At 46.7% G+C, this 71,791-nt stretch overlaps 2 long non-coding RNA genes and 2 pseudogenes across 4 annotated transcripts; 2 read left to right on the top strand and 2 right to left on the bottom strand.

The window, feature by feature from the left end:
* Positions 1-20,750: 20,750 nt before the first annotated feature.
* On the top strand, positions 20,751-22,024 carry LOC310922074 (putative P2Y purinoceptor 10; annotated as a pseudogene). Its single transcript has 2 exons — positions 20,751-21,862; positions 21,964-22,024. The product of its transcript is annotated as a putative P2Y purinoceptor 10 (transcript).
* Positions 22,025-35,881: 13,857 nt separating this feature from the next.
* On the top strand, positions 35,882-36,840 carry LOC310922075 (putative G-protein coupled receptor 174; annotated as a pseudogene). Its single transcript has one exon. The product of its transcript is annotated as a putative G-protein coupled receptor 174 (transcript).
* Positions 36,841-37,124: 284 nt separating this feature from the next.
* Positions 37,125-41,074, bottom strand: LOC310922025. The gene is made up of 4 exons (XR_014592274.1): positions 39,685-41,074; positions 37,471-37,511; positions 37,329-37,370; positions 37,125-37,234 (listed from the first exon to the last, which is right to left on the bottom strand). It is a non-coding gene; the product is annotated as an uncharacterized lncRNA (long non-coding RNA).
* A 124-nt stretch (positions 41,075-41,198) lies between these two features.
* LOC310922023 lies at positions 41,199-43,103 on the bottom strand. Its single transcript, XR_014592273.1, has 3 exons — positions 42,983-43,103; positions 41,983-42,062; positions 41,199-41,905 (listed from the first exon to the last, which is right to left on the bottom strand). It is a non-coding gene; the product is annotated as an uncharacterized lncRNA (long non-coding RNA).
* Between the last annotated feature and the right edge of the window lie 28,688 nt (positions 43,104-71,791).

A 71,791-nucleotide genomic window follows, 5' to 3' on the forward strand; every position in this document is an offset into this window, starting at 1 on the left:
AAAACGCCAGCTTCGGAGGTTCCCCCCAGGATGAAGAAGATGACTTTTACTCCCAGATACAGGTGGGAACCTGGCGCCAGTTGGTGAGTGATCTGTCCGTTCAATTTGAAAATGACTCTATTTACATGATTGCGACAGGAAAACGTGCTCCAATAAATGGACCTTTTGATATTTTGATTATTGGGGACCCCTTTTACAAACCGGATGAACTGGCTGTGATCCCTGAAGTTCAGACACTGGAGCCAGGGGAAGAAATTTTTATTTCAGTTATGTGCTTAGACTACCTGTATTTCCTACCAGAGAATGTCCCTATTGCCCAAGCGTTTCTTTTACCAAAGCCTCTACCTGAAACTGTTCCCCAAAACCCTACAGTACTATGGGTCCAAATCATGGGATCCACAAAGCCCGTTTATAAGTGCACTCTGTTTTCCAAAGGAGAGAAAGTTAAAAGACTGGGTATGATGGACACAGGGGCAGATGTAACTCTGGTGGCAAAATCTGAATGGCCCTCCGACTGGGAATTGGAGCCAGTCTCTGGTTTTATCTCTGGCATAGGGGGTGTAGCAACCTCCTGGCAGGCAAAACAGAATGTGGTCATTAGCGGGCCGGAGGGCAAAGTGGCTACTGTCAGGCCATTTGTTGTCAGGGCACCCATTACCTTATGGGGGCGTGATGTCTTATCCCAATGGGGGGCAACACTAACTATTAATTCCAGGGATTTTTAATAGGGGCCGCTGAAGAGAGCGCGTTTGAAACCCCTCAGTTAACCTGGAAACAAGATCACCCAGTGTGGGTTGATCAGTGGCCCCTATCCACTGAAAAATTAGGCGTGCTTGAAGCCCTGGTGGAAGAGCAGTTATCCAAGGGACATATTATTCCATCAAACAGTCCCTGGAATACCCCCATTTTCGTTATTAAGAAACCTGGAAAAAATAAATGGAGGTTGTTACAAGACCTCAGAAAGGTTAATGAGGTAATGAAAGACTTTGGACCCCTACAACCGGGGATGCCCTCACCTATTATGCTGCCTCGAAATTGGCCTCTAGCCATAATAGACATCAAAGATTGTTTCTTTGGGATACCTCTCCATCAGGCAGACGCACCAAAATTTGCCTTTTCTGTGCCGTCTCCCAATCGACAAACCCCGCTTAAAAGATACCATTGGTTAGTACTACCCCAAGGAATGAAAAAACTTGCCAACAATATGCCAATGGTATGTGGCAAAAATATTGTCTCCAATCAGAGTTGCCTTTCCTGATGCCATTTTATTACATTATATGGATGATGTATTGATTTGTGCCAAAGACCAGTCAGACTTAGACCAAGTTCTCCAAGCCACCATCCAGGCCATTACAGACTCCGGGTTCGAGATTCAGCCGGAAAAAGTACAGCTTACTTCCCCATGGAACTACCTTGGACTTCGTGTGCATGAAAAGACCATTCAACCACAGCAGGTAGTCATCAATTCCAACCCAAAGACTTTGAATGAAGTGCAGCAGCTCTGCGGCTCAATCAACTGGATAAGACCACTCCTGGGCATTTCATCAGAAGACTTGGCTCCATTATTCAATTTGTTAAAAGGAGACAGTTCCCTCACTTCACCTAGGACCCTGACAGCGGAAGCCCGAGCTGCGATAGTCACGGTACAAGAGGCACTAAGTAACCGTCAAGCGTATAGGTATGACCCATCTTTACCATTTCTTTACGCCATTTTGGGTACTACACCTCACTTTTATGGACTCATTTTTCAGTGGGATGGTAAGCTCAGAGACCCTTTGCTGATCCTGGAGTGGATCTTCCTACATGCCCAACCAAACAAGACAATTACTACTCCCCAAGAAGCAACTGCTGCTATAATTCGTAAAGGTAGGTCACGCCTCTGCTCTCTTGCAGGGTGTGATTTTTCATGCATATATGTCCCATTGGCCACAGTTGAAGAGCTAGAATTTCTGCTCCAACATAATGACAACCTCCAGTTCTCCCTCGATAGCTATCCAGGTAAAATTTCTATCCACTATCCTGGCCATAAATTATTCAAAACTAATTTTAATCTGATTCCCAAATTTATCCAAAGCAAAACTCCTTTGGAAGCTGTGACAGTTTTCACGGATGGCTCGGGACCCTCTCACAAGTCAGTAATGACTTGGAGAGATCCTAGGACGCAGAAGTGGGAGTCTGACGTCCGAGTGGTGGAGGGATCCCCACAAATTGCAGAATTAGCCGCCGTAGTCAGAGCTTTCGAAAAATTCAAAGACCAGCCTTTCAATTTGGTTACGGATTCGGCGTATATGGCTGGAGTTGCTATGACGGCAGAGCATTCCTTCTTAAAAGAGGTGTCTAATAAAAATCTGTATTCCCTGCTTTCTAAATTGGTCTACTTTATCTCCCACAGGAAGCAGCCATTCCACATCATGCATGTGAGATCACACACAGACCTTCCAGGCGCCATTGTCGAAGGGAACAGGAGAGCAGACGCTTTAGCAATGATGGCACAAACTACCAATGTGCCAGATATCTTCCAACAGGCTAAATTGTCACACCAATTTTACCATCAAAATGTCCATGCCCTGACCCAAATGTTCTGCCTAACAAGAGAACAAGCTAAAGCTATAGTTGGGTCATGTCCACAATGTCAGGCCTACCAAGTCCCCTTCCTAGATAAAGGGGTTAACCCCAGGGGGCTAAACAGCAATGAATTATGGCAGACCGATGTAACACACTTCCCCTCTTTCGGACGGCAAAAATACATTCATGTATCAGTTGATACGTTCTCGGGAGCCGTCTTTGCTTCCGCACATGCTGGGGAAAACGCCACCTTTGTAAAAAGACATTTTTACTTAGCCTTTGCCATGCTGGGAGTCCCCAAGAAAATTAAAACCGACAATGGGCCTGCTTATGTGTCAAAATAATTAAATTCATTTTTTCAAGAATGGGGAATTCAACATGATACAGGTATACCACATTCGCCCACAGGACAATCGATTGTTGAAAGAACCCATTCAACGATCAAGAGGGTCCTTAATCAACAGCAGGGAGGTACAGAGGTGTTATCTCCCATTGAGAGACTCTGTAAGGCCTTATATGTTATTAATTTCCTAAATTGTTCTGCTTCAGAGCCTAACCCCCCCGTAATCAGGCACTTTTCAAATTCGGCCAGAGCTAAGCTCACAGAAAAGCCGCCTGTGTTGATCAAAGATCCAGAATCACATCAAATATCGGGTCCCCATCAGTTGATTACCTGGGGAAGAGGGTATGCTTGTGTGTCAACCCCATCAGGTCCAAGGTGGCTTCCAGCCAAGAACATCAAGCCCTATCTAGGGCCTACTGATAAAGACAATGCTAACCTGAATGTTATTGAGCCGCCCGCAGGGACACTGGAGCTTCAGCGGACAGCAGCGTGGAAAAGGAGGAAAAGAAGACCCAAAGCACAAAAGACGGCACACCACCCGGTCACGAGGTCACAAACAACGGAGTGAGCAGTGCCGACAGGGATGCCACACCATGACAGAAAGGACTGTATTTTAATCTTCCAAGAAAAAGACTAAGCCTCACTGTAGGCTCAAGAGACTGTTACCCCAGAAATGCTTTCCCCAGAGTATCCTGCTCCCACTACTTTTAACCCTTACCCCCTGGATGTCCTTTCCCCTGTACCCCAACCTAAAGGTTGTACTGTTGTCAGTATCACCTTTGAAAGATAAATGCTAACCCCAATCTTTTTATTTGTAGAACTACCCCAAGGCAGAAATGGATTGCCGAGCACTTATCATCTGGATGCTCTACCTAGCGTGGATGCTCCTCTGGGTCACGCCCAGCCAGACCTGGATAGTGAAGCAACCAAAAGAAAACGTCTGAGTAACCCTTGCTAAAGCCCTGAAGCAACAAAGCATGTGCCTGTCCATGGGCGATGCCCACAATCCACTATCCTCATGTCTAGTGGGTGTCCCATTGCAAAGTCATGAGTACTCATTCACAGGGAAACTGCCCAACCCCGTTGACATTTGGGACGAGTGGACAGGGATTTTACCACATGCAATAGAGGAACCCCAAGAATTGGACCTTTTGGGGTCCTCCAAAGCGGCCTATTGCGTAAATTTCTTCTATAGAAGAGATAAGAAAGATTTAGCCTTAAGGGTACAACAAAAATCAGTGTACAGATTTGATGTCTCCCCAAACAATAAAATTTATCAAGGAGAAAATTGGTGCAATTACACCTCACCCACACTATCCATGTCCACTCGCCAACCCCGAATTCTACCAAAGGGAGTGTTCCTAATTTGTGGGGACAGGGTATGGGCAGGAATCCCTGCGCATCTTCAAGGAGGTCCTTGCACTCTAGGAAAGTTAACCATTTTGACCCCAAACACCACAATGGTTCAAGATTGGCGCAACAAAAAGAACAATCAGACCCTAAAACGCAGACAATTGGAAAACCTGAAAGATGACTGTGATAGTCAAATTACAGATTGGTCGAGACAAAAACAAGTACTAATGTCCATATTTTTGCCATGGGTAGCCGCAGCGAAAGCGCTAGGCGAGCTTTCCCACCTAGAGTGCTGGCTGGGAAAACAAGCTAAATTAACCTCTACCATCCTCCAAGACCTCCTTGAAGATGAGGAGACCACCAGAAGGGCTACACTTCAGAACAGAGCAGCGATAGACTTCTTGCTCCTTGCCCATGGGCATGGCTGCGACGAATTTGAGGGGCTTTGTTGCTTCAACTTGTCCAGCCGCGGAGAGAGCATCCACGCAAAGATTAAGGCGATCCAAGGAGCTGTCCAGGACTTGAAAAGGGAAAACCAGCAAGAGGACTGGTCGGACAATCCCTTCAAGAACTGGGGACTCCAGGGATGGGCAGCAACAATAGCCAATGGACTGTTGTGGATTTTTATTATTATACTAATTGTTTTGGTTGCTTTTGGTTGCATACTTAAATGCCCGGAAAAATTCTCCAACAAAGTCTTCCTAATAAATAAAGAAGGGGGAGTTGTGGAGGCCCCTGCCTCTGAAGAGGTCATTGAAAGGGTCATGAACCCTGCACTCCCTTGGAGAGCAGATAGTGCATGAGCACCCCCCAGCCATGGATTGGCTACCCGTTCTGTTCCCTGGTTGGTCAGTTCTGTATCCTTCCCCTGATTGGTCAAGTTTCGATACCCTAATTTGTTTATTAATGTTCTCCCTGATTGGTCCATTTCCTCAGTTTGTAACCCCATTGGTTGTTGGTAAAACCACACCCCCTTTGGTAGGTGCATAAAACCCTGACAGCCGAGCCCTTCGGGGTCTTTGGCCCGTCGGCAGAGATGAAGTAAAGAAGCCTCCCGAAGACCATCCCTGGCTCCTGTGTTTCCTTCTGCGCCCCTTGGGATCACCCCCTCAGGAAGAGCAGCCTCCAACAGCTAGAGCTTTGTCCGGACTGATAGTCTTGGACTTCATAAAAGAGCTGAAATCCACTGAGGTGCCCTGCGCCACCTGGACTGAGGCTGCCTTGCTCAAGGCAACTCGCTAGGGAAGGTCGCTGCCCTCAGAAGAGCTAGCCGGAGGCAGAGGCGGGTGGCGATAGCTGCTGAGTCAAACTTCCAGCCGGATCGGTTTTCCCCCTTTTTCTTTTGCCATTGAAAAACAATGGCAAGTGGGCAGGCTTCAGCGTTGGAGAGGAAAAGAGACAACGGAAGATGTTCTACATGGCGATCACTCCAACCATGTTGCCATTTTTCTGATACCCGCACTAGAGCATCTTGCTGTGCGGGGGTACAAATTCAAGGGCTGTTAGCATCACTGCCACGAAGCCATGGCAAAAATGGTTGTAAATCATCATTGGTGATTCCTACAATGGTACGAACCCATTGCAGGTCTCCAAAAAGTTTCTGAGCACCATGCAAGGTGGAAATGTTGTCATGAAAAGCAATTTTTTGAGGATGAATTTGCGCATCTGTGATTAGCCAGCCTAAATATTTCCAAGGAGCTGATCACTGTATTTTTTCTGGGGCAACTGTCAGCCCATGATATTTCAATTGTGAGATCAGCCAGTTTAAGTCTGCTTCTGCAAATGGTCACTTGGTGGCAATAAGAATATCATCTATGTAGTGATAAACTATTGCATTGGAGAAGTGTTGGCAAATTTGCTGTAAAGCCCAGTCAATGAACAGTTGGCACATGGTCGGCGAGTTTCTCATGCCTTGGGGAAGCACGGTCCATTCATATCTCTTTGTTGGGGCTACTTTGTTGATAGATGGCACGGTAAAAGCAAAACGTTGAGTGTCATGTGGATGGAGTGGAATAGTAAAGAAACAGTCTTTAAAATCTATGACAACAATGTTCCACCCCTGTGGTATCATAGTTGGTGCTGGCAAGCCAGGTTGCAGAGCACCCATTGCTTGCATTTGTGCATTAACTTTTTGCAAGTTATGCAACAGTCTCCATTTACCTGATTTCTTTGGTATAACAAAAATCGGAGTGTTCCATGGATTTACAGAAGGTTGAATGTGTCCAGCATCGAGTTGTTCTTGAACTAGTTGTTCTGCAATTTGCAGCTTTTTTTCTGTCATTGGCCACTGCTCGACTCAAACAGGGGTCTCTGTTAACCAAGTGATTTTTAGAATGGGCGGCTGGTCTGCAGTGGCCGTTGAGGAAAATGCTGGTCGGTAGTTAGAACCATGCTAAGTTGAGACAACACATCTGGGCCTAGCAATCCATGAAGCTTTATGGGTAGTGTCATGACGTGTGGTCAAACCACAATAACTTGATTGTCTTCAAAAGTAATTCTGATGGGATTTGTACTTATTGAAGGAATTCTCAGTCCGCCTACTCCTATAATATGGTTGCTCGGAGCCTGCAAAGGCCAATTAGATGGCCAGAATATTTGATTTATAATAGAAACATCCGAGCCTGTGTCAAGCAATAGTTATTGTTGAATGCACTGAGAGCCATGTTGTAATTGTACTATTCTGACTGGGCGGTTGTTTAAGTCCAAAGTGAAGAAAACATTGTGACCAGTTGATCCAAAGCCTTTGTCTTGTCTTTGCAGTTCAGTTGGTTCTCGTGGATGTTGAAGATGTGCTAAAAGATTTTCAAATGCTACAATTTGAGCAATTTTGCTACCTGCTGGGATTGTCACAGGTGATTGCAGGGCATAAGCCATTATCTGTACTTGTCCAGTGAAATCTGCATCGACTCCTGGAAGCAAGATTTGAGCTTTCCAATCCAATGAAAACCCATTGGAAGTTGGTGGGATGTTTGTTTTCTCTAGGGAGGGAGGACTCCTGGGATCTGGTGTCTTGAGGTGGTATCTCAGCTAAACTGCAAATTGTTTGTGGGATGTGTCTGCAGGAAATGTCCCTAAAAAAATGGGATTTTGCCAGTTAAGATTTGGATTGCATCCCAGTAAAATTGTGAAACTGGTTCAAGGGGAGTAGAACTGGAAGTTGTGCTTTCCCTCTCAGAGTACAGCTGGAATACGCAGGAAAAATCAATTTAGACTGACTAAAAGGCAGCAAATATTCCTTTTCCCAACTCCTGAATCTGGGAATACACAGTTAGAAACATCCATTTAGAGTAAATTCCTTACAGCAAATGATACCCCCTGTTCAGAAATACTATCTAAGGAATTGGTAGTTCGATGCAATCCACATTATGGATAGAAAATGAAATTAAAAAGCAAAACATTAAAGCAAAACATTGGAGAAATAGGATGTAGCTTAACTGTTGCTCAATCCCAGAATCTAAAGGATTCTTTCTGTAAGACTGAGATGCTGCAAACACAGCTTAGATATGATTGTGCTGCATTTCCTCCCCAGGTGTCAGAGAAAACTGAGAAGTGAAAGACAGATTTGAAAGAGAAAATAGAAACAAGGAGTGAACCTAAATACAGAGCTACTGGAGAAACCATCAAAACAAGAAGCAAAATCCAACAGGGCCAATGAATTTTGGCTGCCAAGGAAATCTTGACTCCTCTATCCAAAGGAACTCTTGTAAGAGTAAAGGCTAACTCATCCTTTCCAACACTCAGCTGGATTTACATCCTTGTAGGATGTGATCAAAGGACAGCCCTCTCCAAGATGGGAAGAAGACTCCAGGCGCTGCTGGCTTCTGCTCTTCTCCTCCCACCAGCTTCAGGAGACAAATCCACCTTGTGGGATGGCACAGCTCCTTCCAAGCTCTCCTTTGCTGTTGCTGAGAACTTGCTGAACTGAAGGTCTTTAGTTGTAGCTCTGGAGGGCAAAAAGTTGGAGTTTGTGACTGATGGGGTTCAGCTTCAGCAGAATCCAGGCGCATCCAGGCACTTGGAGCAGGACTAAGAGCTGACAAAAGATCTTTATAAGCCAAAAACCCCCAAACAGATGATGCTGAGCTAATGTTTCTCAGGAAGAGCTAAAATCAAGCTGTTCCATCAACACCTGCACACATCACTGCACCTCTGCTGTTGGGCAGGGAAATCAAACCAGCTCCAGGACTTTGTCCTGCTCGTTTAGAATCCTGGGGAGCAGTGATAGAGGAAAACCATCTTGTGGCTTTTCATTATTCCAATCAGCCAGTGAAATCTGGGCTGTAACTGTTGTGATTTGTACATGCTGCCAGTGTTTCTAATCTCACTGAAATGATAAGATGTCTCATGAGTCTGTTTTCTCCCAGGAATAATTTTCCTTGCAGTCCTTCCCCAGCCAGGAGCACCCAGAGCAGGCCTGAGACACAACTGTTGCAGTTGATTTCTTACTGTCAGTTGTTAATGGTGTAGAATTATTTTTTTTTTCTCTGACCAGATTTATATTTTAGGCCCAGGCCTAAGCCTGTGTTCATGTTTGTAACACACCCCACGTTACCCCTTCACTTAGAGGGGTAACACGTTGCGACGTGGGCGTGGACCATCACAGAGGACAGCAGGCAGCAGCAGGGTCAAACATGGAAGGCTCTATTTCCCTGACTCCAATTAACTTATATACACTTTTTACAGAAGGCCAGGATTGGCCCAAGGAGGTTACAACCTCATGATTCCATTGGTCACTTTGACCATCAGTCAAATTCTCTCTCAGAGAACAACTATGCAATACACATAGATAAATTCTAAAAATACATATTGCTTACATGAAGCAGTGTGAGAATCAGGCTGCAAAGATTCAAACACTTGAAAGCAAGAAAATCAGGGGCAACACCCCACACATGTCCTATATGGCACCTGACTGCTTCCAAATCCAGGTAGGACAAGGATTTGAGCAACCTAGTCTAGGTGGACATCTGGAAGGTGTCCCTGCCCATGACAGGGGGTTGGAATGAGATGAGATTTAAGGTCTCCTCCAGCCCAAAGAGTCTTGTGATTCCATGAATAACCTGACAAGAATGAGCCCAATCTGGCCTTGGACACCTCCAGGGATGGGGCAGCCACATCTTCCCTGGGCAGCCTGTGCCAGGGCCCCCCCACCCTCACAGGGAAGGACTGCTTCCCAATATCTCATCTAAAAGTCTCCTACATTTTAAATGCAATCAAGTTCTCTCTTTGCTGGAGTCTTTGGTGCTGTTCCCAGACGAAGTGAAAGGGGAAGCAGAGCCTCATAAAGAAAATGTGATGAAGAACATGACTGGGGTCGATCATATTTGTTGGGAGGAGGTTTTCTGGCCTCAGGAATTCCCCATGAACTTCATTGGGTTTGTCTACCAGTTCTCATGAAAAATCTCACCCTTCTCTTTTCAGCCTTCATGTGGAGGCTGCACCAGTGTCACAGATGATATTTGGGACATTGACTTTTGGATCATGGAATCCCAGGATGGTTTGGGATGTGTCCAAGTTCACACCACAACTCTTAGACTTGTCCTGCCTCTACAGAGGGATGAGTCATCTGTTGGTGAGAGGTGACAGAACTCCAGGAGATAGTTCCAGGCTGAATTGATTCCCTGAGGCTGATGTTCCAACACTTCCAGCTCTTTTTGCTGGAAGCTCTAAATTAACAAATTATAACCTTTACATTTAGCTGTATCTCACCAGATTGTGCTGGTGATTCTCCCCTGGGAAAACTAGAGCACTGGCTTTAGCATAAAGATCCAGAAGGAACACAAACAATGCACTCAATTCTCTGTGCATGTAAGGAAAACTAATTTCATGTGCCAGCTTGTGGACGCTGCTCCATGTTAACTCACCACTACAAAGACCCCCTTGGGAACAGAACTTTTGCAAAGAAATTAAACTGGGCAAAGAAATTAAAACCACCACAGGCAAAACTAAGAGTTCTAAGAGTTCATTTTCCTCCCCAGGTCCCTCTCCCTCAAAATTTTCATTTATCCCCTCCAAAAAGGAAACTGGAATCTGTCTGTCAAGGGATTCTGAGCTGTGAGGGATGAAGGAGAAGTTTCAGCAAAGAAAACCAATGATTATTTTTAGCATCAGCTGCATGGAAAATACTTCTCAGAGGTTCTGGTTGGTTAGAGGGGAAGACACATTTTCTACTTTTTAGTTCCTGCTAAAAATCAGAATTTGGGAAGTAAATGACTCTGAAAAATGGTTCTGACAAATGGACAGGCAAATCCTTGCAGCCAGAGTTGGCAAACTCTGGATCTCTCATTGGAAAAGCTCCTCAAATTCCGCCTCAAGGGATTCAAGGTGCTCAGCTGCTCTGAATAAAATCCAGGGTGAGCTTGCAAGGGTTTGGGCACCAGCATTCCAAGATCTCCTTTCTCTTTCTGCTGTCAGGGAGGAATATTTTTGTTCCTGTAGGAACCCTTGGTGCAAATGTTTTCAGCTCATTACTTATCCCCAAAGCCAAGCGCCCACGGAAGGGAACGGTTGTCGTGGGATGCAGGGATGGGCTGAGACAAAGCTACTGGGCAGCCCTGTTAGGAAAAACTGCTGCTTTGAATTAAAAATAGATTTCTTTGGAACAGAATCAGCCTCTCTCTTGGACAGGAGGAATATGTGTGTCTGTACTGGGGGCAGAGGAAATCGTTAACGATGTGAGTTAACAACATGGTGCAATTGTAGATCTGTAACAGCAGAGAGGGACTAATGAGAAATGATATTTCAGTGGCCAGAAAATGCAGGCAATTATAAGTTATTTCTCACAGAACACCCTGTTCTGACTTTTTCCATGTGCCTCCTGCTCCTTTTTGTTGCAAGAGAAAAAATTATCAGCTTGAGGACCAAAACCAGAAATAAAAGGGAAGAATTTTGAAATGTATGTCATTCTCTGTTCCTCTTTCTGTTATCTGACATATTAGAGTAAAAAACACCATTATGTAATTTAACCTCCATATATACTTTTCACTCTCCTTTAAATAATCCTTTAAATTCTCCATAGGAGGAATCACTGAATCAGGATACAATTATTTATTTTCTCCTTGTCAGAGTACAACTTTTGACCAAACTTAGATAAATTTCTTGGTGTGATCTTTTGTTGAATGTCTGCTTTTCCACATTCCAAAGGCTTGACTTGACAGCAAAAAAAAAAAAAAAAAATTGACATGAAAGCTAAATCTTTATGTTATTTATTGGTTGCTCCATCCAATATTATGGTTATTTATTGGATGCCTCATCCTTGGAAGTGTCCAAGGCCAGGTTAAATGGGGCTTGGAGCAACTTGGGATAGTGGAAGGTGTCCCTGCCCATGGAAGGGGGTGGAGCTGAATGGACTTTGAGGTCACTTCCCATCTAAATATCCTGGGATTCTGTGATTTTAGAAAAAATTTAATAATTATGTGATGCTGTAGTATACCACAACGACACAAAGACTCTGACTTCAGAAGGCTGAAAACGACTCATTTATTCTTGGGAAGTGTTTCCCCTTTTATACTATTTTATACAGACCAATTCAATTGGTGACAAGAAGACAAACCTCTTCAATCACATTGGTCAGCGACCTCAGGATTGTCAGTACATATATGGCAAAGGGGTCCTGAAGGCCCGATCAGATCTGTTAGCTCTTACTCTTGTGGTTTTAAATATGCTGAAAAGAGGTATACTGCCTGGGAAAAAGACTTGTTTGTGGTTAGCTTAACTCTCATAGAAGTGGAGAAAATTGCACAACAACAACCAATTGTCTTGAGAGGCCCCTTTAAAGTTAAGTCAGTCACTACTGGGACCCCCCACTTGATGGGGTGGCCCAGAGGGCCTCAGTAAGAGAGTGGTCTGCTCAGATTGAACATTATTGTAACATCTTCTCAATAACTGAAGGAGCTGTGAAAAATCTAGCACTACAAGAAGCAGAAAACTTGGATAGCATCCAAGACAAACCTGCCTTAGTCATTACCCCTCCCTTTTCCCCCGAACAGCCAGCAAATCCTTGGTTTACTGATCCTTCTGCCTTTTGCCTGACAGCTTCAAGCATAATTCCCTCACTACGGGGACCAATTGATTCCAACAATCCAGCACATTGCCCTGGACAACCTGTTTTGGTGGACCTCCCTACTGTAGGGGAAGTACCACTAGTGCTGAAAACCCCTCTGAATAAATATACATGGGCAGCCTTTGATGCTCTAGGGAAAGAGCATCGAATAAATACAGGCTGGATAATTTTCCTTATTCTAACCTTCTGCCTCCTCGTGGCAGATTCTGTTGTGCTTACTTTCCACAGGAGAACTTCGAGAGACATGGAGGCCATATAAACCATGATAAATATTTTTAAACAGGAATTTTAAATAGTATTGATTCAGAAATATTAATGAACAAATTGGTTGTTACAATTAGAGATTTGACCAAATTACAACAATTATTATAATCGTCCTTATTGGCTTTGGGGACACTTCAGTGGTTGCTATTAAACATATTACCAAATTGGGAAAAGATAAATGTGAATGACCACAAATTGGTAATTGATACACCTGGTGCTACACAAAGCAATGTTTCTTTGGCCCTTAGCTGCATCCAAGCACAGCTTTGGAAGCAGACAGTTGTTGCCTAAATTATAAGGGAAGGTGAGGAAGGCATTTTTCCTACTGAAATTTGGAAAATAATTTGGGACAATTCAAATTATTTTGAAAGGGAATTCCAATCCTGGTGGAAATTGGTGAACTTTACCTATAACCCTAATACCAACACAGTTACAGCTTTTGTGTTAACAATAGGGAATGCTTCAGTACATTTGATATTCCCTACCATTGCATTAGGTATAAATCATGATGGAGCTATTCTCTATCCTTCCAAGCATAGAGAATGGGCCCGTCAAACTGGTGAGGAATGGCAAACTGTCAATTTAGAATCTTGTGTTGTTAGGGAGCAACAAGGTTTCATTTGTGAAAGTAATGCAATCATAGCTCAAGACATTTGTTTGGACACAGAGCAAAATATTTGTCATTTTGAAGTACATCCTAACGAAGCTCCTGGAACAGTGCTTGTGTATATAGGCAATGGGTGTGCATGCTTTAGGACTGTTTGTAATGCTGTAGTTGTAGAAAATGTAATGGTAGATACAAAAAATCACTCTAATTTTTGTGTCTGTAATTTTACCACAATTACAGGATGTGACTTCTCTTACAAAGCCCCAGTTATGTCCTACCATCTTTTACAATCCAATTTCACACTGATTCACCAGATAATGCCTGCCCTCATTGGAATGAACCTGACCTTAGTTAAGCAATTGTTGCTTCACCAGGATTTGATAGAAATTTTGGAAAAGATCAAGAAAAATGGACAGAAAACTTTGGTAACAGTCCATCATGATGTGAAGGAAATACATCATGTTATGAAAAGGGTGAAAAAGGATGCTGAATACAGGTGATGGGATACCCTTTTTGGGTGGTCACCTACTGCTACAGGTATCCTGAACAAAGTGTGTCACCCTATCATTGTCCTTTTGATTTTAGTTTCGACTGGCCTTGTTTTATCAGTCATTTTATACATCCTAAATTGGAAAATGATGAAGCAGTTGACCCATTTGGCATCTATAATGAAAGCACACAGTTTAGTAAACACCTCTTTTGCAAAAGACACTCCTAAAGTTACAGACATAAGACACACTACCCAGACAGCAAAAGTTAGGCCTGTAACAGCAGTCTGATTTGAAATGGTTTGTTGTTTTGATTAATGTTGCTTTGTCTTAGTTATGTTAATTAAAAATTAAGGTTTTTTTTGTTTGGAAATTATCACTTTAAAATTTTAAAGAATTTTGTGAAAGAAAATTGTTTTCAATTAAGTATTTGATTGAAAATTGTAATTGTTGATTTTAATTGATGGTATTACATTAATTATTTAGTAATTTGGGTTAATCTTTTGAAAAACTGTTATATTAATTATTTAGTGATTTGTGTTGTGAAAAATTGTTATAATCAATTTCTTTAATTTTTGTTTCATTTTTGCTTCTATTCCCTTTCCGTATTTTTCCTTCTTCTCTCTCTCTCTCTCCCTCTCTCTCTTCTACACCCTCTCTATTGTCTCTGTTTTTCTGGGATATGCTGCCAATGTGGACGAGTCCTGAAGACTTCACGACACTACGGAACCCTGCTGATGGAAGAACACCTTTGTCGCCAGTCGTGAGTCACGGGGTGGTGTCAGAGTCTGTCTAAGGATGTGATATGCCTCACAACTGTCTCCGATGGTTGGGGACCGAGACCCTGAACTTTGAAGGAGCCCCTAGCCTGGCTGAGGTGGAAAGTTTGCTCCACAAGAACGGAATGCAAGAACAATAGAACTGGTTACGGTGGACTGAGCTGACTATACTGACCGTACCAGGAAGGGTACGGCTTGCAGCTTGTTCCTGAGCACCCAACCTTAACACAGGTGTCTGCCTCGGCTCTGTGCCACTCGCTTGGTTCCCTTTGGCTCCGTGCCACTCGCCTTGGTCCTCGCCTCAACCAACCTATAAAGACTCTGGAGACCCTGCTCACCTTCGTGATCACCCCACAAGAGAAGATCGCGTCTATGGGCATCTCTACGCCTTGAGGACTTCGACTATCGACATTGGTAGCTATAATCCCCTTCCCCTCTTTCTCTATCTTTCTCACTATTCTCTATTTTCTTTCCCTACTATCGCATTGTGGGCACTAAATAAAAGTGCATTTTTTGTTTAAGCAAACTGAGTTGTCCCCTGCTGTGTCTTTTGTGCTCTAAGATCCCTAAAACAAACCATCAGGTTCCCCGCATAAGTTTGCGGACCCTGACAGGTGCACTCCTGATCCCAGACCCAGAAACGGTAACTAAAGTTTATAAGATCTTCCTCCTTTCATTTCTCTTCCACAGTTCTGTTACCATTAATTTTGTGAGGTCACAGAACAACTTAAAAAAATAAGGTAAGATTATTTCTATTTTTACGTTACCTCCATGAAGGGAAAGTTGCCAACAATCAAATTATCTGGATATCAGGTAAAATTGCTCAGCTGGAAAACAGGCAGCTCAGAAGTTATGAAGTTATACCACTTTCTCAGCCATGCAGAAAGGAGATCATGCTCAGCAGGCAGAAAAACAGCTAAAAACTCTCTATATGTGCGTATATATAAGAAGGGAATTAAAGGAGGAAGGGAATTAAAGGAATTAAAGAAGATTGGGAATGATGCACATTATGGGTTTTTTAAACAACAGTATTTTGGGAAAATCTCCACCTTAAACCATCACATTATTTCAGGAATAAAGTCCAAAACCTCCAGCTTTAGCCTGCAGCCTTGATAGTCTGAGGCTAACAAAGCTTCCAAGAAAATGACAGAAAACTACTCCCTTCCAGTAACTTACACTGGCAGAGTGCTCAGTTTTCCTTCAGCAAGCTCTTATTAGGAGGTTGCTTCTGTATTTTACAGCTCTTCCCAGGCAAAGTGACTGTGGAGAGGAGCAGGAGCAGCTGGAGAGAAGGGCACCATGCCCTCTCACAGCCCCTGTGCCCAGACAGGACAGAAATCCGTAGTCTCCATCCCAGTGCACTGGCACCAAACAACGTCATTGCCTTCCCAGTGGCTTTGATGTCATTAACTGCACACGTTTGGTGTGGAGAAGAGAAACAAAATACAGGATTTCCTGTTCTGCAGCCACCGGACCAGGCTGCAGATGCCAGAAGGATTCCAGCACTCTGAAAACATGTAGAAGTTAAACGAGGAGGCACTGGGATTGCTGAGAAAATCAGTGGGAAATAAAAGCAAGATGCTGGCTGCTCCTGCTTCCTAGCACGGCTATGACACACACACACCCCCTCCCCGGAGCATGGAAAGCACAGGAAGGTGAGTGACATTTCTGCTCTTTTCTTCAGGAGACTGAAACTGGAGCAGGTTTAGCAACTTTATCGCTTCTTTGTAGTTCTTCAAGAGATGGTATCGGGCAGGAGCTGGTGCAACATGCTCAGCTGCTTCTGCTGTGCCCACAAATTTTTCTCCGAGGGTGGGTGAGGGGAGTCGATGCCTGGGGCAGGCTGTGGTGTGGGGTTTCTGGACATGGGGAGAGGCTGTTTTAGCCAAAAAACCTCAATTTTGTCCTTACTGACAGAGGCTGCCATAACCGACCAGCTCTATTTATGCATTCCTATTATTGCCTATGTTATGAATAAAAATGGGCGGAGAAAATATTAATCTCCATAAACGCCTTTATTGATCAGCTCTTTCAATATTTGCCCGAGGGGTTTTTGGCTGCCCGTGGTCACCGTGGAGGAGGAGGGCCTTATCAGCTCTGCTGCAGGCAATTCAACAGAGCTGGAGGACTGACCCTCACTGGGAGCAACCCCAGAGTCCTGACAGTTCTTTGTTTTCTCCTGTGGTCTCATCTCTGGTTTGGTCTTTTTAACTTACAGCTAGTAAGCAAAACCGGAGAAATTAGCTCTTTTGATCTTTCAGGGTCTACACGGCTTAGAATTGGTTTCTGTGCGTTTCAATTTTGCTTGGTTTTTATTTTGTGAGGGTTTTTGGGTGTTAAACTTCATCCCGAGATGCACTTGGGAGTCCTTTATTTGCATGCGGGATCAGCCGGGGCGGGCGCTTGAAGCTCTTGCGGCCGCGTGGCAGTTCTGCCGCAGCCATGGCGTTTCAGTCTCACGCTGCTTCACAGAGGGAGCAACGTATGCGGGGGTTCGGGCCAGGGCTTGTGAGTTGGGGGGTGGAACGTGGCGAGCGTGAGTTTCTTTCTGTTGGAACGGGGCTTTTCTTCTCGCCGAACCGGGGGGGCGGCCGGCTCCTCTCTCTTTCTTGCTCCGGCAGCGGCTGACCGCGGGCGGGCCGCTCCGCGGGCTGGGGCGGCCGGGGCTCTTCTCGGCTCCGGCACGGGGAACGGCTGGGGGCTGGGGAGGGGCTTCTCCGCGGCTGACTGCGGGGCTCGGGATTTTCCCCGTGCCGGACGGCCGACTGCTTTGCGGCTGGAGCCGCGTTGAGGCGGGCGGCTCCGCTGCGGCTCCCTCGCCCCGTCGTTAGGGTGGGGGGGGGGGGGCGCGGTGTCGGGCGTCTTTGAAGGGAACGGGTTCTTTTTGTTTTTAAGGTGGTCTGAGGGGTAAGGCACCACGGAGGTGGCTTTTCACTGTTACATTACAGGATAAACATTTTAAATTTCATTTTTATCAGCCTAGATTAAACAAACAAAATTGTTGTTTACAACCCCAGTGCCAGAAAACTCCACTACTTAAACCAAGACCTCATTTCAAGCCGTAAGTGGATTTATTTTTTTTTTAATTATTTTCCCAAGCCTGCTTTTCCCTCCAGCATCCCAGTGCTGAAGGGAGGCAGCTCTGCCCCCATCCCCCAGCTAGGAGGGCTGTCCTCAGCCATGCCTGGAGTTCAGCTTTAGCCTGAGTTGTCCAAGCAGCCCATAGAAAAGATGAGGGCGAGTTTGCCAATGGATTTGGAGCAGTAAATGCAGGAACACTGGTGGTGTGGGGCTGGGTGGGGCATAGGCTGATTCACAGGAGCTGGGTGGTTTCCAGCACTGACAGCCACATTCGCCTCCAGGAACATTCCAAAAATCAACCCCCAGTGCTCCAAGAGCTGCCTTGGCCTCCTAATTAATTGCAGAGTTATTTGATGTTTAATGAATGGCAGGGCTGCATCCAGTTGGCACTCTAACTCCTCAGGCACTGATATTGGGCTCCCTTTTGGAATTTCATCTGATTAAAACTCAGCTTTTCCAAAAAAACCCCACTTCCTGTTCCTGCCTGTTATAATCCATGCGTGGATTAAATGGGAAAATAATCAAAGAATGGCAGGAATATTTTATAAAAGATTTATAAAGGCACTGAACAAAACTCCAGACAGAGCTCACAGGAGCATCTCTGTCCTGACACCACCAGCAAAGCAGGGGGAAGCTGGAGGGGCAAAGGGAAGACTGGAAAACAATAAGAAATTTACAACTCCACCTTCCCAGGAACTGTAGTGAACAAGTCTGGCCTGACCCCAGCCCAGGGTGGGGATCTCTGCTGCTTTCCTACCAGTGCCCTCCAAAGCACTGCCACCCAAAGCTGTGTAAGCTACCAGGAGTGCCACTCAGCCCTCCTGCCAGAAACAGGCACCCCTGTGCCCCCAGGGAATGTCAAAAACATGGAGAAAACCAGCAGGGAGGCTCCCCATGGAAGAGGGGTAGGATTTGGGCTGCGTTGTGTGGCGGGGACACCAGCAGCTCTGTGACCCTTTCCATAAGCCCACACCAAGTGCCACCTCTGTCACTGGACAGCTGTGACAGGAGGTGGGAACAGCTGCATTCCCCATGCTCCCTGGCAGTTTCCCATCTCTATTTTCTGCAGGGATGTAAAGACAAGTCCTGCCACCCCTTTCCCTGAATTAAACAGACTGAGTGCAAAGGGCACAAGTCCCTCAGATTTTTGGGCAGGTGAGGAGCACAGGGATACTGCAGGGACCAAGGAGCTGTTAACCAGTGTTCCCTCAGCACAGATCTCCCCTCTCCCCTACCTTTCCCAACTCAGTGGGACAATCACAAACCTCTAGCACAGTCGGCAACCAAGAGGTGCCTGCAGGGAGGAAATGGGCCACTGAATAACTGAATCAATATGATTCCAACAAAAGCCGTTTATTGTTTACATTACATGGCAGATATAGATTCTAGGTCTACTGTCCATGTGGGCACGCATCTCTGGGTTGGCTAAGCTGCTTCTTCATGAGGCAAGTACACATCCTTCAGGACATCCAATTGGTCAAGTGTCTATCATCACGTTGTGCTTCCCCTACCTAGGGTTTACATTTTTTGCAAACAGTTTCTCAGGCTCTCTTCTTATTTTTGATCCTGTTGTTTTCTCAGTAACCTTGATGAATTCCTGAGAGCTCTAACAACAAAACTGCAGGTGGTTTGATAATATTACTCACAACCAATTTGGCTGGTGTATCAGAATGGCCTCTTATACAGCTACGTTGCTACAGGCGCCCTCACTCAGCAGCTCCAGTTCCACCGGAAAAACAAGGAAAAGCAAGAAGGCAGATTGGGAAAGGCTTGTTTTGGAAAGCAGGGTGTGAGCACTGACCCTGCTCCATCAGAGGTGAGGGTGAGGGGCAACCAGCTGAGAGGCTGGGGCTGAATTTTAGATATTTATCTGTACAGAAAAATATAAAATATCTAAGATAATGATTTCTTCCTCAACCTGAAAATGCGGTAACCCCACCAAAAAGCTGCCCAGGTGAGGAGGAGCAGGATGGAGGAGACTTTATCCTGTACCTTGATGCACTGGGATGGATTTGCTCCCGGAAATCCATCCCTGTGACAAACACCAGGCTCTGGGAAACAGCACTGTGGCTGCTTCTTAATTAATTACTGCTGATGAGGGGCTGGGTGACAGTGACAGGAGGTGCTTAGGGCTCTGCCAGCCCCAGATCCAGGCAGGGAAGGGCAGGGCCAGCTGCCCATCTCTCACAGGCTCCATTCCCAACGGGAAAATCCCACTGTTCATTACAGATGATGCTGCAGCTCCTGGGTTTGTATCCTGCTACTACCAAATTCCCTCTTCCCAAAAGAAGATTCTTTCCCATGGGATCTGCTCATGAATGGCAAAATCTGTCACCTCTCCAGAGAGCAGCAGGAGCACTTGAACTCTCCATGACCTGCTAATAAATCCCCTCAGCACTGGGTGAGCTGGGATGAGTAAATGGAAGAGAAGAATTTCTACTTTAACTAGAAGGGAGTTGTTTTTATCTACCTGCATGTCCTGAGCAGTTGCTGAAGGATAATTCCTGCTGCTGAGGGATAATTCCTGCTGCTCCAGCACGATGCCTGCACAATGTGCCGGGAGTGCTGGAATTGAGTTAGCAGGACCATCAGAGCAATTGGAGTGTGTTTGGCCAGTTATTAACTTATAAATCCAGCCTTCACTCTGGAGCCAGAGCTAATGGATCTGTCTGCAGCTCTCCCCTGGCCTCAGCTGCCTGGGGATGTTAATTATTGCCTTTGCTGTCGATTCACAGCAGATCCCTGCATGGATCTGCAAAGACAGTGCCTAAATCCATTTTAAATCCCTATTTATTTACAGTTCAGCTGAAATTGCTTGTAGATGTAGAGCAGCAATTTGACAGTGTGATGGAAAACTTGATGAAATAAAAGTGGTCCTGGAAAACCCAGAGAGCTGCAGAAGCTCTCTGGCAATCAAGAGATGGATGCTACAGAGCTCAGGGTATTCACTGTAATAGGGGAATCTCATGAGATCCCACAGAGCATCCCTGCAAGGAGAGGGTGAATGATGCCTAGAATCGCTCCCTGGGAGTGGGATCACTCTTCCCACCACACACATTGTCTTGCACACACACCTATACAAAACTGACTCTTCTGTCCTAAAGCACACTTACTCCATGGAGAGAGATTTTGGCTTTACAGCATCTTTTTATGCACTCCAGAACTCCTCCCCCTGCCGTGATCGCCCCATGAGTGAAGAGACCCGGCCAGGATGGAGAGCAACGTGTCCTCTGGGAACTGTTCTGACCCTCAGATGTCCTTCCAGTCCACCCTCTACGCCACTACCTACACCCTCATCTTTATCCCGGGGCTCCTGGCCAACAGCACTGCCCTGTGGGTCCTGTGCCAGTTCCTCAGCAGAAAGAGCAAAGCCGTCATCTTCATGATCAACCTGGCTGTGGCTGACCTGGCCCACGTCCTCTCACTGCCCCTGCAGACCTATTACTACATCAACCACACTTGGCCCTTCAGGAGCTTCCTGTGCCAGGTGTGCTTCTACCTGAAGTACCTCAACGTGTATGCCAGCATCTGCTTCCTCATCTGCATCAGCATCCAGCAGTACCTGTTCCTGCTGCACCCCTTCCGAGCCAAGGGCTGGAAGTGCCACTATGATGTGGCCATCAGTGCCCTGGTCTGGCTCTTGGTGGGGGCTGCCTGCCTGCTCCTCATCATCGTCAGGAGCCCAGCCCTGTCCAACTCCATCAACAGCTGCTTCTCAGACCTGGGTGTGAAGTAGCTCAGCCCGTGGGCCACCATCACGCTGGTGATGGTGGTGGAGCTGTTCGGCTTAGTCATTCCCTTTGGCACCATCACCTGGTGCATGTGGAGGATGTGGCATTCCCTGCAGGAGGGCTCCATGGCGTTGCAGGACTCCAGTGAGAAGCAGAAGGCCCTGAGGATGGTCCTCATGTGTGCCGCCATCTTCTTCATCTGCTTGACCCCCTACCACATCAACTTCCCCTTCTTCATTATGGTGATTGAGAACGTCATCCGGGACTGCGCCATGCACTGGAGCACACTGTGCTTCCACCCCATCTCCCTGTGCCTGGCCAGCCTCAACTGCTGCCTGGACCCCATCCTCTACTACTTCATGACCTCTGAGTTCCAGGCACAGCTGCTGCACCACGGCTGCATGGCCCTGAGAGCCTGGCTTCCGCCCCACTAGAGCAGCGCCTCTGGCATCGACACCACCCATGATATCCATGTCAGGAAGAGGAATCTCCCTCGCCTCAAGTTGTGGTCTCTTCCCAAGTTCTTCAGCCAAGTAAACAGCATGGAGATCCCCCCTCTTCCACTCAATGAGCTGCTACTGGAATTCATCTTGTGAGTGTCAGCCAGCCCTGTCCATGCAGGGGCTTCTCAGAGCTGCAGTGAGGACTGCTCTACTCTTCAAATCTGTCTGGAATTGTCCTTGTGTTCCGCAGATGCCAGGACCTGATCCATAAGGACGCTGTGATGCCAAAAGATTTGCTGGTTGTGTTGTAGCTGCTGGGGACCATTGTCTTCCATCCCCTCAAAAGCCACTGTTGATGCCAAAGCTTCCCCTGTGCTGAACTGCACTGGGTTCAGGTGCCTCATTTCAGGTGTTTCAGTGCTTCTGCATATTTGCCATTTTTGGGAATCCTTATGAACCCTGAGCTGTGAGAGGCTCAGCCTTGGCACAGCTCTGGGGCTTTCAGCCCTGATCCTGGGTACCTACAGCCACCATCACCTGGAGCATCCACCATGCTTACACGGGGCTCTGGATCAGGACAGTTCATTATCTCCACATAAACTGAACCTTTTTCCACTACAAAAATCCATCACCTGGGTCCAATCCAGCCTAATCTGGACTGCAAGACTATAACCAAGCAAAGGGTATTAACCTATATCACATCAGAGTTATAAGGAAGGGTTCAAATTAACTGGGCTCAGCTCACGCTACTGGAAAGGGCACCCAGAGCCAAGCAGAAGGATCCACCTGGCTCCTGTTTCAGGCACAGGAAATACAGCAGAAAAATCCTTTGCTGGGTCAGACACCCTGGATAGCAAGGATTTTTCTGGGTTTTCTATAAATCAGTCCCTGAAGAAACATCCTTTTCCAATACAAACTGGTGCTTCCTGCTCTTCCAGTGCCTGCCAGCCTCCTGTTTTATCAGTCATAGGATCATCATAGAACGGTTTGGGTTGGAAAGGACCTTAAAGCTCATCCCACCCCTGCATGGACAGGGACACCTTCCCCTATCCCAGGTTGCTCCAAGCCCCATCCAACCTGGCCTCAGACACTTCCAGGGATCCAGGGGCAGCCACAGCTGCTCTGAGCAACCTGTGCCAGGGCCTTCCCACCCTCACAGGGAACAATTCCTTCTCAAGATCCTATCTAAACCTACACTTACATATCCCTAAAATTATGCGGCACTTGGGAGTATCCAAGTTGTCCCTTGCATGATACTTTTTAGGGCCCCACTGGGAGGGAGGGGAGCTGCTTTTTTCCTTGCTAAAAATACCTTTATCCTCCTTCCATATCACCATGCTCCCAGTCCAGCCCCAAAGTGACTTTGCATCTGGAAAACCACTCAGCCTCTGTGGAGCCCTCACAATCGAGCCTCTCCTGATTTTTGGCACCACTGCTGGCAAGGAGCAGCTTCTCCACCCACCCACCTCGTGCTGGAGAGGGGAAGTGCTGTCCCTGGCAAAGGAACAAACACCAACAACTCCAATCCTAAGCACAACTCCAACACACTGAAAGAGAATTTTGCTGCTTCAAACCCAGGCGAGCCAGGGAGTGGTTCTCCAAGCCAGGGAGCTGTTTTCCAAGCCAGGGAGCCGTTTTCAAGACAGCCATGATTTCATCAGACCCCAATCCAATTTTTTTGATTCATGTGTTCAGTCAGCAACACCCTGCAAAAGCCCAAGTTTGGGGTGTGGTGGGACAGCACCGTGTGACAGCCCCAGGTGTGTCCACCACCCCTCCCATGCTCCAGGGTCCTGTTCAGGGCACAGGGGAGAGGATTTGGGAATTCTGTGTGGATGCCATGGCAGTGTCCAGCACTAAGAGGGTGCTCAGCATTCCAAGGAATAGCCAAAGCCTCATCCCTGCACAGCCAGCACATCCTTCCCGGCAGATGCTGCCATGCCATCACCCAGCCCTGTTCCTTTTACAGGGAATTTTTGGTTTTTAAAGAGAATTCCCTGCTTCAGGTACACAGGGCAAGGAAATCCAGCAGTTTTTAGCCCTCAACCTGGTGCCAGCAGTATGGCTGCATCCCTGGCTCCACATGAGCCCTGTTGATGCTAGGAGCTGCATCCGTGGACCTGCATCTGCTTCCCCTTTCCAGACATGCTCCTTTCCCCTGGGACAGCCCTAGCTGTGTGGAGAGCAGACAGACAACCTCTTCCCAGAAATTATTTCTATTAAAGATAGGCAGTGCAGATCAGAAAGACCTCAGCTGGTTCTCTCTGAGGAGCTCCTACAAGGTCATGAAGCACAAGCTTAGATAAACTGAGAACTTTCAATTCTTATAAGATACAAAGTAAAGAAAAAATATATAATCAATACAAGAGAAAAGTACAATTTTAAAATTTTACTCGATGCTGTAAAATAATTGCTTTGTGATTTGATGCTGTTGTGGTTTGAAAGCCAAACGAGTGAGAGGCTCCAAGTCAGAGATACAATTTAATAAGAAGAAAGGTAAAAAGGTAAAAATAAAATAAAATAAAATAAATGCAATAATACAAAGGACCACTGACAGAGTCAGAATACAACCTGAGCAGGATGGTGGAAACAGTTCAGATGACGTGGTTTTCCTGAAGCAGTGATTCTGTAGAAAGGTCTGGTAGCTCTGGTCCTCTGGGAATCCAGTGGATAAGGGCTTTTTGCACTGTTCCAAATACCAGCTTATATCTAGGTGAGAATGCTTGGCTCCTCCCCCTGGGCAGAGCATCTCACAATGGGATGAGGAGTTGTGAAGTGGGTCCTTGATGGCCCATTAAACAGAGATAACTCCTGGAGGGAGTTACCTGTGAGTCACGGGCAAGGCGTTGATGGGCCATTAGCAGAAGACAGCCCTACACTAGAGCTCTGCCCCACTTGGTTTTAACAGTTCATGAAGATGGTGATAGAATACTTTGTGTACATCCTACACTACAACCCAGGACATAATCCACCCCTTATTCTATTACCATCTACATTATATTCAAATTAATACATTCTTACAAAGATATGCATGCACAAAGAGAATAAAACGTTACACACTCTTCTTACTTTAAGTCTCTCTGTGGTACACAATGGGTTTCCCTATCTTTCTGCATTATCTACTAAGTGTGACTGGGTCTTTGAGCAAAGACAATTCCACGGATGGGCCCGCTTTTTCCTGAGGCGGTATTAATCTAAACAGTCTTCTCTAAAATGCCTTTTATATGTACTGCAGGGACTTTATCTTCATTCACTGAGTGCAAGGGTTCAGACTGGGCAGGACCACCTCGATTGATAGACCCTCGGGTGTTGACCAACTAGGTAGCTTTGGCTAAGTTCATTTCTTAATTTTTGAAGGTCCCTCCGTCAAGTGCCTTCAAGGCAGTCTTTAATAGTCCATTGCACCGTTCAACTTTTCCGGCAGCTGGTGCGTGATAAGGAATGTGATATATCCATTCAATACCATGTTCTCTAGCCCAGGTGTTTATAAGGCTGTTTTTGAAATGGGTCCCATTGTCCAACTCAATTCTCTCAGGGGTGCCGTGTCTCCACAGGACTTGTTTTTCCAGGCCCAGGATGGTGTTCCGGGCAGTGGCATGAGACACAGGGTAGGTTTCTAGCTATTCACTGGTGGCTTCCACCATGGTCAGCACGTAGCGCTTTCCTTGGCGGGTTTGGGGAAGGGTGATGTAGTCAATTTGCCAGGCTTCCCCATACCTGTACTTCAGCCATCGTCCACCATACCACAGAGGCTTTACTTGCTTGGCCTGTTTGATTGCAGTGCAGATTTCACAGTTGTGGATGACCTGTGAGATGCTGTCCATAGTAAGGTCCACTTCTCGGTCATGGGCCCATCGGTATGTTGCATCTTTTCTCTGATGACCTGAGGCATCATGGGCCTAACGAGCTAAGAACAGTTCTCTCTTGTGCTGCCAGTTTAGATCCACCTGTGATACTTTCACCTTGGCAGCTTTGTCCACCTGCTCGTTGTTGCGATGCTTCTCATTAGCCCGGCTCTGGGGTACATGTGCGTCCACGTGTCGAACCTTCACGGTCAGTCTCTCTACTCGGGCAGCAATGTCCTGCCAAATGTCAGCGGCCCAGATGGGTTTTCTTCTGCGCTGCCAGTTGGCCTTTTTCTAGCGATTCAGCCATCCCCACAGAGCATTAGCTACCATTTACAAGTCAGTGTAGAGATAAAGCCTCGGCTATTTTTTTCGTTCAGCAATATTCAAAGCCAGCTGGACAGCTTTAAGCTCTGCAACCTGACTCGACCCACCTTGTCCCTCGGTAGCCTGTGCAACTTGTCGTGTGGGGCTCCAAACTGCAGCTTTCCATTTCTAGTTAGCACCTACAATTCGGCACAAGCCATCAGTGAAAAGAGCGTATTGTTTTTCAGTTTCCAATAGCTCATTATATGGTGGGGCTTCCTCGGCATGCGTTACTTGCTTTTCTTCTTCTTCAGACGATAATCCAAAAGTCTCACTTTCTGGCCAGTTTGTTATAACTTCCAGAATCCCAGGGCGATTTGGGTTTCCAATACGGGCGCGCTGTGTGATGAGAGCAATCCATTTGCTCCATGTGGTATCAGTGGCGTGATGCGTGGAAGGAACCTTTCCCTTTAACATCCACCCCAGCACTGGTAATCGGGGTGCCAGAAGCAGCTTTGTTTCAGTGCCAATCACTTCTGAGGCAGCTTGAACTCCTTTATAGGCAGCCAAGATCTCCTTCTCAGTGGGAGTGTAGTTGGCTTCGGAGCCTCTGTAACTTCGGCTCCAGAATCCCAATGGTCGGCCTCGAGTCTCCCCAGGCACTTTCTGCCAAAGGCTCCAGGACAGACTGTTGTTCCCGGCTGCAGAGTAAAGCACATTCTTCACATGTGGTCCCGTCCTGACTGGGCCAAGGGCTACTGCGTGAGCAATCTCTTGTTTGATCTGAACAAAGGCTTGTTGCTGTTCAGGGCCCCAGTGGAAATCGTTCTTCTTGCAGGTAACCAGATAGAGAGGGCTCACAATCTGACTATACTCAGGAATGTGCATCCTCCAGAAGCCTATGGCACCTAGGAAAGCTTGTGTTTCCTTCTTGTTGGTAGGTGGGGACATGGCAGTGATTTTGTTTATTATCTCTGTGGGGATTTGGCGACGTCCATCTTGCCACTTGACTCCCAGGAACTGGATTTCTTGTGCCAGTCCCTTAACCTTACTTTGTTTATTGGCAAAACCAGCTTTCAACAGAATTTGGATAATCTTCTTTCTTTTTTCAAAGACTTCTCCTGGGGTGTTCTTTCATACGATGATGTCGTCGATGTACTGCAGATGTTCTGGAGCTTCACTCTTCTCTAGTGCAGCCTGGATCAGCCCATGGCAGATGGTGGGGCTGTGTTTCTACCCTTGGGGCAGTCGGTTTCAGGTGTACTGCACGTCCTTCTAGGTGAAAGCAAAGTGGGGCCTGCATTGTGCTGCCAAAGGAATGGAGAAGAAGGCATTGGCAATATCAATGATCGCATACCACTTTGCTGCCTTGGACTCCAGCTCGTATTGAAGCTCTAACATGTCTGGCACAGCAGCGCTCAGTGGTGGCGTGACTTCATTCAGAGCACGGTAATCCACCGTCAGTCTCCATTCTCCACTGGACTGATGAGTTGTGAAGTGGGTCCTTGATGGCCCATTAAACAGAGATAACTCCTGGAGGGAGTTACCTGTGAGTCAGGGCAAGGTGTTGATGGGCCATTGGCAGAAGACAGCCCAACACTAGAGCACTGCCCCACTTGGTTTTAACAGTTCATGAAGATGGTGATAGAATAAATATTTTGCGTACATCCTACACTACAACCCAGGACAGATGCCCAGCTCCAAGGTCTCCTGATTTTTGTTGGCCTCAACCACAGCAGGATTGGAAGGTCCAACCAGGGTTTCCCCTGGGGAGAGCAGAACTCAGAGACTGGCACTTGCATGCTGGTAAAGGCACCCTCAATTCCCACCCCACATCCTAGGAATGCTCCTGGAGTGATGGGAAATGTGATGGGGGCTGGTGGCAATGTACACGGAGAATGGCACCAGCAAAACAGGATTTGGGGGTGTTCTGCAAGGTGGTTTTGAAATAAAACCTGCCTCAGTACCCTGCATCCATTCCCTGTCCCAAGCTCAGGCTCTGCCTTCCGATAACCAGGCTGACTGCTGTGGAAATGGCAGTGAAACAGAGAATCCATTACGTGATCGAGTGGGAAAAGCAAAGGAGCCCATCCCCAAGCCCAGGTGCTGCTCAGCCATAAGGGATTGGTGATTCCTGGGACTGGCCTAAATTTTATTGTCTATTAAAGACACCTCCAAACCATCCCCCTCAATTCTCATGGGAGGCAGGGAGGTGCCAGGGTCACACAGGGAAATGCTGGTGGAGTGGAGGCAGAGCCTGGGGACCCCTGGGTGTCACATCACACAATTTTGGGGAGAGGGAGAAGAAATAAAAGAGAGTCTTCTGGTTTGGGTTGAATTAGGGGAGAACCTTCAAGGAATCCCCTAATAACAAAACCTCTACCACCCCTCCCCCAACCCTTGGTTTGGGAAGGAATCTCTCGAACAAAAAGTGGAAAAAAACGGTTTATTAACAAATAAACACCCCCTGACACAAGGGAAAAAAGAAAAGAAAAAGTTCAGGTTACTGTGAGGGGGAGGGTGCAGAGCTTCTTTCACGGGCCCCGGAGACCCTCCTCGGACTCCTCCAGTCAGATCAGCTCCGGGTGCCGGTCCTAAATCTTAAAAAAAAAGGGGGGGGGGGGGGGGGGGGGAAGGGAAGGAAGAAGGGAAAGAAAGGGAAAGAAGAAAAAAAAATGGAAACAGCGAAGATGAGCAGCGTAATAGAGGGAGAAAGCGGCAAGCGGAAAGCGCAGCGAGCTAGCCCAGAGCAGCGTAAAGCCAAGAGAGCGAAAAGGGGGGGGGGCAGCCCGTGCCCGCCTAGCCGACAGGAAAACAAGGACAGCTGTTAGACATAACAAGGGAGTCCACAATATGGGATAGGAAGCACTGTCAACCCAGGACATTGAGCATGGCAGAGGTAGCTGGTGGGAGGTGCTGGGAAAGTTTCACATCGCAGATGCTGCTGAAATTAGGGAAACACCCCAGGACTGACATGAGCTGAGGCAGCACCCTCTGCTGAGGGCTCAGTGAGACCATAGCACCAAGGAGCTGCCTTTCAGCACTAAACTCTAACCCCCACTGCTGCCAGCGCAAAAACATCAGTCCAAAACCCAGCCCTGCACTTCAGGGACAACTCTGCAGAGAAGACCCCACAGTGCTGAAAGCTCTGGCTCCCACATTAACTAAAGCCCATCAAGTCATCAGCAGCTTCAGAATAAAGCTAAAAGCTTTAACCAGCAGGAGCATTAGCTGCTGGAACAGGCACACAGCTGCATTTCTGGGAGATGTAGTCCACAGAGCCTGAGGGGCTGGGCCACCACAGGGTGACAAACCCTGTGCCCTGCAAGGCTGTAAGAGCCATTAATCTCCTGTAAATCACCATAAAATGAGTGTAGAGAGCTACAAACCCTAAGTTGGAATTGCGATAAGAGTAAATCAATGATGCTTTAAAGGAGCAGGTGTAATATAATATTTATATGTATGCTGTTCTCCTGGGAAGATGTGTAAGAAAAATGAATAAATGCAAATTAAAAAGTTGCAAATCTCTGCAGAACTTCTCTGGAAGTGGTTAGCAAAGTCACTTTTTCAAATTAACCAACTGAATCATTGCTCCCTTAACAAGAATTCTTGTTGATGTTCCTTGAGCTGGAGTCCTCTGCTGGATAAGCAGGGAAGTGCTGCTTTTCAAACTCAGAGCGCAGCCAGCTCTGCCCTCTGCCGATGGCCGGGGACCATGATGGCCCAGGAATGTGGCCGTAGGTGACACCACTTCATGGCACGCTTGGAAAAGAAGAGCCCTTGGCTCTTACCCTGGTTTGCTCCATGAGAGCTGTGGGGATCCCCTGAACGAGATAATAATGACCGCAGAGAACTCGCTGCTTTTGGGGGTCCCAAATCTGCCCACAATCAGCTTCGGGGGGACCCTAAAGCCCCCCAAATCACTGGGAGCAGGGACTGCAGCACAGGAGTGCAAACATCCAGGTGAGAGGGAAGGAGCCTTTACCCAGAAAGCTGGGGAAGGAAAATAATTGATGAATCCTCTCATTCCCTCAGGCTCAGCTTTGCACCTGTCACAGAGGGGCTCTGCCAGCAGGTCCCTGTCCCCAGGAGCTGAGGGATCCTAACTCCCACCCCTGGCAGCAGGAACAGCTACTGGGATGACACCAACCTCACAGCGACAGCTCCCAAAACACCCCATGACCATCAGCACCCTTACAAACATCTGTAAAAACCACCAAAAGAGAAGGAAAGTGGGTGATTCCAGGCAGGATCCAGGGCAGGGACACCCCAAAGTGGTGCCACGGGGCCCCACCATGTCCGTCCCACTCCCCACGGCACAGCTGCTCCCCTCCAGTTGCGCTTTTGCTTTGCTCAGCAAGGGAGGGAGCCGCCGTGGGGACCTTTGCAGCCCCACGGGGACACACCAGGGCAGCCTCCGGGCCAGCAAAGGTAGGGCTGGAATTCCTGTCCCGGTTACCTTTGAGTCGGGCTGGGGGGGTTCAATTGGGCTTTTTTTGATTGTTGTGCCGTAGATTTGGTGCGGCTCTGCTGAGAGTGCTGAGAGGGGAGGGGACAGTCCAGGGACAGCCAGAGGGGTCCTGTCTTCACCACAGACCTGGTGTAACTCCCACAGTAAATAGGTAGAAGGGAGGAGATGCATAGTAAGCCCAGCTATAGGTAAGGAGATAATACTTCATTTATTGAAGAGCTCCTGTGTGTGCCCATGGGATGCTCTGAGCATCCAAGTGAGAGGAGGGTGATAGCTGAAGCTAAAACACCCAGCCTTGAAGTTTCAAGCTGTGTTTTCTGCTATCATTGACTGAGCAGCTGAATTTAAGGATTAACCCCAACTCCAGCGATTCTCAGCCCCTGCAAACCCAGCACTACCTGGGATGGGACTCATCTGTAAGGGGTCTTTGAGGCCACACAGCCCCCCCCCCCCCTCCCCGGGATAACTGACCCAATTCTCACTGCTCCACATTTTCCTTGGGTTTGTCTCCCTCTATTTGTCCCATGAATTTTCCCAAGTGGTCTGCTCCTCTCAAGTGGCACCATGCTGATTTTCCATGGGCCAATTTCCATTGGACTGCAAGAACCAGGGAGGAAGGGGACAGGGTTATCACAGCACAGGGACATGGCTGTGCATCCCTGGGGGCTGTGTGCTGATGGTTTGGGGGGATAACTCACAACTTTGGTGCCAGAAACATCTCCCAGGGACACAAGGGTGTGCCAGGAAGGGAGAAGGAGGGCAGGGGATTAGGCTGACACACAGCACTGCTGCTCTGGGTTATTTTCCCTTCTTAACTGGGATAAATATTAACAAAGGAGGGAAAGAGCTTTTGCAAGGATTAAAAGGCAAAAGCAGAGTATTTCTCATGGCATTAAACCAGAGCATTTATTTTTTTTCCCCTTCATATTCTTGGAATTTAGTTAGCAGAGCAAGGAGCAACATCGCTCCAACAGAGAAAGAGATCAATCCCAAATGTCTACCAGGAAACAAAGCAGAGAACCCTCTTCTTCTGTCATTTGTTAAAAGAACAAAAAACCAACCCCATACAATATTCAGTTTCTGGGTTTAGCATTTCTATTTTCAGTTAATACCTTGTAAATTCTACTTCCTGCCAAAGCAGGACAGCAGAATTTCAGGTAAGCCAGAGAACGAAGTGGGCACCTGGAGAGGCCCAGGCCACCCTGGGCCAGCTCTCCCCTCCCCACAGGGCCCCTTTGGAAGGACTGAGCCACCCTCACCCTGCCTTCACTCACACAGGAAACTGAATTTCCATTTGATGTTTCCCCTGTGCATGATCTGCTTTTATTTTAGGTTGTGGAGGAGAAGAAGGAAAAACACAAGAGAGGGGCCATGCACCCAGGAGGGTAAGTGAGCAGGGGACACCAGGGTGCTGCTGCTGTGCCCCTGTCACAGGTTTTATGTGTTCTTAGAACACATCCTCACACTGAACACGAGGGAACTGAGCACCTCCAGCTCACCTGGGCCAGCAGCAAGAGCAGGGCTTGGTGGAGGATCCATCCAGGCTGATCCATCACCTGGCTCCAGGGAGGAGCAGGAGGCATGGCAGATCCCAGCTCTGAGAGGGTTTCAGGCACGAGGCAGCAGCAGGGACAGTACCCACAAACTGAGCCCAGCCAGGAGCTGCTCTCAAAACATCTCCCCCACCCAGCTGGGCTTAGGAGCTGCTGTGGGTTAAACCCCCAGGATTTGCTAACAAGGATCCACATTGGATACCTCTAAGCAGCCTCAGGTGAGGAGCCTGAGCACTGCTGAGGGTGATGAGCTCTGCTGAGGCTGTGGGGTAGAGCCCACCTGTGAACAGGGTAAGGGGCTGCTCCCTTACCCCCAGCTCCTGCAGGTGTTCTCATGAAGCAGATGGATACCCAGCTGCCCTCCAGCACATGGAAAATGCTTTACCCAGGATGTACCCAGTTCTAACAAGTTGATTTTTGGATGACTGCAACTCTTACCTGCTGCTCTGACTCATTAGACACAAATCTTCATCCAGTGCCCCAACGTGGCTGATTTTGGGGGTACCCGTGTGTCCTAGGATGACTATGATGCTTGTATCTCCAATCGTCTGTTCTGTGTGTTCTGTACCTTTAAGACTGGTTCTGGAAGTGAGCAGAGAAAGAAGAAGTGCACAGTTTGTTTTGGAAAACTAGTCACTCCTCTGCACTTTTTCTTCGTCCTTGGACTGTGTGTTCATCGAATGCACGGGCAGCGGTCAGAGTTTTTTTTCCTTTAAGTTAGTCCAGCTAGCTGGGGAAAAAAGATTCCTAGACTGTTTTTTTTTCCTTTTTCTTGGGATTGTTTAAATCTGCTCCGGACTGAAAACCCAGAGGAGCACCAGGAGCTGCACCTGTGGCCTACTGGGCCTGGACCTCGGCATTTTCCAGCACCGAAGGGACTGGGACTGATAGAGCTGAGAGAGCTGAGCTGACTCACGGCAAGGACTTGTCTCAGTTTTGCCATCTCTCTTCGGAGCAGCGAGAGGTTCTATTGTTTCATGTTATTCATTTCTTATGTTTGTGGACAGTTTGTTTGTTAAATAAATTGTTTTTTCCACTTTTCTCCGAGGAAATTCTTTTCCCGGACCGGCTGGGGGGAGGGGCCATTTGGGTTTGCCCTCCTGAGGAACCCCCATTCGGAGGTTTCCTCCCAAATTTGCCCTAAACCAGGACACCATGGGAAAATCAGGGGGAAAAGCTGTTCTAGGGGAAAAGGAGGCTGTGCCTGTGGAGAGTCTCTCACCCACTCCCTCGCAATGAGGGGGAAGCAAGCACAGAGCATGCAAACCCAAATTTCCTCTTTCTGGAGATGTTTTTAGCATCCTGCTGGTTTTTTACACAGCACATGGGGCTGAACTCTGTGATGCTGCTGCTTGGGATTTCCAAAGCGCCGTTTCTCACATTGCTGAGTTTTTACACCCCCTCCCCTGCTCCCCAGTGCCTCTGGGTGCCCTGGCTGAGCCCCCTTGCTGCTCCCCACCTTCAGCTGGGCCTTGGGGACCCCTCATGCCACAGGGAGAGGCAGAAAGTGCTGTAAGTGCCTCCCGGCCCCAGGGCCAGGCTGGAGGGAGCAGGGAATGGAGTTCCAGGAAAGTTGCTGTGTGATGGGGATGGGTAAGGGCAGGAGCTGGAGGGCAGAAGGAAAAATAAGATGTGCATGTGTGGAAGGGCTGGGGGTGCACTTTGTCCTTCCCTCTGTGTGTCCCATGGCCCAGAGGTGGAGTTAAGGTGGGTTTTCCCACCTGGGAATGCAGCCAGAGGAAAAGGAGCATGATTGAATCTTCCTGAGTGGGTGACAGGAGCCCCTGCCAACAGGACAGGAGAGACGAGCTAGTTTAAATTGATAAGAATTGTTAATATAAAAATATTACTAATTGTCACTTCTGAAGCATAACAGGATCATTTCATGAGCCATTTTACTCCACTGCTTGGGTTAGATGCTCCCTCTTTAAAAGGAAGGAAGGAAGACATCTCAGTGTCCTTGGCGAGAGAAAATACAAAAATAGACGTATTTCCTTTTGTGACAGATTTTGTTTCCACTCAAAACTACTTCAAAGTTTTGGTGCCATCACACCAGCAAGTGTTGAACATCATTAATAAGTGTTCACATTTTGTACCTAAGCATTGGGAAAAAAAAAAAAAAACAGCAGGGACTGCATCAGATGTCATTTTACCTTTAAAATCAAAATTTAAAAAAAATAAATTTAGAAAATTAAAACATTTTAAATTAAGTAAATGTGCCTTTGGCATTTGGGTTGGTACCTACAAACTTCTCCCACTTAGACCTGCAGGATAATTCTTCATGTGGAAGCCAAAGGCAAACCTGAGAGGGTTTGGGCAGAGATTAATTTCCTCGATTTATCAGATCTGGCTGAGATTTTTGTGTCTGACACATTCAGATAACATCACCTGTTTAGCCTGCAATTAAAATCCACCTCCAACCTCCTTAGTACTAGTTCTGGTATTACCTACAGCCCCAGATGTGCACAGTGGGTAAGGATAGGCTTAGAAAAAGCAGCTGTGAAAAGGTCAGATTGGATCAAATGCAGGTAGTTCTGCAAAGGACAGTTTATGTCCTATTTTTAAAAGTGAAATTAAAAAGTTGAGCCTGGTTTGGTGAAAGCCACTGACCTGGGACTTCCACCCCATGACACAGAGGCAGTGGCTGCACTAGGGGAAAGGTTTGTGTGCATATAGGTTACACGAGGAGTAGATTTCCTTCTGTCACCTGCAGCTGGGGAGGATGGGAATGTTCTGAGGGCTTTCCTGGGAAGCCAGGGGAGTGTTCCCCTCAGGAGTTTTTGGGAGGTGAGAGTATCCTGGTGAGGGAGGCAGGTCCAGCTCTCACCAGATCATCTCAGCACTGACCACGTGCTGGGACACAGGAAGAGCAACACCCTCAGGTTTGTAGCAGAAAATGAACATGATTTCTATTTATTCCTTGGTGGTTCTGCACCTCCACTGGACAGGGCATGGTGCTTGCTGGTCAGCAGAAGAGCTGATCACCACCAAAGCCACACAGGTTTCTGCTGGAGAGAGACCAGCTCTTTCCAGCTCTCCCATAACTCTTGCTCTGTTCCTCCCGTCTCCCAACAATGCTCCAACTGCACCTTTCTGTCTTCCAGCTTCAGGGCTGTAGTAAAGCATCTCCTACACCCCCAGCAGGTGTTTCCAAATAGGGAAGGAGTTTCAGTTTACCTTTTGACATTTTAGGAAGTTTACCTAGAAACTTCAATACCCTTCTGACAGGGATTGGCTCAGCACCAGCACAGGAACATGGATTGGGCTCTGAGAGTGTAACTCAAAGCCTCTTGGTGATCTTATTGGCAGCAAGCCAGGTTTTCCCTCCTAAAACATTCAGTATTTAGGAAGGAGCACAAAAGGAAGTAAGGGCTTTTGGGAGTTGTCTTAGCAAGGTGTCAGAGGTTTTCTGACACCTGTGTGCAGCTTATAATTTTCTTTTCTGTAAAGTTTGTTATTTTGATATTTTTCCTTATTAAACCTTTTGATTTACAAAACACCTCTGAGGAGCAGTCTCACTCAAATTAATTATAGCCACTTCTCTGCAAAGACTGGTCCCTCAGAGATTGATACATTAGCATGTTGCTTATTAGACTCTGGCCACGTGTTAATCAGTATCACAGGGCCACAGTTGTTGAACCCCTGTGTTGAGAGAAGAGGCTGAAATGCCACCCAAAAGGTGACAAAGACAGCTCCGGTGAGGAATTGTCCACTTGGGCACACAGTGATGCTTTTCCCAGTGTGGATCCCTCCTGCCCATCATGCAGGTGACCCCAGCGAGCTCTGACCAAGAGCATGAGAAGGGCACAAGAGCAGGACTGGCATTAACTCCCCCCATGCCAAAACTCCCCATGATGAGCCAGTGACCAGAGCCTCCCACACGGATTCCAGGGCTGGACTGTTCTCTTTGGATCCTGAGGCCACCCTGGCTGCAGGACAGGTGGGATGGATATGTTATGATGCCTGGGCTGAGCACAGAGCCAGAGCACAACCATGAGCAACAGCTCCAACTGCAGCGAGACAGACCTCAAGCCCTCCTACACCAGTACCTACACAGTGATCCTGATCCCTGGGCTCATCGGGAACACCCTGGCCTTCTGGGTCTTCTATGGCTACATGAAAGAGACTAAAAGGGCCATGATATTTATAATCAATTTAGCCATTGATGACCTATCACAGGTGCTGTCCTTGGCCCTGAGGATTTTTTACTACCTGACAGGCATGTGGGAGTTTGGAGGAGGTCTCTGCATGCTCTGCTTCTACCTGAAATATGTCAATATGTATGCCAGCATCTACTTCTTGGTGTGCATCAGTGTTCCTCATGCCTCCCTTCAAATTCAGTGACTGCAGGCATGTCTGTGATGTCTACATCAGCATCATGGGCTGAGTTGTGGTCTGTGTGGGCTGCCTGCCTTTCCCGCTCCTCAGGATGCAGCACCAGGATGATAAAAACACCTGTTTTGTGGATCTTCCCATCAAGAAACTCGACCTCCCCACCTCCATCACGCTGATGACCATAGGGGAGTTGGTGGGGTTTGTGACCTCCCTGCTCATCATCCTGTACTGCTCCTGGAAGACAATCTTATTACTAAAAGAGGCACTCTGCTTCCTGGGACCTGGGTGAGAAGAAAAAGGCTTTAAAGATGATCCTCACCTGTGCCCTGGTGTTCTTGATTTACTTTGCACCATATCACATCAGCTTCCGGCTGGATTTCTCTGTGAAAATCAGGCAGATCTGGGAGGGCTGCATGCAGATCTTGGTGTTCTATGCCGTGGCTTTGTGCCTTGCCAGCCTCAACTCCTGTGTGGATCCCATCATCTACTACTTCACCACGGATGAGTTCAGGAGACGCCTCTCCAGGCAGGATCTGCAGGACAGCATCCAGCTCTCTGCGCCTGCTTCAGTGCTGCCATTTCCAAACTTCAGCTCCACACCTCCTCATGGTACCTAAGACAACAAAAAAGAAAATGTGACTATCATGCTCCAGAAGAGTAATCCCTGGGACTCCTCCACACCGCTGCCCCGACTTGTCTCAAATCTTCATTTGACTACAGAGGCTGCCTGGAAGACACCTGCAAAATAAAAAGGTACACGCTTAGCATGCTGCTGCATACTGCTTGCCTATGAGTGACCCTGCCTAAATGCTGACTCACCTGCTTGCATCTATTCCTTGGCATGTCTAGGGCAGCAGCAGCACTTGCAAAGAATCAAAGCAAAAAAGCATGCTGAGATACTGTGAAAACACAACCTCCCCAATTTGACTGAATTATGCCACATCTATACCTTAAGCCTGCACCCACCTGGCCTCTGTCATCCTGGGCTGGGACATCTTGCAAGTGGACCACCTAAAATAAAAAAACAACAGTGGATGCTTAGAGTTGCACCAGAAATTGAGACCTGAGCAATAACAACTGCTTTTGTCCACCAGTCACTGCTCACCTTGCCCACTTCACCTTGACTGCTGATATCCGGCTTTACTTCCTAAAAATAAAGACAAAGAACAATGCTGTAACATAGTCACCACTTACACTTCCCCTGCAAAGACAAACAGTGACTGAGCTTCTTGGGGGAACCCCCTCACCTGGGATGGGATGATCTGCCATGGATTTTATCCATCTGCATCTGAAAGAAAGTTAGGAAAAAAGTCAAAGTGCTGCAGGATAACTTAACAGTTCCAGACATCTTCTGTCAATCTAGGAATATGATCTAGAGTCCAACTACACCCTACACTACAAATTTCAAGTCCCCAGGACTTGTCCTATTACACCTACACCAGGCTATGCAGCAGGGCAGAGCAGCTCCAGGCCAAATACATGCAGACACTTGTGACACAGGAGATGATAAATGAAGGGACGCAACAGGGAGACAAAACTCTTGGCGAGAAGAATGACAGCAAGGACTGAGAGAATGTGGTATGAGATGACTGAGGTGAGACCGATGGTGAGCCTATGAGGCTCAGAGAACCCTGGAGGAAGAAGATGCTAACAGAATGACTTATTCCAAGAACCGCAAAGATGGATGTCTGAGAATTCTACGGTTGGAATTCTCAACTTATCTTTGCATTCTTACAAGTCCTAATCCGCTATAATGGATCGTTGCAGGGCACAGCTGTTGATACAGCTCAGAACAAGACCTTAAAAGACATCCGACTGATGCTTCAAAAGAGAGATGCGATTCCAATGCCTGTCCAAACTCACGAATCAAAGGTTCCAAAGTATCGGCACCGGGCTGAGGAATGGAGAGATGCTAATAATGACACCTGGCATTTCCAATAGGCTGCTCAAAGGGCTAAGGCAAAAGACATGCCACACGAGATGCCCAAAACACACAGAGTGCACAATAAACAAGTGACACAACATGCCCCAGGACTGCTCTGCTGTTTTGGTTTTAAGTTTGAAGTGGGTAGAAACACAAAATTTATGTAGTGGTCGTACGTTTGGTTTTGTTTGCTAAATATAGTGTAGTGGTTTGAGTGTTTACTTTTTTTTTATCCTTGTGAGATAGGATTAGGAGAAGTAAAGTAGGCCTAAACTTAAAGTTACAAAAATAGTTTATTTATACACACTTGTCTTGGTTTGAAAGACAGGTATCTGCTAAGGAGGGGCAGGGCTTCCCTTTGAATTATTAAAATTTAAAAAATTAAAGGGGGTTTCTGTTGCCCTGATTTTTCTTGCTTTCAAGTGTTTGAATCTTCACAGCATGATTCTCACACTGCTTCATGAAAACTATATGTATTTTTAGAAATTATCTATGTGTTTGTATAGTTGTTCTCTGAGAGGAGAACTTGATTGATGGTAAGAGTGAACAATGAGGTCCATGAGGTCTAACCTTCTTGAGCCAATCTTTGGCTTCTGTACAAAGTGTATATAAGTTGATGGAGTCAGAAAATAAAGAACCTTTCCATATCTGACCTGCTGCTGCCTGCTGTCCTCTGTGTGGGTCCGCACCCACGCCACAGGTTTCAGGCAGAGGTATGGGAATAGGAATAACAGTTCTTTACCAGTATGTATAACAAAGCCAAACAAACAACAACTACAGCAATAATAATAACAGAACCAGGAACCTCGAGGGCTTTGTTTCACAAAGTCCAGGGCAATCCAATCTCTCAGAACTCTGAGAGCAACCAAGCTGGAACGGTAGAAAAATCCCAGGCTGGTGGATGATCAGAAGCTCTGTTGGTGGTAGCTGGAACATCAGGGATGTCCCAGCAGGGCCGTGCAGGGCTACAGCGTAGCAAAAAAACCTCAAGGCAGTGTCAAAGAAACAGCGGTGGCAGGACAGGGCCAGCCCAACAGGGCAGGAGGAAGTGAGCTCAGTGTTCTGGGCCTCACAAGCAGATGGTGGTAGATTTTCTTAGGACTGGAGCTGGTTGGGACAGCGAACTCCTACCGCAGCAAGCAGCAGCCCGCCCATGTCCTCTCCAATGCGATGCTGAGAGCGAGAGAGGGCGAAGCTGCGAGAGGGGGCGAAGCTGCCCCCAGCCCTGTCCTTATCTCCCCCTCTGTTGGAGTCCAGGACATCCCCTTGGATGACCTGGGACCTGGGAAAGGGAATTTCAGCCCCGGACAGGGGGGTGTGGAGCCGGTCCAGGGAAATCGGAGACCTTGGCACAGAGCCCAGGAAAACACTGAGTTTGATTTTAGCCCATGAGAGAAACTTCCGACACAAAGAGAGGAATTGCAAATCACCAGGAAGTAAAAATAGTTTAGCACAGTAGAAGATGCAAAATTCAGTAGTTTTAGGGCTTTTAGAATAGAGGTAAATGGGGGACAAGATGGTGGGATTTGAGTGGTACCTCATGTCCCTCTCCTTCTTCCTCGTCTTCCATCTTCTGGGGTGGTGATGATACAAGGTAGTTAGAGTGGACTGGGTGAAAGTAGAAGTGACCCTCTTAGTGTAAGCACTAGGCATTGGTAGAAAATAGTAAATAACCTACACGTAGCTATCTGTATAAATGTAAGGTGACGCCCCATCGGTGGGCAGTCGCCTCATGTCCCAGCTGCTGTCCAGACCTCGGCTGGGAGCAGAGAAAAACTCTGAGATATCAATTAATAAACAATACAAGAAACCTGAAAACAAGGCCTTGAGGACTCCGCTTTTTTCTACCAACACGACTCGGGGCTTTTAGAGGGCCAAGGACTTTTAAACAACCTTAATCTTGGGTGAAGAAAACCAACCCGAGACCCCTCCTGACTTTTGGCCACCTCTTTGTTTTGGTCAAGCACCCTTAAGCATCCAGTACTTAGTCTCCTAATAACTCATGGGGAAAAATTCTTTAGAGTAAAAAAATAACAAACCTAACCCCCAACAACACTAAAAGAATGACAAAAAATGAAAAAAATGAATTTTTAAAACACTTCTCCTCCCCCTACAAACTGCTCACTTTTTCACAAACAACATAGACATAACTTGTGATTTTCAGTCCGTTTTACTATTTAAACATAATCTTTTATTACTTTGGGAGAGGAGTCTCTCCAGAGTCTTATGGAGATATTTGCTACAAGAAAAAAGTTTGGTTGCTCCTAATGTCACAAATCTGCAACAGCCTGGAATTTTTGCAGATTGTGCAGTCCTATCTATTAGTAGCCTTTCCTTTGGCTACTCATAGGCCTCTCAGTGTATTTGGGGTACTGTTTAAGAATGCTTCTTTTAGTATAAAATGAGAATTCTCTTCTTCTATTTCTAAAATTGTCTCTATCTCAAAAGAAATGGAGATCTCCTTTTACCCCAGGAGCAAGAGGCTTACTCTGTTCAAAATTTTCAATTAAATCTCAATTATATTAATCCACAACCTTTGACTACAACCAGCATTCCCCCATACAGCATTAAGATATTACAATAGTTTATTTCTTCATGATTTACACTAGAGAAGTCCAGCTAAAAATGTCCACTTTTTCAGTCTCTTCTTCCAATCAGTCCTTTTCACTCTCGCTCCACTGACTTCATGCTGTGTTTTCTCTATGTTCACTGTGTGTCTTTCTTCTCTCTCTCAGGGAAGGGTTAAGCCTTGAAAGCTTCATTTTGCCAGGTAAGGGTTAAATCTGCCCAGCCTTGTGATGGTCATGTGATCTCTGCCGGGCAGCAGCCTCTCTGGCCATGGGATCTTAGAGTGGCCAGACTTTCTCTCTTCCTTTCCTCTCCGCCTGGGAGTCACCAGAGGGGGGAACCCCACCCACCCCTCGGTGACAATCAGGGCAGGCTCAGCCCAACCAGGTCTATAGATGTTACCAAGGGGCCTGGTGGACATTCCTTCCCGGCTCGCTGGCTCCAGGGCAGGCCTTAAAACTAGCTGATGTTAAGCTGTGGCCTCCCCCTCCCTCACCAGGAATTGATGGAGGCCAGCCGGTCCTTGGGCCAGCTCCCCTGCCTAACAGGGGGAGTGGCAGGGCCCAGCTGGCCTGGGCCCCTTGGCACATCCAGGCCCTGAGCTGACTCCCTCCAAGGAGGGGGAAGCGGCAGGGGCCTAGCTGGCCTTGGGCCGTTCCTCAGAGCGGCTGCTAGGGCCAGTTTTTACTTGCTCTTCTGGCTGGAAGGAAAAGGGACTGGCTCGAACAGAGTCTCAGCTTTATATGGGTATTACCAAAAGTCGCATTTAGCTTTCTCAGTGGTCAAACCATATGTCAGTAGCTAGGAATTGGCTTCTGATAGGTCTCTGTCCTTTCCAAAAAAATTCTATGGTCCTGACAGGGCAATATTCCATATTCCTCTTTAACTAAAAACCAAACTGTATTAACCCATAACATCTGCTTTGCACACCTCAGCATTGTGATCAAAAGTGAGATTTTGCCTTTATGTGGCCTAAGGGGCCACTTCTTGGACATCCCTGTCTCTAAAGCTGACTTGAAAATTCTTCCTGGCAACTCCCAACCCAGCATCCCACTTTTATCCCCTCTGTGGGTCGTAGTCCTCGACTTATCTCTCGGACATCTTGGGATGCAAATCCATGACAGGTGTGAAAGAAGGCCGCCTCACCATCTGGGAAGTTCCTGCCATCACCAGGCTGTTGTCTTAGTCAGCTACAAGAAAGAAAACCAAACATCAGTGCATGATCTTAGCAGCACATTGGCCAAAAACCAGCAATACTGCTACTCACCATTTCCTAAGAATGCCCAGGTCCTCAGGCAGCACACTTCAGCTGTGCTCGGAGGCTGATGCTGACATTACAGGGTATACCTGGGTTAAGAGGAGACAAGGTGATTTGGCATTGCTGAAACTTGAGTGGACCCTTGCTCCTCCTCAATTCACCTCAACTCCTCATCCATTCCTGAAGGCTACCTGGATGACACCTTCAAAAAGAAAAGGTAAAGGCTACATCACAGGGTCCTGTAATACTTCTGGAGGGCTCACAAGAGAGGCGAACCAGGTCTGTTCGCGGAGTGGACCACCTGAAGCACACAAACAACAACGGATGCTTAGAGTTGCACCAGAATGTGGCACCTGTGGTAATGCAATCCCTACACCTCTAGCAGGGGCTTCCAAATAGGGAAAGAGTCTCAATTTACCTTTGACATGTTAAGAAGTTTATCTGGAAAGTTCTGTGGATTTCTCCTTGTAATTGGCTCAGAGCCAGCCCGGAAGTGAGGACTGGACTCTAAGAATGTAACTCAAAGCCTGTTGTTACTCTCATTGGGCCAAGGGTCAAAAAGGCCATCTAAGCTATTAAGTACTAAAGAGAGAGAACAAAGAAATTCCACACTTTTCGAGGTGCTGTAGCAAGCAAGGAGTTTGTGCTGTGCTCGGCTTTTGTTTTGTTTTTTCTACTATTTTCCTTCTTTATTAAAACCTTTTTGATTTTTCAAGGCACTCTCAATTATGTTGTCTCGCTAATTATTATAGCCCCATTTCTGCCAGGCTGGCCCTCAGAATGTGGGTAAAACCCATAGGCACCCAAGCAATAACAACTGGTTCTGTTCACCGGTCGCTGCTCACTTTGCCCACTTGACCTTGACTCTTGATATCTGGCATTACTTCCTAAAAATAAGGACAAAGAACAATGCTGTAACATAGCCACCATTTACACCTCCCCTGAAAAGCTGAACAATGACTGACCTTTGCGGGGGAGAAGGGGTAAAACAAAATGGAAAGGCATGTACCGACACAGGGTCTGAAAGTGTTGCATTGCCAAAGTAGTTTCCATCCAAAATCACTTGAACGTGACCTCCTTCTGCAAGAGTCTTGGTCATATTGGACTGGCGGTTTAAATGCTGCAGACCACCTGTAAAACACAAAAAAACAAATGCTGCTTATAGTTTCCCCACTAATACAGCAACTCCGGTAGCATCCAATTCTGTGCTGGAATCTATACTCATCTCGATCGCCGGTACTCATCTGAGCATGGTCCCCATGGTGCCGACACCTGGCCATGCCGAACGCTTCACATCTTCAAAATGAAATGAAAAGCTGAATGATGAGGTAAACATAGAGGAGAAAGTTAGGCTGTAGCTCGGATTTTGGGTGCTGATCCGCCTCGTCTCCATACTCCTCTGGCCTCCTGCATTTGTATCAGGTTTACTGCATTCCTATCCCTCTGCCTCTGCAAAAAGATTATTTGTCAAAGTCACTCAGACACACAGGAAAAGCTTAACCTTTCCAAATTTCTAATTTCTCAAAGCAAACGGCCTAGAATTTAACAACAGCATGCATTAAGACAAATTACTAGAAAACTGCGAGACGCTGCTGTACCGCTCCCCCTATCTCTGCCCAACTCTGCATGGACTGGCCACGGTTGCTTTGTCCAAGCTGTGGCTCAGGTGGCTAAGCAAAACAAAATATTACCTGTAAAGTCTTCTTTCTACTCCACCTACACCCCAATCTATTCCACAGAGCAGAGCAGTTCCAGGCTAAACACAAACAACACATTATGCTACAAACGGTGTGACACAAGGATGATAAAAAAAGTTCCCAGCAAGAAGAATAATGGCAAGGACCGAGACGATGCCAAAAGAGATGACTGATGGTATGGCAATGGTGGATAGAGAAGGCTCTAAGGAGCAGAAGAAAAGACTAACAGTGACCTGTTAAAAGAACTGTTGGTCACAGTGATCAATATGGCTGTTAGACAATGTTACACTTAGAATGCTCCCCATATCCATACAATCTTACAAGCTCCAGGACATTACAACTCATGGTTGGAAAGGATGGATGGTGATACAGCCAGGAACAAGGCCTCAAAACATGTCCAAGATGCAACTCTGAGACGTGACCGAGCCCGCTGGTAAAAGAACAAATTATATCGGCATCGTACCAAGAAGTGAGAATGTTCGAGAATCTAGAGATGACAGCTGACACTTGTGATAAGGCCCTTGAGGGAAAAAGGCAGAGATATCTGATCCAAAGGATCCCAAAGACACACTAGACAACACAACACAGACTGGAACTGTTCTGTGCTGCACACCCTATGGCTGTAATCAAAAGTAGAGCTGCTCACTTTAGCTGTCCTAAGACGCCCCTTAGAGGACATCCCTTTCCCCTCTGCTAGTTTTTAAATCTGTCCCAGGAATTTCCAACCTGCTACCCCACTATCATGCCATCTCCAGGCCATGGCTCCTGACTTATCTTTTGGATGACTGGTGACACGAATCGACATTGGAGCCAAAATGAGTCTGCCTTGGAAGGCCCCATGATCGCAAATTAGCCTCTTAGCTACAATAAAGAAAACCAAAATCAATGTATGAGTTTAGTGTTGTGTGGGCCAAATCCCAACAAGTCGGCTACTTGCCCTCTCCTAAGTGTGCCTGGGTCCTCAAGTCTCCAGCTTCATCCCAAGTCTAAGGATATGACTGTTATTATGATTAGCACCTGGGTTAGCGAGAGGCAAAGTTACATGGCATTTCTGTGAGTGCAGTGGATTAACTTGTGGGCTGTAAGACATGTAAATGCATCCATTGCACTTGTGAAAAGTCTTGGGGGGCCCTCAAATGGACACTGTTTCTCACCACGCTGCCTTCAAAACCCCCCCACAATAACTCCTAACCAGGTACCCTGCTCACCCTTCCTCTCCTGGTCACAATCCTCAACTTACTCATCAGAAGTCTCAATCTCAAACATCATATTTGACATGGGGCAGATCCCTTTTGTGACACGAAATCTGCTGAAAAAATCTGTAGTGTCATATTCGACACAACCTGGAATTTCAGGAAGCTGCACTCCTTAAAAAAAGGCAAGAACAAAACCAGAAATTACAAAAGCACCTTACCATCCCTGAACACACAAGCCAAAATCATGAACCTAAATACTCCCTGTGTGAAGCCAAGGATACCGATAATAAGAGAGGGTTGAACTGAAGCAAACGTAGGTCCAACCACTATGGTTAATCCTACAAAGTCTGTCTATTTCATCTAAAATGGTAGGTTATATACTCTTTCAGATAGTTTACAAATGCAGACACATTTTCATTGGCACACAGCAGAGGAAAGAATGTAAACACACATTGTTTGGTTTACCCTTAAGGTGGCTTACACCTGCATGCTAACAATTCTATTCAATGACCTTCAACATCCTATTATCTTTCCCAAACACCTTAATATCTAATTCTAACTGCGCCACAGCTAACTGAGAATTTTTTGCTGTGTCACAGGTCTTGGGCCTCAAGTTTGGCCTCATGTTAAGCCTCAGTCAAGATAGTTCAATATCTATATATAAATCATGTTTTCTTTCCCTAAGAAATTTAGCAACAGATCCCCGTTTTTTCTTTTGAACTACCTAGACTGAGTTAAAGGCATAGCTAATTATATTTTGTATACACTTTAACACATAGGACATAACTATTTATATAACTTTAATAACAATAAAAAAAGTTTAAAATAAATTAAGTTTTAAATTTAATTAGCAAAACCATATAAATTGAGTTATTTATTAAAAGAAGTATTAATAACTATAAGGTTTTTTATGTTACTTTTTAGCTGTAAAAATTGTTTATAGATTAAAATGGTTAAACAAATTTATATAACATAAAAAAAACCCTCAAGTTATAAGTCTTTGCACACAAGGCAAAAAGATGGTTGTAGTTTTGACATTTGTTTAATTCTTTGTGCTCATTTTTTTCTTTTTAAAGCTGTTAAAGATTTTGTTTTTAACATGATTTTTACATTCATTGCAGGAATTTTCTTGTGTTTTATATTTGTGAAAACACAAGCAAGCTCTTTGCCATAGGTTAGTAAAAAACTGTACTTTGAATTGAAAATGTACAACCCTTATTTAAATTTAAAATTTATCAAAAAAAATTTTAGACACAACAACTGAAATTTTTTTTAAATGACAGTTAATAACTGTTAAACAATGACACATGTAAATTTGAATAATTGTCAATTACCAAAATGCTGTTTTATTGTCCCAGATTTTGCAATAGTTGAAAAACTCTTTTTCAGTGAAGACCTGGGTATCTTTTTCCGAGCAAGGCTCCCAAATTTATTTTAAAAGTTGGTCCAGCTGTTATATTTATAAGGTCAAATTGTCAAGTCAAAGTGACTTGTATTTGGTTTTTTGGTGCAGAAACATCTGGGTTTGTTGGTGATCACATTTTTTCTAGTTAAAGTTAAGGTGTGGCCAGGACCCGGCTTTATTTAGAGTGATATCCTTTAATACATTTTTAAAACAAAGCTTTTAACAACGATAATTATAAAATGTTTAAATAATTAAAAAACATTTAAAATTTTTTGAAGTATATTATGATATAATTTACAGTACTTATTTTAAACTTAACTTAAAACTTAACTTATTTATTTTATTATCTTATTTAACTTATTATTTTAAAACTTATTTTAAAATAAAACACAAAAACCTTACAAAATAGCTTACAACCTATAATCATTATAATATTATTTATTTATTTACAAATTTTTCAGTTTTATCACAGTTGTGTTTTTTGAAGCTTTTTTATTTTTGAAAAAAACCAACTAATTTTTCAAATTAAATTAGCATATCTTAATACAATTTACATTTAAAACCTACATATAATAAAACTTTAAATTTATAAAATATAAATTTATTACTTAAACTTTATCAATTTTTATCTTAAATTCAACTTTGTTTAATAAATTTTAACCGATATTTAAAAAACTTAAACTTAAAACTACATAAAAATTACTTTTATTGTTAATAAAATATTAAAACATAATTTAACTTGGATCTAAATACATCAATATTATAATTAATTTTTTTTTATGTCATGACAATAGGTTTTTTGCTTGTGATCATGCTGCTGCTTTGCAAACATCCAATGATTTTGAGATTTTTGCTCTTGAATTCATAAAACCTGTAACTTTAATTTATTTATTATCATTTTGCCTGAATGTAGTCCCTTCTAACCTGAGGGTTACTGTCATCCGTGGCATTTTTTCCCTTTCTCTTTGTACCTGAAGGGATGCAACTTATTGTATTTGTATCAGTGTTGCTTGTAGGCAGGGTCAGGCTCCCCGGCATTTGGTCTGAGGGGGTGACACCTTGGAGAAACTCTCCGCCCTGGCCACTTCTGCTCCCTGCTTGCACTGCCTCTGCCTGCCCCGCTCCTGCCTGTGCCGGCTCCGCCTGCCGCTGCTGTTGCTGTGCAAGGCAGGGCTGGCTCCCCTGGCACGGGGGAGAGGCGGGGCTGTGCCGCCTCGCTGCTGTCTGTGCCTTGCACTCTGGTGTTGCTTGTGCCAGCCCGGCGCCGTCCGCGGGGGTGTCCTTTCTTGACCCGTCCACCGGACGCTGCCCTGTCTCGCTCTCTCTCGCCCGGAGCAAACTTGCCGCTTGAGCTTCATCTCGCTCGCTCTGTTCCTGTCGCAAGGGTTTCTGGGGTTTGTAGTACATAGTTCTGCGCCTGCGCTGTGCTTCCTGGTTTTGTGCCTGAGCATGTACCAGCCACAAGGGCTCTTGGGATTTGTAGTTTCCAACTCTGCGCTTGCTCTATTCGTCCCACACTGCTCGGATTCCACTGTCCCCGGCAGCCACTGCCGTCCGGCCTGCACCACCGCCACACAGCCCACGCCAGTGCTGGCGCTGGGCTGCTGCCATGTGGTGAGCGCTGCGCTGTTGCTGCGGGGCTGTGTCGGGGCTGTTCTCGCTGACACAGTCGCTCCACTGTAGCTGATGTGTGAGGAGGCAGGCCCCCTCCCTTCTCTTCCGCATGGGCTTTGCTGCAACTAAACGCAAGTGCCGGTCTGCTTAACTTTCCTTTCTTCTTGGCCCACAGGGCTGACTGCTTTAACTTACTCTCCTTCAGTTTTTCATCTCTCATAGAGAGAATATAATAAAGAAGCCACACTGCCATGCTAAGGTTGGCATTCATTTTGTTTTTGAACTTTTTCTGAGCTGTTTCCCCACTGCGGCTTACCTTTTCGCCATGGGATAGCACTGACGCTTTTCAAATGGCTGGCCTGGTGGCTCCAACCCTTTCGCTCCTTCCGCTCAGTGCTCCGGTCTCAGCTCGCTCCGCTTTCAAACCGGTTCTGCTTCAGGTCCAAGCAAGGAGGCTTAACGAGTCCTTAATGCATCTGAGCTAGAACTCCTGCGGTTCTTCCTGCATGCAAGGTAGAATCCGCCCGAGAACTCTCACCACAATTAAAGCAGAGCTCTCATAACACGTCTAGACGATTTTCTGCATTTAAGCACACACATCTAAGCGAAACACATTTAAGCGAACAAACGCATTTAAGCGAAGCGGTCCCTGTTCGGGCGCCATTATGAAGCCAGGGATACTGATAATAAGAGAGAGTTGAACTGAAACAAATGTAAGTCCAACCACTATGGTTAATCCTACGAAGTCCCCCTATTTCATCTAAAATGGCAGGTTATATACTCTTTCAGATAGTTTACAAATGCAGACACATTTTCATTGGCACACAGCAGAGGAAAGAATGTAAACACACATTGTTTGGTTTACCCTTAAGGTGGCTTACACCTGCATGCTAACAATTCTATTCAATGACCTTCAACACCCTATTATCTTTCCCAAACACCTTAATATCTAATTCTAACTGCGCCACAGCTAACTGAGAATTTTTTGCTGTGTCACAGGTCTTGGGCCTCAAGTTTGGCCTCAGGTTAAGCCTCAGTCAAGATAGTTCAATATCTATATATAAATCATGTTTTCTTTCCCTAAGAAATTTAGCAACACCTGTGTTCAATGCTATTTTCTTCACAGTGTCTTCAAACCTTCTGTTGCTTTAGATGCCCAAAAGCACCTGCTGGAAACAAGCTGAGATAAGATGAAAGATCCTCTTCACTGAAATGAGACAAGATCCCTTATCCCAGCTGATCCCAGAGAATGAATGAAGGCCCTTAGCAAAGGCTGGGGTTAATATACCCCTGTTTGAGCCCACCTCTCATTTCCATGACACCCAGGAAAAGGGAGGAGGCAAATCCCACAAGGTATAAAAGCCCTTAGAGGCACTGTAGCTGTTTGGCTCTTCTGACTTAAATTGAATGAGTAAAGGGTTTGATATAGAAGAAAACTCTTCAGGGAAATGGCAACACTTTCTTTTTAGCTACAACTACTTCAAACAAGAGGGCAGAAAACTGGTAAAAAATATAGCTTAGTGTTTTGGTAGCATAGCTGGGTAAATTGGATAATTTGTTGTTGACTTACATAATTATTCCTTAGTGACTACTAGTTAGTACTCCACATGTGACTAAGAAGAGTGGAGAATAATAGTAATGATATGAATGGTGTAAGTCTCATTAGGACCTCTAGGGCTATCTACATTATAAATAAAAATAAGAAAAATAATAGACTCCTGAGCAACATTAGGGTTAAGTATGTGCCAGGCTCACTCCCATCCGAGATATTTGGTACTGGGGGACAGGTAGAAGTGCCCTGAAATGCAGTTTTAAACCCTTAAAATGCTGAAAAAGGCAGAGCTTCTTTCAACTGAACCCCTTAGAATGAGGAAATGGGGTAGTTACCTCTACTTAAACTGATATAATGGCAAATAAATGGCTTCTCCCCTTTAATTTGATCCTCTAAAATTTTTGGAAAATAGGGGTTTCCCTCACTTTAAATCTCTCCAGTGATGGAAAAAGGGGGATTTTTTTCCCTCAATTCAAACCATTAAAAAGGAGGGACAACTTGTCTTTCCCCTCAATTTAAGCCTTAGAATGATTTAAAGGGAGGAGTTACCCTTAATTCAAACCCATAAAAAAAGCATTTTCAAGGTTTTCCCTTTCCTGAAAAATAATGGAAAATAGGGATTCCCTGTCAATTAATACCTCTAAAAGCATTGAAAAGGCAGGGTTTCCTTTGATTGAGACCATTTAAGTCGCAGGGGAAGCAGATTCCCCCACCATTTGAACACAGACAATTATGGAAAAGGAAGCTTTTTCCTTCTATTTAATCCCCTTTTCTCCTAATAACCCCTCTCTTTTCTGGAGGCACTGTGGAGGGACTGGAGGCTCTGGGGAGGGACTGACAAGATGAAAGGGGAAAATTGAAAGCTTCCCTTTGGGACCTCACATGCTGCCCCACCTACTCAGGTGCTGCCCCTTGACATGAGGGCTTTTCCCTCGGCATTTTCTTGAAGCGATGCTCCATGCCCAGGGGCACCCAGCTGCTCCCCAGCTCCTGCTGGATGCTCCAACTGTCATTCCTGGAGGGACACTCGGGATGCCCCAGTTGGCCCCTCTGGATTAGCAGCTCCCTGCACCAGTGTACCCAGGTAACCCTCTGAAGGCAGCTGGTCACAGCTGGAGCTGCTGCATCTTGGAGTGAGAGGTGAGGAGGAGAAAGGTCCTGCTGGTTTTTCCCTCCCCTGCACAGCCCTTTGTCTGCCCCTGAAACACTGGAGGGCTGGGATTTCCTTTCTGTGGAAAAGAACCATCCTTCTTGTCCAGGTGCCTGTGGCCAAAATTGGGATTCTGCCTCCAAAGTTCCCTATGTCCTAGGTTTGTAATTACCAAGGAAATTCCCCCCAGATCGTAAGCAACTAGCAGCAATTTTTCCTCCACAATCATTACTGAATTGTGCTTCTGTTGAAGTGTTTGACACACCCCTTGAGGGGTCACGGGTTTGGCCAGGTTGTTTATGGCTAATCCTGACAGGCCCAAACCAAACCTGAGCACCCCCAATCACTGGTCCACCCTGAATTTCAGTGAAATATTGATATAGTTTATAAGTACTCCCTTTGCCTGCTACTCAGTCTTTCCCTGTGCATCCAGGGAACAGATTCACTCCATCCTTTGTTCCCAAATGCTAGCTTTCACTGACACAGCTGTCGTGGTTTGAAAGCAAAACGAGTGAGAGGCTCCAAGTCAGAGATACAATTTAATAAGAAGAAAGGTAAAAAGTAAAAATAAATAAATAAATGCAATAACACAAAAAATCACTGACAGAGTCAGAATACAACCTGAGCAGGATGGTGGAAGCAGTCCAGATGAGGTGCTCTTCCTGAAGCAGTGATCCTGTAGAAAGGTCTTGGTAGCTCTGGTCCTCTGGGAATCCAGTAGGTAAGGGCTGCTTGCACTGTCCCAAATACCAGCTTATATCCAGGTGAGAATACTTGGCTCCTCCCCCTGGGTGGAGCATCTCACAATGGGATGATGAGTTGTGAAGTGGGTCCTTGATGGCCCATTAAACAGAGATAACCCCTGGAGGGAGTTACCTGTGAGTCATGGGCAAGGCGTTGATGGGCCATTAACAGAAGACAGCCCAAAGGCAGGGGGCCTGGGAAGAACACTGCCCCACTTGGTTTAACAGTTCATGAAAGATGGTGATAGAATAAATACTTTGTGTACATCCTACACTACAACCCAGGACAACAACCTAAGCAGAAAGCTACTACAAGTGTTTGCTTTTAATGTAAAAACTTTTACTACATCTGGCCGTATGATTAAAATAAATACGTATATTGAAGGTCATTGGGGGAAAACTTTTCAGAGAGGAAAATTATAATTTTGGTTGCACAGATCCCATTTTGACAATATTGCATTCTTTTGGGATTGGGAATCCTGTCCATATAAGACATCTGAAAATTGGTATTTTGTAATTTGATATTTTGCAATTGGAACACTGATATTTTGGAACTTGATATTCTGGCATTTTGAAATAGAATTATTTTGGTATTTTGGAACTTGTTCTGCTATTTTGAAACTAGATTACTTTGGTATTTCTGAACTTGCTGTTCTGGTATTTTCAAATGAAGACTTTGAAACCTGCATTTCTGATATGTTGAAACCTGGTTTTCTGTTATTTTGAAACCAGGTAATACTGGTGTTTCAGAACCTAGTTTTTTGTAACCTGAGGGTTTTTCTCTTTTTGTAGGCTGTTTTATTGGTGTTTTGCTACAAGAGTTTTTAATATCTTTGTGTCCAGGCAGGGTTGGTATTTTGTACCCTGTGCATGGCAGGGTCCTGTGGCTTGGAGCAGACTGCCTCCTCCTAAAATTGCGAACGGCACAGGATATCTCCCAGACCAAAGCTGCCACTACCTAGAACTCTGGCTGCCCTTGGAGTGCCAAATACCTCCTCCAAATTGACATCATGAAACTCAGGGGCCGAGTTTTGTTTTACAGGGAAAAGGGCCAGCATTCATGTCTGGGGGCCTGTGCCTGGGAGTGGGCTTCTGCCTGAAAAAATTGTGAACGGCGCAAACTTTACTAGTCCTAATAACATGGTGTGAGAGCCACGGGCTTGAGGTGTCCAAAGGATCCGTCCTAGATGTAAAAAAGTGGGAGCGGGCTGGCTGACATATCCTTTCAGCAGCTTTGACAGGCGCTGAGACCACCATTAACATTATGAAACCCTGGAGGCTCATCATGAATTTATTAGAACAGTTGAAGAGAGAGTGTGATACAATGTTACATGAGGCCAGTGTGTAATGAGCCCCACAAAGATGTGTCAAGTTCTGAGGGTGTCCAGCACTTCTCAGAATGGCTTAGAATAATTGCGAGACAGCTTATCAGGTGTGCTTTGAAAAGCAAACGGTTTTAATAAAAGAGAAAATAACAAATGGTACAGAAACAAAACAAAAGCCGGGCAGGGTGCAGAGAAATTTCTAGCACCGGCTAAGGCACCCCAAAAGGCCCCAAACAACACTGAGCTCATTCTTAGGTATACAATGATCAGGAAGAAAAATTTGGCTTCCTGCCCAATAGAAACTAGCTGCATTTCTGAAGAGCAGCTATAGAGACCAACAAGTGCATCTGTGCTGGCACTGAACCAACCACAGTGAGCGAAGAACAGAAAGTTCTGGTGCTTCTTAAAAGTCAGGGGTGTAACTGAAATCCCTTTTCTTTATTTGGAAACATTTTCTTGGGTGTGGAAATGCACTGCAACATCTCAACTTTTTTAACTATATTACAGAAAAGAAAAAAAAGGAAAAAATAGTTATCTTGAAAATTTCCCACTCTTTTTGATAATTACATTGGTGCTAATAACTCATTGCTTTATAATTTGGTTCTGTAACTCAGCTGTAGTATTTATGGATTAAATTATTTTAAATTTGTTACTCTTCCTTCTTTTCTAGCCAATTATTTTAATTATTATTGTTTTAAGATTAAAAATTTTAGTCTCTTATTGCTTTGGAATTATAATTTGCTTTTTAGTCTCGTGATTTTTTCAAGTGAATTCTATTTCTCTTCTTTATATAGAACTGGGACTACAAAACTTTTTAAAACCTTTTAACATACTATTTGAGAACAATATAATAACATCAACATGACAGCAATAACATATAAAACTTCTTCAGTATAAAGAATACTTTGCTGAGTACTCCAACTAGTACAAACTTCATAAAAACTCAGTCTGCTTCGAAAATTCTCTAGTGTCTATACTGCTGGTTTGTGTCAAAGTGTAGTTCTTTTGAAGCCATAGTCTGTGATCACTCAATGTCCTTTGCATGTTCTTCAGGTTTTTTTCTGCTGCTCTTTCCTTCTTCTGTTGTTGTGACTTGACATCTTTTGCAGGGGCTCATTCAGAGCCTGCCCCTGTGGAGACAAACACGACCTCTCTCCCTGCCACAAAGGACAGGCTCCAAAATTTGTCCTATTTCTGGATTTTTTTATGAATATGAGAGGTTAAAAAACATATATATAGCTTTGTTCAACCTTTCTATAGTAGAAAGCATCTCTACATACTCCCCATATTTATCTTTCAAGGAGTGTTTTCAGTTATCTGTGTGCTTTTTCTATGATAGATTGGTCTTTTGGAAGAATTAGGTATGTTTGTGTTATATTAGATGCTTTTATGTTTTTTTCTTTTATGTGCTGAGGGCAGAAATTGCCCCAGAAAGCATTTGGCTAGAAAGAAGTATGTGTTTGAATATTTTAAATGACTGATATTGTGTGATATTTGTCTGCTTTTAACTTTGGGGATTTAACCCCTGTTTTTATGATATAATTAGTTTTTTGGCAGTCTGGATATGATTGTATTATTGCTTTGGCTTGATTTTGCAATATGTGAAACATTTTTTACAAGTGCTGGTGCATTTCAATAAAGGAACTCATGGCTTAAACTTGTTTCATTTAGTTGTGTGCTTTGGATTGTCATTGTCACAAGGTTTGTTATGGCATTGTTTTCTTAATGTGTGATTTAATGTGTGATGGGATATGTGTGAAGAAGTAAAGTTGCTGCTGAGAAGGAAGAAGAAGATTAATATTTTAAGTAAATTGTATCACTGGTCACTATGAATTTCTTGAGCAGAGATGTCTTTGCTTTTTTCTACTAAACCTGTAACATAAAAAGAATTGATTAAAAGGAACTATGAACTTAGAAAAACATGCAGAACAGCTGTTAGTTTGATTTTGAGATATGGCTTTTAGACTTTCTTAAAATCTGATTTTTATTTTTTGGTGTTTCGATTTTTACTATATGATTACGGTTGTGAAATTTTCTTGGTTATTTGTAAAAATTTAATTGTTTTTAGGGGTGTAATAGATTTTTTTTAAGTTTTTAAATTAATTTCTAGAATTAATTTAATAATTAGAGATTTTTCTTATAAAATTTATAAGGGTAATTTGCAAAAGTTTGAATTTTGAAGTAATGCTGTCAAATAAATATATGTGGGCAAGCAAAATATTTTTTCAAAATTTTTTCCTGAAAAGGAAAAACATTTGGGAATTAGCTTTTATAATCAGCTTGTGATATACATTTTTGGGCAAGTTATTACAATTTTACTCAATTGAAAAAATGAAAAAAAACTTATTTTAGAATTATCAGATGGTTCTTTTCTTGAGATTTCAATGGAAGATTAATTTATAAAGTTGTGGATTTTCTCTTAAAGCTGTAAATGAAATAAAAAAGAAGGCTAAAGTTCGCAGTATTTTTAAGGTATTTTGAGCTTCTTCGGTAATTTTAATGTTATGTCTTTACTGCAAATCTTGTCTCTGGTGCCGCTGAGATGGTATGGTTGGCTGTTGCTTCCTTATAGAGTTCTTTTATTTTTGTAAAGGTTATCTGTTCTCACTGAGGACTGCTTCTTTTCCTTGCTGCAGCTTTTGTCATTGAATTGCAAATGAGGTTTTGTTTTGTCTCATACCTCTTGTTTCAACCCTCCCCCTCTGCCACTGCTGCTTTGTTCTTTCTTACTGCTTTGGCTTCACCCTGCTCCCACCTCTGTTTTGCTTTGCCCTGTGCTGGCACTGAGCCAACCACGGTGAGCGAAGAACAGAGAGTTCTGGTGCTTCTTCCTTAAAAGTCAGGGATGTAACTGAAATCCCTTTCCCTTATTTGGAAACATTTGGTTGGGTGTGGAAATGTACTGCATCAAGAGCAGGAGGCAAAGATGGCAGAGGAATTGCTGCTGGCGCTGCCCCCCGAGGTGAGCGGCGAAAGTGCAGTGCCTGGGGAGGCATGAGCGTGAGAGGAGGATGGGCAGAGAAGTCACAGTGCGCCACGAAACTGCCCTGGATCGCACTGCTGCCCCCTGCAGGGATGTCACCATAGTGGAGCATCCCCCTGTTGCCTGGGACCCTGTCACCATCCTGGGCAGGGACACGCTGCCAGCGGGACACGCTGCCAGCGGAACACGCTGCAGCTAAACTGTGCTTTGCTGCATCTGCACAGACCCCTGAAATCGCCATTGGCCGCTTTGCCACCCCGTGCTCTGCCGCCCCGTGTCCTGCCAGACTGGCAGAAACCCCTGAGACTGCCCCCAGCTGCTGTGAGACTGTGCCCAGCAGCTGCAAGATGTCTGGCTGCCGCAGAGCCACGCCTGCTGCCAGCCGCTGAAAAATGGCACCTGCCACAGGCTGCTGCCAGGCGCTCAGGGGCTGTAAAGTCCCCGGCTATTGCCTTGCTGTGCCTGCTGCTCTGTGCTTTTCTGTGCCATGCCCTGCCATGTCTGCTGGGACCCCTGAGACCATACCCAGCCACTCTGAGGCAGTGACTAGCTCCTGCCAGGTGCTCAGCTACTATCACAGTTTAGGCACTTCCGTGGTGGTGCCATGCTGTCCCCTGGGGACAAGTGGTCATTTTGTTTCCATTCCTAGCTGTATGGGGGGCTGCATGGTTCCCATGGTGATGGAGCACCCTACAGCTCCAACTAGGATCAGCACGCGCTAGGACCACACGCACCCCCTGCTACCACACGCATACCAGGACTGCCTCCTCATGAGACCGAGGTGGCTAGCTCCAAGTCCACGCCTCTGTGGGGCGTGGGTCTGCCTCCATCCAGCTGCCATGGGGCATGGCTGTCGTCCCTGAATTTCTTGCTTTCAAGTGTTTGAGTCTTTGCAGCAGCTTCTCACGCTGCTTCATGTAAACAATATTTTATTCTTAGAAATTATCAGTATGTTTTGCATTCTTGTTCTCTGAGAGAGAACTTGACTGATGGTCATATTGACCAATGGAGTCAGGAGGTTGTAACCTCCTTGGGCCAATCTTGGCCCTCTGTACAAAATGTATATAAGCCTTTGGAGTCAGATAATAAAGAGCTTTCCATGATTCACCAAGCTGCTGCCTGCTGTCCTCTGTGAAGGTCCACTCCCACGTCACAATGTGTTGCCCCTCTAAAAGTGTGGGGTAACACATGGCTGCGCCTCCAACCCAGCCTCCAGGGGCGGGTCTGGGAAATGCATCACAAGGAGTTCCTGGAGACGCAATACCTGGAAGGGACGCTGCTGTCCCGAGCCCACCGCCCCGCCAGAGTTGAGTTCTCCCTGGATTACATACTGGCAAGGCACGCGAGGGAGACCAGCAGAGAAAGCCAGAGCCATCGTTCCCCTGTGGAACACCACGATATCACCACCATTGCTGCACTGCCAACAGCCCTGCCCAATCCTGTGAGCGTCTGGCAAAAGGTAAAACAGGCAGCTATCGCAAGTGGGGACTATGAAGGGACAGAACTCATTGATGTACCCATGTCGGGAGGCTGGGAGTCTGAGGACAGGACAATTGCCATTTATCCAGTAATAAGAGGCAACGGGACTGCTTCTGACAAGCACACCCCCTTCCAGTGGCCAGTTCTTTCTGAACTGCATCAGCTAGTGGCCAAGCACAGTTTGAGTTCTACTGCCATTGCTAATATGCTACGATTCCTAACCATCAAGGAGGTAACTCCTTTTGATATAAAGCAGTGTGCCAAATTAATGTTTACAACAGTCCAATATATGGTGTTCAAAACTGCGTGGGAAAGCAGTGCTGAAAAACAGGAGTTAAAAAATCTAAAGGTTCCATGAGAAGACCCAAGTTATGAGGCAGGGGTCCCTCAACTTCTGGGATTACAACCAGTGGGGGATCCCTGACTCCAGGCTAGGCTGCATCCATTAATACTAGCACAGGTGAAGGAATTGGGACTGCAAGCACTGTTTAAGGTAACTAACATGGCAAACCTGACCCAAACATATTCCAAAATCAGACAAGGAGTCAAAGAACCATATCTACAGTTTATAGAGAGATTACAAGATGCTATGGAAAAACAAATTGCTAATGTTGAGGTCAGAAATCATCTAATTTTATAATTGACAAAGGACAATGACAATGAAGACTGTCAAAAGGTCATTGAGCTGCTACGTAATGAAAATCCATCACTAAATGAATTGATAAATGCCTGTGCTAAGGTTGGATCTAATTCTCATAACATGACCATGCTAGCAGATTCCATAGCAGCTTCTGTAAAGGTAACATCTCAATGTAACAAGTGTGGACAACGAGACCACCTGAGAGTCAACTGTACCCACAAGCACACTCTAATGGGTACATGTCAAGGACAAAGGAATATGACCATTAATTGTGATTGATATGGGAAAGCTGGTCACATGGCCAGGAAGTGCAAATGCAGTCTATACTAATAATCTTTTAAAGAATACTTTAAAAACCAACGTGAGGGGGAGACACATGAAAACACAAGTATCTCCTCAACTTCCTGTGCAAGCTTATGCAACTGGCTCACAGGAAGGACTCGAGGAGCAGCTGGAATGAATGTTTCCACCTCCATCTCAGTAACTATTACCACCTTAAAGGTACATAAAGTCCCTCTCAAGGCACAGGGCCCTATTGGGAGAGGACTGAGTACACTGTTAACTGGAAGATCTAGTGCCATCTTGCAAGGCATCTATGTGCACCCTGGTGTTATAGAAGCAAACTTTACAGGACAAATACACACAATGGTTTCAACCCCTACTCCACCCATGACTATCCCTGAAAAAAACCAGAATTGTCCAGCTTATCCCTTTTAAATCTTGTGTCCCAAATACAGATCCGAAGGTGCAAGGAGACCAAGGTTTTGGGTCAACAGGTGAACCTCAAGTATTTTGGACCCAGGTTGTTGGTGATCAGAGGCCCAATATGGTGTGTATTGTCACGATGCCTCAGGCAAGACCCTCCCAAAATAAAGGTCAGTAGCATGATTGACACAGGGGCAGATGTCACCATCATCTCTGCCATCACTTGGCCTCCGTTGTGGCCCACCGAACCTGCGGGATCCCTTGTTGCTGGCCTCAAAAGGAACAAACAGAGCTGTTTGAGCAGCAAACTCATTTTGGTAAAAAATCCTGAGGGAAAAACAGCCATGATCCGATCTTACATCACTGCAGCACCACTTAACCTGCGTGGGAGAGATGTTTTATCTGCTTGGGGAGTCTGGGTGGGAATGGATTTTTAATGGGGACCACTGTTTTAAGGGGCGTGAAATATCCCACACTGTAGCATCATGTAGCTACAGAGTTGATCATGTCCAGGGAGGTTGCAGCTGCTGCCACCAGCAGGGGAAAGAATGAAACAGGTCTTCCTTTATTTAAGCTTGAGAATCCATTTATTTACCCTCAGAGCCAGGGAGGGAGGTGAAGACGAAAGACCAGGCAAAGGCAGGGTGGTGGTGTTTTTATAGGGCAGAGCAGGGGTGGAATTTAGGGTTTGGGTCAAGGGAGGAGTTAACAAAGGGGGGTAACATCAAGTTCCCGCCTATTCGGAACAGGAGCGTTCCACACCACACTACCCCTGAAATGGCTTATCACTCAGTCAGTGTGGGTACCACAGTGATCCCTTGAGAATTTTCCCACAGTTCTTAAGTTGAAATCTTTCTTGTTCACAGAGTTAAAAGTTTGTAACTTCCAAGTAATAAGCCTGTGATGTGCCAATTTGCAAACTTGTATTGTTGGTAATCCTGCCTGACAGCTCCTGGGAATGGATGTCACATTTTCATTGATATGTGAGATGCATCACTGGCTGGTAGAGGCTAGGCTTTTTGAGTTAGGTCAAATTGTATGTGTCATCATGCTATCCTGTCATCCTATCTGCAAAGGGTCCTTGCAGGTAAAATAACAGAGAATTCTTTGCATTTGTATTAAAACTGAGAAGGGGGAACTGTGACAGATATAGCTGGTTTATAGCTGCACAGATAATTTGACTTAACAGACACCAGCTCAACCAGCCTAGCTCGAAGTAAACAAGTCCCTGAACACAACGATAGATTGGATTCAAACCCAGACAGAGGACCTCAGCCAATCCCTTTGAAACACAGATACACCCATATCATTGGCCAGTGAACTAGGTGGAGTTGAGACCTTTGACCAATCGTGTCTGTAAGTGCAGGAAATTTGAAAGCTCTATAAAAGGAGCTACCAGATGTGGTCCCCTCACTCAGAAGAGTCACAAGTTGTGATGTGGGTGCGGACCCACACAGAGGACAGCAGGCAGCAGCAAGTAGACATGGAAAGCTTCTTCATTTTTCTGACCCTGTTAACTTATATACACTTTTTACAGAAGGCCAGGATTGGCCCAAGAAGGTTGCAACCTCATGACTCCATTGGTCACTCTGACCATTAGTCAAGTTCTCCTCTCAGAGAACAACTATGCAAAACATACAGATAATTTCTAAAAATACATGTAGTTTACATGAAACAGTGTGAGAATCAGGCTGCAAAGATTCAAACACTTGAAAGCAAGAAAATGCAGGGCAGCATCTCACCCTTTTACCATTAAACAAAAGAAAAAAGGAAAAAAGAAAATGAACATCGTTCAATTTCTGTTCCCATAGGAGGACCATCGGAGTGATCACTCAGTGGTTCCTCCACTTGTTGACCTTAATTCGGTCACTGCTTTTTGCTTTTCACCTTACAGGATTAATAAAATTCTGTGGCACCTGTAAGGTGCTCAATCGCATGCAAAACCTTTGCCAATTAAATTTGCGGGGTTTCACCCTGCATTCCCCGTTTTTGTTTTTTGAAGAACCAGGCCTCTGTGGCACAGCACAGGTTCTTCACCAATGGAACAAAGCAACATTGCTGACTCTCTTTAAAATTGAACAACCCAACTGTGTGCCATGTTGGCCACAGAAATAGAATCTATGACTCAATGAAAAGGTTCCTAGGAAAACTTTTGGAAATGCCATGACAGCAGCCCTCATTTCAACCCAAATGGGCTGCCCATCCTCATGAGCTTCCAAAATTTGCCCCTCAAAACCATCCTTCCAAGCAACAATGGCCTACCTTGTCCTTCCCAAATCATCTATAAAGACAGTGGGTCTTGCACTAACTTCTGACTATTTTCAGGCCGCAAAAAAAAATCCAAAGGATTTTGCCACTCGCAACAGCTCATGGGTCCAGAGCATTTGGCAGAGAAACACTGCTTGCAAAGCTCAAATCAAATTTCTCCCGTAATACTGAGAGTATGAATTTGACAAAAATCTGCACCTATCAAATTTGCAAGCATTGTTGCCTGCATTTATCAATCGAGCAATGAGCTCAAACAAAATGATCGCCATCTTTTGCGGCTGAAATCGAGCAGTTAGCTCAAAAATTTGTTTGTTTGTTTGTTTGTTTGTTTGTTTTTTCAAACAATCTTTTTGCCGCCTTATGGCAGATGGAGCAAAACGACCCACTCCAGAATGTGCAAGGAATCGGACATCCATCAGCCAATGATATCTGCAGGATATAAATGAATCACAGAAAACAATCATTCAGATTGCAAACAATCATCCAGATTCACAATTGAGGATTGGCTTTTTGGAGGTCTTATAAAAACCTCCATTTCCCAGAGTTCTGTTTCAATGCAGAACACAGGAACTTCCCAGGACTGGTTGAAGGTTTCAGATGATCCTGGTCCAACAGCTCCCAAACCCAGTCACGAAGGGCAACGAATTTGTCTTGAAAGAGAATCCATTCCAGCTGCCAAGCAGCAAAGGAGAAAATTGCAATGTCTGTTCCAAATCATTCCAGGACAGTCTCTGATCAGAGCAACAGTCCAGTGAACTTGAAGCAGCTCAGTAACTTCAGAACAGCTGCCTTCTCACCACCGACTCTTTGTCCTGTGAACAGAAGACTAAAACACAAATTAAACAATTCTGGTCCCTTCAGGGACACTGACAGGGAGAGGTGTGTGTGGGACTGAACTTGTCCAACAGGCCTCCATTGGCTGTGGGGATTGGGAAGACACTCGTGTCTGAGCACACTTCCTCTTTGCACCCCACTGCCTGTTTGACAGAGCATGGCCATTCACACAAATTGCCTTACAAACATTTGCCATGCGATATGGCCGTCCACACCGTCCACCAAGAAACAAAGGAGCGATCCCTTTTTGCGCTCTCTTTCCTTGTTTTTGCTAGCCTGAGCATTAGACAAGGCATCATCGGCCTCTGAATCCTGTCCCGTGTGCTCCACGGAGACAGAGGTGAGAATATGTCTCGCAGCACCTGCAGAGCTGGGGAATCCACTCCTGCCCTGCAGGGGGCGCCATGCTGACCCACGGCCACCCACAGCATCAGCCTCGGTTGGGACATCATCCGAAACTGAGGGAGATCTGGCACCCCGGGACCCTTTGCAATCCGAAACTGAGGGAGACCTGGCACCCCGGGACCCTTTGCAGCAAGGAACCCCCGCCTGTCACCGGCTGCTTTAAAACAAACACCACAGAGCCTGAAGCCACCTTCAGATCAGCGGCAGCTGCCCGCGCCATGCCACTACGGCTCGGCATGGGAGGAGAATATAGCGCTGGGGGAGGCGTGTCCCGCTTGCCAAGCGCTTCCTTCACAGGCGCGGGTGATTCGGAGGTAGAAGAGACCACAGGGGAAGTGCTGCAATTGGCACAAGGAGGAGAGGGGCTGGGGGGGTACCCCGCCCCTGCATTCCTCAGCAGAGCCATGGCTGCGGGGGCTCCAATGCTGGCCAGCTGCGCTGCCCACTGCGGGGCCGTGCTGCCCCCCTTTGCGGGCTCAGCCAGCCACTGCGAGGGGGATCTCTCACGCTTTGAGGCCGCGTCCCCTCACGCTGACTGGGTGGGCTGCCCCGCCTGACCCGGGCCAGCCCCTCCGCTCTCTGGGGCTCTTGGCTTCTTGCCAAACTGCCTGGAGCTGCACGTCCGCTACAGGTCCCCGCCATGGGGATCCGAGGCCTCCCTGGAGCAGCGCAATTCCGCACCATCCTGCTCCATGGAATATCTTGTCGGAATACCACAGTGTGGGCAGTCCGCAAACACCACCCCCCTCCCCGATCCAAGAGCGCTCTTGGTGCTTCCAACGCCAGGAAAGCACGGGGGGGGGGAAGTGGGGGGGCGACCTTTCACCGCTGCCTCCACCGCCACTGCTGCGGCATGGGACTTGGGGGCGCTAATGGCGCCAGTCCCGTGGGGCTCTTGCTGGCCCCAAATTCTCCCACACTCCAGCACCAATGTGGCATGGGTGCGGACAGGATCTGCTTTGCAGACTCCACGCCCGCCTCAGCAGTTGTGCTGAGGACAGGCAAGCTTTCGGCACTGCTGCGCCTCTGAGGGAGGGGGGTTGGCTGTCCCGCCGACATCGCAGGCGCCTGGGAAGGGGCTGATTAAGCCTCCGCACTCCCGCGGCGCCTCCTCGGTGCAGGGACAGGAGAAACGACTCCGACATCTCCCCTGGGATCCAGTCTGATGAGGCTGGAACTGTCCTCAGAGACCTCAGAACTGGGAGGCTGGGATTTATGCAGCATCCTCTCCTGCCTTTTCCAGGTCACTATCAATTCCAAAAGCTCCACACTGCGATCTGCAAGGAAAAACTGAAGCAAATGTTCACCCAGGGATTTCCACTCTGCTGTAGAAAAAGTTTTTTGAAGACTGCAAAAAAAACATTGGTTCTTCTCACTGTTTCGGACACACAAAAGACACGCAGGCAGCCTCAGGTCTTCTGGACCGACACCCTTTTACCATTAAAAAAAAAAAAAAAAAAAAAAAAAAAAAAAGAAAATGAACAATGTTCAATTTCTTGTCATGGAGTGATCACTCGCAACCTCGACATCAGTCATCACTCAGTGGTTCCTCCACTTGTTGACCTTCATGTTGGTCATGGTCTCCTGGCGGTCTGTTGGCCAAATTCTGTCTCTGTGGTCTCAGGTCAGGACGAACACACTTTGCAGGTACACAGCGTACTCCAGTATCTGTGGAGACACAAGTGTTGCCATAAGGCCTCCGTTAGCAGTAGTTAGGCTAAGGAGTTGGTCCCTGTGCAGGCCCATGGGAACCAAACCTGAGAAATGAGGCCTGAGAATCTGCAGATACAAGGAACAATGTTTAAAGAACTTAGTAGAGCATGTAGTACATATAGGTATACAAATTACTTGTGAAATATGATTACATGGTTACCAATAAAATGTTTTCTATGGTGGGAGTTAAGCTTAGAGAATTAACCTTTATTTTAGCTAGAGCAAGCGTGCAAAATTTATAGCCTTTAGAAAGGTTACCTGTAAGATGAATGTGAATGTTTATAGTAAAATACGTAGGAGACTGCACGTAGGCTGATGAAGTAAGACTTGTAACAAAGGTATAAAAGATAAGCATCTTTTGTAACCAACTTGGGACGCTGACTTTGAGACATTAGTCCTCAGGTCCCCGGGGCCTCAAATAAAGCACCGCATAAACTGACACTCTGTTGGTTTGTGTTTTCTCTCGGGAACGGGCAGCACAAGCATATCCACACCCCGAAGCGATAAGGTCATAGGGACTTTCCCATTGCTTGGTGACTAAGTTTCGCACCCGGACCTTCACTCAAGGCCTATGTGTCTCATCCGAAGCCTGTAATGAAAGGTGGTGCTTCAAGAAAACAGGGTTATTTGAGTTCTGCGGCACCATAAGGTGATTAATTGTGTACAAAGCCTTTTGCAACCGACTGTGCGGCGTTTCACCCTGCATTCCTCGTTTTTGTTTTTGGAGAACACACTTGAGTGTACCATGAGCACGTTCTACAATTGCCTGGCCCGTGGGGGAATGAGGGATACCCAATTTATTAGAAACACCCCACAACTGCAGAAACTGCCGCACCTTCTGCGAGGTGTAAGCAGGACCATTGTCGGTCTTGATAGCAGAGGGTATGCCTAAGACGGCAAAGGCCTGCCTCCAGTGGGCAATGACATCTCAGGTCTTTTCTCCTGCGTGAGCCGAAGCCCACATAGCAGATGAGAATGTGTCCACCATAACATGCACATACTTGAGCCAGCTGAACTCGGCAATCTGAGTAACATCTGTCTGCCAAAGTTCCATGGCCTTAAGGCCCCTGGGGTTTACCCCAGCCAGCAAAGGTGCAGCGACCGCGTGACAGTCATCACATGACTCGACAATGTCATGGGCCTCAGTTGATGTCAACTGAAACTGCTTCTGCAGTGTATGTGTGTTCTGGTGGAAAAAAACATGTGACGCCTTGGCCTGCGCGAGTGTATCAGGCTGAGGTGCTACCCACGCTGGGTTAGCCAACTTGTCAGCCCTCGCGTTCCCTTCCGCTACGAATCCAGGCAAATTCGTGTGGCTTCGAACATGCAGAACATAGTAGGGATGAACCCTATCCTGAAGTGCACACCACAGGGTCTCCAGTAAATGGAACTGTAGTGGTGTGGATTTGGTTTTATCAGTTTTATGTATGTATTTGTTCCTTGTATTAAGTTCATTTTTATAAGTTATAATGGTTTGTCCCATGCACCCATGTTCCACTCTCATTGGTTTCATCCCAACCCCAGTTATATGTCAGTCAGAAGTTATCCAGCCCCTGGGCCTTGTCTGTCACTTTGGGGTCTCTCCCAAAAGTCTGGAAAGTTCCAGGAAAAACCCCAAGTGATTGGACAAGACTTCAGCTGTCTCCCCACCTGAGTTATTAATTTGTTACTATGTATGTCATTTATCCAGAGAGCCGTGCCCTGTTGGCCCCTGATTTGTCCCCAGTTAGACCCATCCCTGAGTTCCTCCCCCCAATAAAAGGTGTTACATTCAGGGGTTTCCCGCTTTTTTCCCGCTCTCTTTGTTCCCGCTGCTTCTGCTGAGGGGTGTCTGCTGGGGCAGATACCCTGATGAATAAAGCCAGCAGTTAACCCAGAACAGCCTCCTCTTTTTTCCTGCTGTCGTTGCTTCACTCCTTCAAGCAAGACAAGAACTCACAGGGGTCGGTGAGGTTCATCCTGCTATCGAGCCGTACCCTCTTACTGTCGAGGTGTCAGGGCTAGCCGAGGCAGAGAAAGACACCTCAGCAGATTGGTGCCCATTCGTGGGGCTTGTCTTTGAAGAAGACCAGCACGCCATTGCTGAGTGTGTCAACACCTGTTAGAGTGAAGCAACAGCGTGAGGGCCGACACGGCTGGCCTGAGAAGAACCCCAGACCCTGTGACGTGGACTCCTGGTCCTTTTGGAACTATTCGACTTGTGGCTGCAGAGGACCCTCGGCACACCACGCACCTGCTAGTGACCCAGCCCCCGGCGTGAGGGTGAACTGCTAGCAGGAAGGAGAAGACAATTCTTCAAGTGCCCTGAAGAACCTTCTTCCAGCAGGAATTTCCAGCCCACTCCGACTTTCCTAGACCCCGCACCGGATTGGTGAGTGTTGGGCGGTTCCTAGTGGAAGACACACTCATGAGACTTCAAGTCTCACTTGGGGAGAAGTCAGCTCAATTTTAGAGCCGGCCTCAGACCGCGCGGTCCTGGGGGACGTGCCTTTTGCCCCCCCCCCCCCCGGCAATTTTCCCAGTTGCGGCTTTTATTTACTTTCGTTTTTTATTACGCTTTTAGTTTTTGCGAGTTTGGACCCTTTCTGACAAGTGGTCAGTTTGGTTTTTGTCGCCAACTTCCCTTTGTTTGTGCTCGGCACCCCGGGGCTGGGGGTTCTTGGGAACCTGCTCCAGTTTTAAGTGTGTCTGGGGCGCTTGGTTTTGTGTTCAGAATTTTCAGTTTCTCGGCTGTGCTGTGTGAAGCGGTAGATTTAACATGGGCGCGAAGCTTTCTACCGCTGAAAGAGGTTTTTATTATAAGCTTTTAGGCATTCTAGCAGACGGGAACGTAAAGTTTCCGAAAAACGAGGTAAAAAAATTTGTTAAGCTGCTCTTCCTTCACTTCCCCGACACGACTTCTGATCTGGTACACAGTGTCTGCTTTTGGACCGCCGTGCACGCCAGGTTCGCAGAGACGGTCCACGCCGGCGAGAAAGCAAAAAAGTTTTTGCTTTGGCCGCAGCAGATTCGCGACGCGCTGTCATGCCGCGGGGACTTGAAAGAAAAGCAAAACCACGTTTTCCACTGTTCATGTTCGACCCCTCCTTCCCCCTGTTCCAAATCCCGTTTCCCCGGGGCCGGTATTCTTCGGAAAGTGGCGAAAAAACCTGCCCGCCCTGCCTTTTTGAAAATGCCGACCCCATCCCGCCCGAGTCAAAACAAAACGGCTCGAGAACTCTGTTGCGGCTCTGGCCATGCTGCACACAGAGATTCATTCTGCCCGCCTTTACCCCTTAGTCACCCCAGAGTTCAGTTCACGTTGCCTGGCAACGCCAGTGCGGCAGAGCCGCAAGTGCCTTGTTTTGACTGCGGCACGCAGCGCTCCCCTCCCCTGCCCTGCCACAGCTGCAGTGCGGGGCGCTCCTATCGTGAGCTGGCACAGCGCGGCCCCTCTCCTCCCCAGCTAGCGGTGCGCAGCCCCTCCCCGCTCCCACCCGGCAGCAGCAGCGCGTGGCAGTCTCCATCACCCGCCCCCTGTGGGAGTCGCTTGCCGCGAGGTCGCTCCCCCCTCCCCCGCGGAGGCGGCGGCGCACAGCGGGCCCCGTCCCCTGGCTCGTGCGGCGACCGCTCGCCCCGAGGGTGCTCCCCCCTCCCCCACGGCGGCGGCACCACGTGGCAGGCGCCGTCCCCCAGCGGTCGCTCGCTGCAGGCGCTGTTCCCGCTCCTGCGTGGCAGCAGCGGCGGCAGTGCGAGGAGGTCAGCGTCCCCCAGCCCCTGAGGTGACCGTTCCCCGGGGCCGCGGGTGCCCTCCCTGCCGTGCTGCGTGGCACGGGCGGCCCCTTCCCCCAACAATGGCAGTGGCGACCGTGTGCGGCGCTCGCCATCCCTTTGTTCCCTTTCTTCTTCCCACAATTCCCTGTGATACCCCTTGGACCCCTGCCTCCCCCAAACCCAGTTCCCGCCTTTTTCAAATAATGTTTCCTTCCTGCCTTCTCCCCAAACTCCTCCCTCTCGCTCCGCCCCGAGGTCTGCCCACCGGGTGACATCATCCGAGTGCCAGACCACGCCCCCTGACGCCCGGAGGCCCCGCCCGGCTTCTGGTTCCCACGGTCTGAAGCCCCGCCCAGAATCTGGTTCCCACGCCCTCCCCTCTGATTCCCATGATTGGAATTCAGAGGAGGATGAGCTGGAACCTGGAAATTCAGGCCCAAGCCAGATTCCATCCCTTACACCAGTCACCTATCGCAGGTCAAAGGGTGGAAATGTCATCAGTACATCCTGGCAACCCATTCCTCAGCATGCAGTGAAGAATCTCTGCAAAGTCCTCAAGGAGTATGGACGTTACAGTCCCTACTTCAGAGGATTGCTGAATGCCCAGCTCACTGGAATGACAGTAGTCCCAGCTGATCTCAAGCATCTTTTCCGATGCCTCACAAACTCCACAGAGTACAAACTCTGGGAGGCATCGTGGAAAGACCTGCTGAAGAGGGCCCTCCAGAGCTTGCTAGCAGATCCCACAACTGCTGTTGATGAGAAAGGGGTCACACTCACCCTCGATCACCTGAGTGGTGATGGCCAGTGGGCATTGGCTTCAACCCAGGCCTCAGACATCCCCATCCCAGTTCTTGACAAGGTCAAACACGCAGCAGAAAAGGCATTTTTAGGGATGCAGCCCCCAGATCCCCCTCCTGCATGCTCCACAATTTTCCAAGGCCCAGCAGAACCTTACACTCAATTTGTTGAAAGGCTCTCACAAGCCATTGAGTTGCAGGTCCGCAAGGAGCATGCAAAAGAAGAAACATTAAAAGAGATGGCATTCTCCCACGCAAACGAAAAGTGTCACACAGCTATACTGAGTTTGTTGTGGGAGCCCCCACCAACGCTCCAGGACATGCTGCGAGTGTGTGAACGCAAGGTGCCGTGGCTGGGCCAGCCAGTGAGTCGTGCAAGAGGAAAAGCTGCCATCCAGACTGCTGCTGCCGTGGAAGTTGATTCATCGAGTGCTTCATCTGCCCCACACACACCGGCCCAAAACAAGCGATCTTTTAAGAAGAATGCAAGCAGGCCGTGTGCGCTGTGTGGGGAAATGGGACACTGGTGTCAACAGTGTCCCATCAAAAAAGACTTTGACAAGTTTAAGAACAGGGGAGGGAATGAGGGAGGTGGGGGGAAAACCTTTAAAAATCAAAAAAACTAAAGGGCGAGTGTGGGTCCACCCAGTGTGCAGACAAAAATTGGGTGGCCCGAGCCAAAGGGGGGAGAAGGGGAAGAGAGAGAAAAGGAGAACTGAGGGAGGAAAATAATACTCTCTCTTGTTTTCCTAGCCAGGAAGTGACACCGGCTCCAATTCAGGAGCCAACACTGACTGTGACAAATTCACCAGACATGACACCTTCCGACAAGGACCTAGCCACACCGTTGCTGACAACAACCTCTATCTACGAGCCTTTCAGGCTTCGCCTGATAGAGCCATTGCACCTGACTGACTGCGATTGGCGTTTTGTTTCAGTCAATTCAAAAGAACCAGGTACTTGGTCCCAAATTGAAGGGAAGTTTGTAGTCATTGGGGTCTGCAAATTCACCCCGCATGAGGTCGAAATTGCTCCGGGTCTCATTACATCGAATCCCGAGCGTTTCGTCCTCTGGCTGCATTGTGTAAACCCACCAGTCTTCCTCCCTAAGGGACAGATAATCGCCCAGGTAATTCCAGTTCCAAGTATACCTGTGGAGGATGGTGTCCCTGAAGTGAACGCTGTAAGGGCGATTGGGGAGGACAAGCCTAAAGAGACATGTAGGTTGATAATGGGTGAGGAGACCAAAACCATTAAAGGTCTCCTAGACACTGGAGCATATGTGACGGTCATTCCTGAGAGAATGTGGTCGTCACACTGGGCTTTGCAGAGCATGCCTGGACACGTCCAGGGCGTAGGCGGTCTTCAATTAGCAAGACAGTCAGAGAGTGTGGTGCAAATTGAGGGGCCAAAAGGACAATTGGCGAGTCTCCGTCCTTTTGTTTTAGATTATCCGGAGCCCTTACTGGGGAGAGACCTCATGGCCCAGTGGGGAGTCACCATTAGCATACCTGACTCTCCATAACATTTTCAAGTGGCGGTCACTGCAGAGCGCCCCACCCAGAAGCTGAATTGGAAGACTGATGAACCAGTTTGGGTGGAACAGTGGCCGCTTTCTAAACAAAAATTGAAGGTGCTCAATGAGCTCGTTGAGGAGCAGCTCAAAAAGGGCAACACTGAGGAGACCACCTCACCGTGGAACTCCCCAGTGTTTGTCATTCAGAAGTCGGATAAAACCCGATGGCGGCTCCTCCACGACCTCCGCCAAATTAATAATGTAATTGAAGATATGGGCTCTCTCCAGCCAGGGATGCCGTCCTAAACCATGCTCCCAAAAAATTGGAATCTAGCTATAAATGATATTAAAGACTGTTTCTTTCATATTCCCCTACACCCGGACGACGCCCCGCGCTTTGCGTTCTCGGTACCGACCATCAACTGAGAAGCCCCAAGGAAAAGGTACCATTGGAAAGTTTTACCTCAGGGAATAAAAAACAGCCCTGTGATCTGCCAATGATACGTCTCTTCCCTGTTGTCTCCAGTGCGTGCAGCTGCGGGCAAGGCCATTATCCATCATTACATGAATGATGTCCTTGTGTATGCCCCAAATGATGACCTGTTGACCCACGTGCTTGACCTGACAGTGACTGCAGTGGTTACTGCAGGGTTTGAGCTGCAGGAGTCAAAGATTCAACGGATGCCACCATGGAAGTACCTAGGCCTAGAAATCGGTAAGTGGACCATTGTTCCGCAACAATTGACAATAAAAACCAAAATCGAGACCCTTGCGGATGTCCACCAACTGTGTGGGGCGTTGAATTGGGTGAGGCCTTGGCTGGGTCTGTCCACGGAAGACCTAGCCCCCCTTTTCAATTTACTGAAAGGGGGAGAGGGGCTGAGTTCCCCCAGGTCTCTCACCCCAGAGGCGCAAAAAGCATTGGAAAGAGTTCAGACAACAATGTCCACCAGGCAGGCAAGCCGTTGTGACCCTGACTTGCCATTCCGTTTTATCGTTCTTGGAAAGTTGCCACACCTCCATGGGGTGATTTTTCAATGGGACAAGGGAAATACCACCTCCCCCAAGAAGGACCAAGGCAAAAAAGACCCTCTTCTCATCATAGAATGGGTCTTTCTTAGCCACCAAAGGTCCAAAAGGATGACACGGCCACAAGAGCTGGTGGAAAATCTCATCCGGAAGGCCAGGACCCGCCTTAGGGAATTGGCCGGTTGCGATTTTGAATGCATACACATCTCAATTAGGCTTAATTCAGGCCAAATTACAAAGGTGATGTTGGAGCACTTGCTTCAAGAAAACAAAGCGCTGCAATTTGCCTTGGACAGCTACTCAGGTCAAATTTCTATCCATCAGCCTGCCCACAAAATTTTCAATCAGGATGCTCAATTTACATTGGCTCTCAAAAGTGTTCAGAGCAAAAAACTCTAGATGCCTTGACTGTTTTTACAGACGCGTCCGGAAGGTCCCACAAGTCAGTGATGACTTGGAAAGACCCTCAAACTCAGCGGTGGAAATCAGATGTTGCTGAGGTTGAAGGATCGCCTCAAGTCGCTGAGTTGGCCGCTGTCGTCACGGCCTTTGAGAGGTTCTCTGTTCCATTCAATTTGGTAAACGATTCAGCTTACGTAGCAGGAGTAGTGTCCAGAGCAGAACAATCTGTATTGCAAGAAGTGTCCAACACCGCACTCTTTGAGTTGCTCTCGAAACTGGTCAAGCTGATTTCCTACCGAGAGCAACTATTCTATGTGATGCACACGAGATCGCACACAGATTTGCCGGGGTTCATTGCTGAGGGAAACAGAAGGGCTGATGCCTTAGCTGCCCCTGAAGAAATGGCCTTGCTGCCCAACATCTTTGAGCAGGCCAAAATCAGCCACCAACTCTTCCACCAAAATGCACCAGGCCTGGATCGGCATTTCAACCTTACCCGAGACCAGGCCAAGGCAATCGTGGCCACCTGCCCCCATTGTCAACAACATGCACTCCCCACTCTGAGTGTGGGAGTGAACCCCCGAGGATTAAACAGCTGCTAGGTGTGGC

This window comes from Zosterops lateralis (assembly GCF_965231275.1).
Source record: "Zosterops lateralis genome assembly, chromosome: W".
NCBI lineage: Eukaryota > Metazoa > Chordata > Aves > Passeriformes > Zosteropidae > Zosterops > Zosterops lateralis.